The sequence below is a fragment of the Camellia sinensis genome, chromosome 3 (genome assembly GCF_055761805.1).
Source record: "Camellia sinensis isolate YWXY chromosome 3, ASM5576180v1, whole genome shotgun sequence".
Lineage (NCBI taxonomy): Eukaryota > Viridiplantae > Streptophyta > Magnoliopsida > Ericales > Theaceae > Camellia > Camellia sinensis.
Genome location: NC_138963.1, coordinates 94,175,042 through 94,247,130, shown reverse-complemented (window position 1 = coordinate 94,247,130; position 72,089 = coordinate 94,175,042). Strand labels below are relative to the sequence as shown.

The 72,089-nt window shown below is 39.3% G+C and overlaps 1 pseudogene; it reads left to right on the top strand.

The window, feature by feature from the left end:
- Positions 1 to 47,869: 47,869 nt before the first annotated feature.
- Positions 47,870 to 51,567, top strand: LOC145821696 (protein LATERAL BRANCHING OXIDOREDUCTASE 1-like; annotated as a pseudogene).
- Positions 51,568 to 72,089: the final 20,522 nt, after the last annotated feature.

Genomic DNA, 72,089 nt, shown 5'->3' with positions numbered 1-72,089 from the left:
CCTAACATACACAATGTTGTGAAATGGCATACACGCTATACGAGGTAATATACAACCGAACATACACAATGCTATGGATGAAATGGCATATGCAATGCAATAATGGGCTTACACCAACATGAGAGAGCCTCAGCCACACTCACACAGGAGGCCATCAGATGAAAACAAGATAACTCGAAATGCGTGCACACGTGCACGCAAACCGAGGACCGACCCTCAGGCACCGAAATGCCACTCTAATGAGACATGGCAAAGACATGGAAAATGATATGCAAACATGAAATTTTCAGTAGCAAAATGAGGGGTAAAACAGCCCCGAAACGAGGCGAAAGTACACTCGATGCATGGAATAGTCCCGAAACATGGATTTTGGCACCCGAAATGGCCTATAGCTATACCAAACATGCACAATATGGACATGAATTGAATAGACAGTAGCAAGGCAGCCCCAAAATAAGCATTTATCCAGTTCAAAGCATGGCCAAACAGCAAACATAAATAGGGCAAAACTAGTATGCAAAAATGGCCCTAAATATGAGGTTATGAAGCAACTCACAGCTGCTGACCCCAAAAAGGTTAGGGCCCTTCAACAACATTGAAGAGGGACCCAAAATAAGCCACTTTACAGAACTGTAAAAACCCCAAAAACAAACATAGGTATGGATAAGCTCTTATGCAAGAATTGGACCGAAAAATGGACAAAGAAGCAAGTGGTAGATGCAAAGCCCAAACAGAAAAAGAGTCTTCTATAACACTGAAGAGGGGCCAAAAATATGCACATTTACAGTTTATGGCATCCCCAAAATCAGTATACAAACATGCTAGAAATGCAATGCAAAATGAGGCTCAAAAGTGGCTATAACATGAGGTATACAAAGAATTCACCAAACAAGCAAAGACCCTTAATAAAACATGTTAAGAAGGTCAAAATAAGGCCACTTTCAGTTCTGATCATGGTCCAAAAATAGAAAAATGATAGGCTAGTGAAGCATGCAAGAATATTGACATACAAAGAGATATTGAAACAAGTGTGAGATAGGGTTCTCAAAGAGGGTTGAGCCCTTCAACAAACATGTAGAATAGCTTAAAATAGACCTAGTTTCAGTTAAGGTCGGAGCCCAAAACAATAAGCAACTTGGCTAAGAAATTGGCACAAAAATGAGCTACAAAAGGGGGAAAGTCTACTTACCCTTGAAGACCAACACTTTTGTTGCTTCTTGGACCAGATTTGATGACTCTAAGCTGCTGGAATCCCTTCCTTTGCTGCTGGAATGGAGTGGTAATGGTAGAGCTTGAAGATGATGAAGAAATGGAGCCAAAACTTAGGAGTTTTCAAGTAAAATGAGAGAGATGGATGGAGATATGTATGTATATGCTTGAAGCAATTTTTCTAACCCCTAATACAAGAGATGGCAGCTGGTTATATGGACCAAAGAGAGGGGGAGCATGGAAGGAAAGGGTAGGGGAAAAGGACCAAGTGCTTTCCCTAAAGGCTGTCCCCCGGATTGAGATATTTTCTGGGGGAAACAGCTATACAGCTGTAAAGTGCACTTTGTGAGGATCATGACCGGCCAGCTTTTGGAGTTGCAGGTGGCCGGCCGGCCACCCCCCCTAGCCGGCCGGCTAGGGGTCAAAAAGGTCAAGTTGATTTTCTGGCCGGCCATCACAAAAAGGTGTCCTCCCAGGTGCCCTCAACACAACCCTGTGGTTCAAAATTGGCAAATGTAAAACAGGAGAGAGAATGGGCCATTTTTAGGGGGGGTCAAAAGGGTCAGGTGGAATTACTGGCCGGCCACCAACTTTTAGGGTCCTCCCATGTGTGTACAACACAAATATGTGGTTCAAAGTTCAAGAAAATGGCCCAAGGTTGTTCAACATTAGCTCAAAAATGAAGAAAAACGGGCGTTAGAGGGCGCCGGAGGAATAAAACTGGTTGCTGAAACAATTGCTGGCCTCCCACCCTTCTACGGCCTTCCTGGTGATGAAACAGAGGTACCTGCCAAAAATGAATGAAAACCGATGCAAAACGAATGTTCGGGGGCCAAAACACGCAGTTCGGGGCCCCAGAAACTGCCTGTTAAGCACCGAAAGTGGTATTCGACCACGAAGTGGGTCTCTCAGACCTCAGTGTCCCTCAAAAGGGAGAAAATAAGATATATGCCAAAATTTAGAGCAAACGGAGATGGTTAAGCCGTCCCGAACCGAGGCACAAGGCCAACGGTCCCGAAAAACCGGAAACCGGGCTCCGAAATGGGCAAAATGGCCTACAGCCACAAAATGTAGCCCACGGCCACTGAGAGATGGTCTACGGGACCTCTCCCTCCCCTCAGGAAAAGAAACAGAGAAAACCGAGTCTGGTTCGCAAACCGAGGCAAGGCATAGAAGAGGGTTCGGAAGTTCGGAGGCAGGGCTCACGGCCGCGACTCTGAGACTTCTGAACGAGTGCGATATGCAACATCACCAAGCGCTCAATCGGTGATGTCTGAGTCTCAAGGTCGGTCAAAAATGGGGTGTCTACACATGGCAAGGCATGGAATATGGCATACTAGCATGCAAATTTCAGTAGCAAAATATGATGCAAAACAGCCCCAGAACATGGAAACATGACACCCGATACATGGAATGAGACCCGAAACATGAAATTAGTTACATGGAATGACCTATGGCTATGCAAAGCATGCATTATTTGAACACAAAGTGTGAAGACAGAATCAAGACAGTCCCAAAACAAGCATATTCACAGTTTTAAGCAAGGCCAAAAAGTGAACACAAATAGGGCTAAGTTAACATGCAAAAATAGCCCCAAAAGAGAGATAATGAAGCAAGTAGCATCTTCTGGCCCTAAATGGCCAAGAGCCCTTCAACAAAGTTGAAGAGGGGATCAAAATGAAGCACTATACAGTTTACAACAAGCCATGAAAACAAGCACAAGTTTGGCTAAACTATTGTGCAAGAAATGGGCCAAAAGGGAGACAAAGAAGCAAGTGATGGTTTCTGGCATGAAACAGAGGAGGTCCCTTCAACAAAGTTGAAGAGGGGCCCAAAACATGGTGTTTTACAGTTAGTGACCAAACCCAAAACAGTGCACATGCAAGCTTAAAATACCATGCAAAATAAGGCCTAAAAAGAGGTTTAAACACAAAGAGCAAAAAGGGAGCTTCAAAAAGCAAAAGTCCCTTGATAAAACATGAATAGGGGGTCAAAATAAGGCTATTTACAGTTTTGACCAGAGCCCAAAAATACAAGCACAAGGGGCTAACAAAATATGCAAAAATAAGGCCAAAAGAGGGATAAAGAGGCAAGTGACAAAAGGAAGCCTCAAATAGTGAAGAGACCTTCAACAATGTTGAAGAAGGACTCAAAATAAGCCACTTTACATTTTATAACCAAGCTCAAAACAGTTTACAAATAGGCCTAAAATACTATGCAAGAAAGAGGCACACAAGAGAGGTAAAGAAGAAAGTGTAAAAGGAATCCTCAAATAGGAAGAGGCCCTTAAACAAACATGAAAAGGAGCTCAAAATAATGCTATTTTCAGTTAGGGTCGGAGCCCAAATATACAAGCAAGAGGAGCTAATATATTGAGCAAAAATAGGGCCAAAGAGAGGGATGAAAGACTTACCCTTGAAGACCAATGCTTCAACAACTCTTGGACCAAGTTTGGGAGCTCTTGACCTCTGGAAATGGCCTTGAAGCTGCTGGAATGGAGTGTGGATTGGTTGGCTTGGAGATGGAGTAGAATGGATGTAGGATTTGAGAGGTTTTGAGGGATGGCAATGGGGATTAATGGGGTGGATATTAATTCTCCATCCCCATTCCCCTATAATAAATTTTCCCCATTCCCCATTCCCCATTCCCCATGGGTACCACCCTCCCCATTTCCTAATGGGTTTGGATTTTCCCCAACCCACTTTAATCCCCATTTTTATTTTATTTTTATTTTTTATATTTAATGTTAACAATTTTTTTTTTTTTTTTTTTTTTTTTAAGGTTCACAACAAAAGCTAAATGTACCTTCAATTTTTTTTCTTTCTTTTTTAATATATTTAATGTTAACAACAAATTTTTATTTTATTTTAATATATTACATGTTAAAAATGTAATTTCAATTCTCTAAATTACATGTTAAAAATGTAATTTCAATTTCAAAAATATATTTTCAAAATGCGATTTTAAAAAGTAAGTTAATTTTTTAAATAATTTAAAAAATAGGTCAATTCTCTAAATTATTTTTTTTAAGAATATTAAAAAAAAAAAACTCCTCAATTTGGAGGTTTATTGGGCATTTGCCGTACACCTAAAAAAAAGTCGCATTTGTTTAAAACAAATTATCCGTCTAGTGTACTTTCAGCATCATAATTTAAGTATGAAATTAGATTTGCGTTATGAATCTTAAAAAAAAAAAAATTATTTAGTTAAGAGTTTTGAATTATGTTTTGAACTTTACGTAATATTTTGAAATTTTTTGAATTTATTTTTTTGAAATATTTAAAAATTTAGGTAAATTATACTTACACCCTTGAGGTTTAGGTTTAATATATATAATCCCTTGACGTTTGGAAAATTACACTTACTCTCTTTTCATTGTAATTATTCGGACGTAATTTACATTGATACCAAAAAGATATTGAATTCATACACTTTTTATTTTCTTACTTTGCTTTACTTCTTTTTTTTTTTTTTTTTCATTTGCTTTACTTTTTTTCAATGTAATCTCATCTGTTTTTTTACCTAAAATTGTTACCTTTTATATAAATAAGGGTTTGTGAAATGAGACTATTAACTACATGGGTGGAAATGTAATTTTCATAACATCATGGAGTGGGATGTAATCGGACCAAATCTCAAGGGGGTTGTCAATGCAATTTACTCTAAAAATTTTCTTAATTTTATTTTTTAGTGTAAATATTTTTATTGTAAATATTTATTTATTTATTTTAATGTATGTTGTATTTACATGTGTGCACTGTATTTTTAAAAATATTTTTATTTTTTTAATATTTTTTTTAAAAAAATTACTTTTTTTTTAAATATAATTTTAAAAAGTTTTGGATTACTCGTATATATCTAAAACATAACAAATTATTTGGCCAATACTTAAAAAAATAACAAAATATTTTTTTCAAAAAATAAAATAAAATAAGAATATTTTTCTTCAAAAATTAAAAAAAAAAATTGAAATTTATATTTTTTCAAAAAATTAAAATAAAAATAATTTTAAAGAACAAAATAAAAAAAATTGATTTTTTTTTTTAAATAGAATTTTGAAAAGAGTTTGGTTATGAATTTTGAAATGAGTTTTTGAATTGAGTTTTGAGTTGTGTGTTTGATTATGAGTTTTGAAAATAATTTTTAAATTGAGTTTTAAATTGTGTGTTTAGTTATGAGTTTTGAAATTTTTTATTGGAATCATGATTTCAAAACTAAACCAAACACTACCTATGTCTTCAGTGCTTTTGTTTAAAATTATGTCAATTTTTTTTTTACTTGTTTCATCATGTATAGACACATTTAAAACGTTTTAAAAAAAAATTTAAAAATGAATCTGTGAGATGCTAGTTAGAATTTAAATATCAGGACCTACAAGGCAAGGAACAGTCTCACAAAGACAATTTTTATAGGGCATGAGCCTCCCAAAAGGTAACTGTCGGCAAAAGTTTTCTCGGACTGAACGGAGATTGGCCCTCGAGTGCAAAGATAGAAAGAAGCTTGACGGCAAGACCCACACGTTGAGCAAGAACAAAAGGTAGCCTTATTGATCCAATGATGCCGAGTGGAAGAGTTGTTGCTCAACGAAGGCAAATTACTTTACAGATAACAGGCGAATCTTTAAAATGTAAAAAAAAAAAAATTACATATTTTTTTTTCTTTATCCTTTTTGGTTTTTTTTTTTTTTTTTTTTAATCTGTTTGATCTGTGCAGTTGATTATAATTCAAAATCCCAAAAAAAAAAGTTCATTAAAAATGAAAAAAAAATTAACAAAAAAGTTATTAGAAAAAAAAAATTCCAAACACCCCATTAGCAAGAAAAATAATAAAGAATTTCAAAGTGCTAGTTTTAAAAGTGATTTCATGTGTTTTTTTCATTATTTGATGTTAACATTAAATATATTAAAAATTTGACAAGAATAATGTGACAATATTAATTAAAGTGTATTTGATTTTATTGTTGAGCCAAATAAAATAAAATAAGATTGAATGTATATTTAGCTTTGGTTGTGAATCTTAAAAAAAAAAAATGATTGTAAACCTTAAAAAATAAAAAATAACAATAAAAAAATAAAATAAAAAAAGATTGAATATATATTTAGCTTTGGTTGTGAATCTTAAAAATTAAAAAAAAAATGGTTGTGAACCTTAAAAATAAAAAATAATAATAATAAAAAAGATTAGAGGTATATTTAGCTTTGGTTGTGGATTAAAAAAAAAAAAAAAAAAGAAAAGAAGAAGAAGTTGGTTGTGAACCTGAAAAAAATAAATAAATAAATAAAAGAAAAAAGATTGAATGTATATTTAGTTTTTGTTGTGAATCTTAAAAAAAAAAAAAAAAAAAAAAAAAAAAAAAAAAAAAAAAAAAAAAAAAAAACATATGGGGAAATTAGTGGGTATCCATCCCCAACCCATCCCCTGTGGATATTCAAAGAATATCACCTACCCTACCCAATGGATAAGATAAAAGGGGAAAACCCATGTATTTGGGTTGGGTCTCCATGGATACCCACAGGGTAGGTTATCCATTGTCATCCCTAAGCAAGGCCGGCCTGGTATTTAAGTTGCAGGTGGCCGGCCGGCCCTCCCCATGGTCGGCCGGCCAAGGGTCAAAAGGCTCAAGAAGTATTAGTGGCCGGCCACCCCAGATTGGTGGCCTCCCATGTATGCACAACACAACCATGTGATAAAAAACTAGAGAAAGTAAATCAGGAGAGAGAAAAGCCCATTTTTTGGAGGGGTTCAAAAGGGTCAAACACAATTACTGGCTAGCCATGTGATATTGGTGGCCTCCCAGGTGTGTACAACACAAATATGTGGTTTAGGGTTGGAAAAAGTGGACTTAGGGTGGTCAACATTGGCTTTCAAGTGAGAAAAACGGGCGACGGAGGGCGATGGAGGAATAAAACTGGTTGTCAGAACAATTACTGGCCTCCCACCCTTCTACGACCTTCTTAGCAATGAAAATAAGTTCTCCACCAAAAATGAGCCCAAACCGATACAAAATGAAGGTTCGGGGGCCGAAACGCGCAGCTCGAGGCCCCAAAAACTAATTGTTAGGCACCGGAAGTGGTGCTCGACCACAAAGTTGGTCTCTTGAGCCACAGTGTCCCTCAAAAGGGAGCAAATAAGATGCATGCCAAAAATCGGAGCAAACGGAGGTGGTTAAGCGGTCCCGAACCGAGGCACACGGCCATCGGCTCTGAAAAACCGGAAACTGGGCTCCAAACGGGAAAAATGGCCTACGACCACGAAACGTAGCCTACGGCCACTGAGAGATGGTCTTCGAGACCTCTCTCTCCCCTCAGGAAGAGAAAACAAAGAAAACAAAACCTGGTTCGCAAACCGAGGCATAGCACAAAAGAGCCCCAAAGTTTGGAGGCAAGGCTCGCAGCCGAGACTCCGCAACCCCAGAACGAGCACAATATGCACCATCACCGAGCGCTCAATCGGTGACGTCTGAATCTTAAGGTCGGTCAAAAATGGGGTGTCTACAGTGACGTGGTCAAACGGTTGTTTACAATTTAAATTCAAATTCAGGAGGAAAGCCCAACCGTGATAGTGGAATAGTGGAAGCAAACTATTCAAAGCCATACTGTAACGACCCCAAAATGCGTATTAGAAATTATCTTTAGTTAATTATGGGTTAATGTGCTTTAATTTAATTATATCTGTTTGAATTAAAAAATTATCTGTTGAGTTACGACCTTGAAATTGAAATTGCCGACCTTTATGAGTTCAGAAATCAAAATTGAGTACATGGATATGCTAATGAAAATTTTTAGAGCCATTTAGGAAAGTTAATTGGAAATTTATTTCGTCTAATTCATTAAGTTATGTTTGTGTGGTTAACTTTGCACTGCGAATTGAAGGCCCTAGAGGCTTCAGAAACCAGAACGGACTACATAGTTATGATCAACATGATTTTTAGAGTCATTTGGAAAGTTTAATTGAAATTCGATTTCGTACAATTCGTAAGGGTGCGTTTGGTTCTCCCTAATTATGATAAGCTTATATATATATATATATATATATGCTATAAGTTAAACTCATCACTTGTAGTCCAAAAATATCTGAAGAAGAGAAAGAGGGAGAAAACAGTGTGAGAGAAAGAGAGAGAGAGAGAGAGAGAGAGAGAGATAGAGAGAGAGAGGGAGAGAGAAAGCTTCTCTAAGAGAGAGAGCTCAACATTCATGGGGGTTTGAAGATAAATTGAAGAGATTGAAGAGAGAGGGAGAAGATCAACCATGGAAGCTTGGGAAATTGAAGAAAGCTAAGAGAAAGGCAAAGATTGAACTAAGGTATGGAAATCTATCTCGAATCATTATGATTAATGCATCAATTTCATGAAATCATATTGATATTGGAATATTTGAAACCCATTTGGGTTAGGGTTTTATGTATGTATTTAATTGAGCTAAATTTAAGAAATTTGAACTTGGGTCCTATGATTAGAGCTCAATCTTATGAATACCATATGAAATGAACTCTAGATTGTCCATAGTACAAGATTTATGCAAGGATCAAGTGTGTTTGTGGGTTGTGTTTTGGGAACTTTCAAGATTAGGAAAGATGAAACATTGATCTTGAACTTGAGGCAAAGATTGATTTGTTTGAGAGGAAATTACACTTGAATGATGTTAGTTTATCACGTTGTGGGGTAATTTTACATGTTTTTGAGTGATTAGAGCTGAAATCTAGCTTAGAAAGTGGAAAAAACAAGTGTTAGAGCAAACAAGAATTTCGAACAGCTGATTTTGCCCAGAGCCGCACGTGCAGCAGGGCTTCCCGTACATACAGCAATCCACTTCCAGCACCAAAATGGATTCTGAAATAAAAGCACCTTCTCCCGCACGTGCGGCTCAATTCCCGCACGTGCGGCCCTGTTTCCCGTAGGTGCGAGGCACCATGTTTCAGCCCACTTTCAACTAAGCATATCTCTCTCATACGGACTCCTTTTTAAGTAATTCTTGAACCTAAATTAAAGCCCCTGAAGTTTAGTTTCCAATGATGGTAGTCTCACACCCAAATTCTAAGTACACAAATAGATATTTTCAAATTAGTGAAGGTTGTTTACTTTCTGTCTACTGGTTTTATACCATTTCTTCTTCTAAACCATTTTCCTTTTGATTCATCCTTTTTTCCTAGACACAAATTATGACCTATTGAGGACTAATGAGTTTAGAACCAACATGACCAATTGATTAAAGAGCAAAGAAAGGGATCTATTATATTCTCATATTATGCTATGTGCATTGTGTTTGTAGGTCAAGATGATGACATTGTCCCACTGCTACCAGAAGCCCATCACTGTGAGTAATAGTAGTGTAGCGATATGTTTTACTTACTTCCTGTGATTATGATTTATATATCGTTGTTTGTGAATGACATATACTATTGACATTGTGCTTTGATTGAATTAATGGACATGATTAAACGATGGCACTGATATGGACCTAAGGTTATTTTGTTCCTATTAATAAAAGTGGGCCCGAGGCCATTATGATGTGAATTGTTTATGACTCATGGCCCTAAGGCCGAGGGAGATGAAGACATGTCGATATTCCATCTACCCTATAATGATATGAATTGTACATGACTAAAGGCTTTAACGCCCAGGGAGATGGAGACATGCCGATGTTCCATCTTCCCTATGTTGCTCTGGACAACTGTTGTTATGTTGGGCCTAAGGCCATTTCCTATCATACATGGGTCCGAGGCCGTTTCGTATTACATGTGGGCCTAAAGCCGTTATGAAATATGGTTATGGATAAGACCTGCATATGGTTTGATATATGTACATTTTTATTCACTAAGGCTATGCTCATTCACCTAACCTTCTTGCATTGTTATTATTCATTGAGCCTTGCTCACTCCATTTTATATATATTTATGTAGGTGAGCCATCGGGGATCAACACTAGAGTTGTATTGAGGTCCACCTCTCAGTCAAGCCACCCGGGTTACGCCTCCGTGTCAAGGCTTTAATTTTGTATTGGAGAATTATGTATTTCATTGAGTCTTATGTATATGTGTGTGAGATCTGTATAAGTTCTGTGATTATATATGTAAACATGGAAAGTGTATTTAAATTCTTAAATTAATCTAAATCTTCATGTATGCACAAGCTCAATGGGCATTATATCTATGTTGGTATTTGTTTCCGCTTAAGGCCCCGTATTCGAATAAATATTCGTGAAATTTTGTTTTGAGGCCCAAGTACAAGCTGGTCATGGACCAAACTTTTAGGGGCGGGCTTGGGTCGTGACACATACTCAGTGATCATGGAGATCACTTTAATAGTTATCACGTACTTCGGCGATTATCAACCACTTCGACGATTATCTTCAGAGCTTATAAGTAGAGGAAAATGTTGATAATGCAAGGACCCAGAACCAGATCCAGAAACCAATTATTTACTTTACATTTTCTAGTCCTTTAAATTCCAATTTTTTATTTTCCTGTACTGCACTTCAAATTTCTAGGAGTAATTATAGATTAGTCTATTGCTGTAATCCCCATCGAAGCTGTGAAAGTGCGAAGGTATAATTATAAACTCTTATTTACTTAATGAAGTTTGATTTCTAACATTGTTTTTCTCTCTTTCTTTTACTTTGATTAGTCTTTTTAATTTTCTCCTAAAAATCAAGCCACCAATAAAAATCATCTTCATTGAGGCTAAGAAAACTTCTAAGCAGTCGTCTAACTAATTGATTAGCATTTACTAATCTTTTTAAGGACTTATTGATCCTTACTGGCATGCTCGAATTACATTTCTAACCTTCGAAAGCCAAAAAAGCCAACATATATTTTGGCACGCCCAATGGGACCTTTATAATGGCTAAACATAGGAGACAATGAGAAAATGAACGCCTAGAAAAAGATGTAGAAGGAGATGTAGACGTACAAAACCCGGAGGATAATGTAGTATCATATCCTATGGATATGATACTATTTCAAGTGATCCTATACAGGTGGTCGAAGAGACCAACACTTCAACGCATGCAACACATGTCTAAAATATTGGACAGGGCCATAAAACTGAACATTCCACTGTCTTCTCTACCTGACCAATGAATCCATGGGGAGGATTAGTCGATGCTATGGGATAGCAATTAATATGTACAATGGAAAGATGGGCAACATCCTTTTTGGAACGAATGAACTCTTATCAAACACCTGTCATATGGCAGGCTGAAGAAAACATGAATTTTCTCCAGTATAGATTGGCTCGAGATAAACAGCCTATGCAAAATAATCAACAAACTAATGGTCAGATTAGTGGTCTAACTAATAATCAAAATCATGAGAGACTATCACATGTGCCTAAATCATGGTACGAAGCTCCTCCTAGACCACTAGTAAGTCAAAACGCACCTTTGCCCACCAACGAAACCGTACACATTGGTGGGTCTGGGTTGACACAAGGAAATGGCATATGAGTATTTTCAAATCCTATGTTTAAACCCATGCCTGGCACACGAGTGTTCACTAATCATGTGTTCGAACTCACACCCGGGGGGTTGCAAGGAATTTCTGCGGTTGGAAGAGAAACAACATCTGTTCCTCCTTCCGTAATTGCTTTCGCAGCACTTTTTATAGTACAAATGCCTACCCCAAGGCGACAACCATACCCTCTACATCAACCAGCACAACAGGGACAACCACCCCTAAATGTGCCTCTACATGAACCAAGAAGGCCTCAATCACAAGGAATTCCTGAAAATCCTGTGTTTGCTCCTCCGATAATGGCTCAGCCAATGCATAATGTAATACCTAGGGACCAAATTGCTGACATTGTTAGAGAGATTTATGGACCTATGGCCGAGGGGGTTCCAGACCCCCTGTTTACAAAAAGCCTTACCCATAATGGATAGATAGATTACATGAATATCCAAAGGGATATAAGATACCAGACTTTGCCATCTTCTATGGGAATGGAAATTAGTCAACTATTGAGCACATTACCAGATTTACAGGCTAATGTGGTGAATTTACCAACAATGATTATATGAAATTAAGGCTTTTTCCAAACTCTTTAACTGGGGTGACCTTTGTTTGGTACACGAACCTTACACCTAGTTCTATCCAGACTTGGCAACAAATGGAAGAAGCGTTTCATGCCCAGTTTTTCCAAACAGAGCCTGAAGTATCCATGGCAGACTTAGCAAGGTTAAGCTAAAAGCCTAATGAGAAGGCTGCTCAATTCATTGCCAGATTCAAAAGGACACGAAACAAATGTAGGGTCATATTACATGAACCTAAATTTGTGATGTTGGCCCAAAATGGGCTAAAGTTGAGGCTTCGAAAGAAGTTTGACTCAACAGAGTTTCGAGACCTAGTAGAACTAACTTATAAAGTCACTAGATATGAGACTCTCCTTGAGGAAGAACAAGATTTAAGTAATGCATCTTATAGAACTTATTATAGGGACCCTAATTTTAAAATTGATGCGACAGATATTATAGGACAAGAACCTATGATTTGTGAAGCATTAATTCAGAAGGATACTACCATCAATCAACAGTTAAAAAAAAGAAGATCTTCACAGGAAATATTCTTTCGATATATCAAAAGCAGATGACATATTTGATAATTTGTTAATAGTACACTTTTTAAAATTTCCTAAAGGAGTTAAGATCACAACTTCAGAAGAAATAAAAGGCAAGATGTACTGCAAATGGCACAACTCTTGATCTCACTCAACTAAAAATTGTATTGTTTTTCGAGACAAGATTCAAAAGTAGTTTCGGAAAGGGAGACTGAAATTCCCAGTCAAAACTGAAAAAACAATGGGGATTGACATTGATCCATTTCCAGAGATCAGAGAAGCAACAACCAATGTTAACGTGTCAAACTTCTTTTCCCAAAAAGTGGAGAAGAGTCTTTCCTTGAATGAATTGGATGAGGTCAACGTGCAGATGCATGTGGCTGGCCAAAATGCCTTTAAAAATAATGCACAACTTTCACCAGAAAGTGGGCAAAACTTCGTAGGCCAAAAGGATGGTCCTAGCAAAGAACTTTTAGATGATGACTCACTCGAAGCAGCTGTTATGCAGCGGATGTGTCCCAAGTGTAAGTTGAGTTACAAATAGCTGAAGGGGCTTCCAGTTGATGAAAAATAGTACTACAAAAATGTGCAGAGAGATCGTATGCTAGTCAGTACCCATAACAAGAGGGCATACCCAAGGGGTCTTAACCAGCAACCATCCTTGGTTGGGCCACCAGATACCAAGAATCTGTCGAAGGGCAAGAGACCTTTGTATGAAACTAAGCCACCAAACTACTACAGAAGTATTGGCCTTCAAAGACAGGGAACCAAGGCCAATGATTGGCCAACAAGCCTATAAATAAGCCTAAGCTTGGCTCAAAACAGGGAACCAAGGCCAATGATTGGCTTTCAAAGACAAAAGCAGCAGGCCCAACGGCTGGCACAGTCGGTTCATGGGTGCTAGGAGTACCAGATTGGTTTGTCATGCAAAATAAACCTAAAATGATACTAACCCAGGGGAAGGCCTTTGCAGGTAGAGACAGAATAATCAAACCTCCTCTAGTGGCCCCCAATAATTAGGTCCTACTTAAAAACTAGAAAACAAAGGAACTAGATATGGTTCATGTGATCTCTAGATCTCAGAGGAGGAAAATCCAGTGAAGTTTCACTCAATACCAGAGGGATCTTAAAGGAGCTGGTGAGGGTATCATTTTGGTGCAATCAAAAGATCAAGTGGAAAAAGGAGAAAATTCGAAGCCTAGACCCAACAGAAGTGCCAACAAAGAGAAATTGGCTAAGGTCCATACTGAACTGAAAACCAAAGAGAGATCAAGTTTAGCAGGCCTCAAAAAGGCCTTAATGGGCAGTGATGATGACAATGAGACAGACGAAGAAACTAAATCAGGCCAAGAACAGGTATTAGCTGAAAAAGATATGTTCGAAGCTTTCATGGCTGAACAAGCAGTGTCCGTGTTTAAGACAGATCAACAACAGACTGCTATTAAGAAACCTACTAACTCAGAAGTTCCAGAATGTGGCATGGAAGATGCATCCTAAGCATCAGGCCAGACCAACACAGAAAAGGAAGCAAATACAGCCAGTAGTGCAGTTTGGCTCATTCTCTCTAATGCCAATCAATATGGTTTACGTACTGCCTTAGGAATTTCAAGCAGAATAAAGAAATAAGGAGGGTGAGAAGGATGAGAAAAGAAAGGTAAGGAGTTGAAGCTAGCAACAATGGGAGACTAGACTATCAAATAGGTAAGAGCGTGAGAAATTGGGGCTTTATACTTTATTGTTCAAATTACCCATTTAATCTAACGGGTCAAATAGGCCCAAGTTATTTGAATTTTTGACCCATGTGCAATTAAGGCCTTTAGTTCAAAGATCCTAAAAACACATTTTTTACCTCTTATAAAGAAAATTTCCTCCAAAGCAGCATTTTGTTACCTTATAAGGGAAGAAAATATAATTCGAAATGTTCAACTTGGCTTCAAAATAAGTAGTTGGCTTTGAAGCTAGTATTTTGCTAGAATGTTGAAGCCTATACCTTAACCCGAGTGGGGTTCTGACTTGTTTAACAATTTGAAGGTCTTAAAAGTACGTTCCTAGGCTTTTTGCCAAAGAAGATAACCTTCGAAGGGGTATTTTATTATCTTTTAAGGAAATAAAGTGTGCTTTTGAGTTCTTGGCTTGGCTTCGAAGTAAGGCCAGTATTCGCTAAATTGGTATGAAGGTTTTTTAAAGATTAAAAGACTTGCAAATAGGCAGAAGAAAAACCCATGTCTTTAATTTCAAAAGTATGACAGTACATTTTTGGGCTTTCTACTAAGTAGAGCCATTTGGAGAAAAATGTTGTCACTTTTTGAGAGAAACTATGCTTCGTAAAACTTGACCAGGTTTCGAAATGGATAAGTTACTTCGAAGCTGGTATTTGTTGATTATGTGGAAAAATTAGAGGACAAAGTAATGTATATTGACAAATATAAACCATGCAATTAGAACATAGAAACCCAATTTTTATTAATATAAATATTTACATTGGGAGAGACTATTTGGCTACATTCTCAATCTCGTAAAAGTAAGAAATGGATAAGGTTACAAGGTCATGGAACTTTGTCCAGCAAAATTCAATAAATACATGTTCCTTTTCTAACCTTTCCTCTATCCTGTCTAAATTTGGTTTGTCTAATTGGTAAGCCCTTATTTGGTGAAAAAGTGGTTGGTCCCTCATTTCAAATTTTGTTTGCTTCAAGGCTTTCTCCACTTCATCCATCTTATCCGTCCCACGCATATCATCTTCTCTATACTCTAAATCATGCTTCTTGAAATCTTCATATTCTTCAAAAAGATTTTCTACTTTGTATTGAGTTTGGGTGCAAACATTAGAGATTTCCTCAGTGATTCGCTGGTGGCCGAGGCATTTTTGTACCAATTAAACAACAAGGGGAGTTGGTCCAGGAAAGTGTAAAGTTTTGCTTAGGCCACTGAATTGAGGGTGTGGCTTTGAGAAATAATGTCACAAGCCATAGAAAGTTCTTGTGATGGGTGTCATCCTGAAGGGCTTCGAAAGATAGGTTGGAAAATGCAGAAAGTAAGGTTTGGGCTTTATATTACTGATAAGCAGTTGAAGGAACTCGAGCTTGATAAAGAGCAAAGTGTTGGCTTTCAAAGAGGGTAAGTTTCAATTCCTCAATCCAGTTAGAATCAAGAGGAAGAGAAGGAGCGGTTGGGTCCCCTCCAAAGGAAGATGGAAATTGAGGCTCATTCACACACTCTAGCCAGTCAGAAGAGCAAAGTTTTGCCTTCTTGGCCAAGAGTAAGGGGCTCAGTCCCAAAGCTTCAATTGGGTGAGGAGTCTTCCGCACTATTTTTGTTGGCAAGGTGGAGAGATACCACGCTGAAAGCAGGTTGTCTTCAAGACAATGAATGAGGTCAAGTGGTACATAGGGATATACCACAGAGCTACGCGAAGAAGGAGGAATCGCATTGGAGTCGTCGAATTCAACAAGTCTGTGATGAATTTGCTCCCTTGTTTGGGGTTAGGTTGGTGTTGGCCAAACATTTCAACTAGTAGTTGTAGTAGAAAATGAGGCAGCTTCATCCCACGCAAAAGGTTTTGGAGTAGATGAAGAGCTTTCAAGATCCATTTGGGCAAGTTTTTGGTCTAAAGGCACGTATTCTGCAAAAGCCTCCATAACTTGTACAAATAGAGGAGGTTAAATGTGGCTAATAAATGCATGGAAGTTCTTTCGAGACTCACCATCATTGTCCAAATCCTCTTCGTATGATTGATCAGTAAAGGAAAAAGTTTGATTACCATTAAAGATGTTATCAGTCCTTTCACTTGCACAAATAGTGGAGGTAAGGTTCAAGCACACAAGGAAGTTCAGTGTTTTAAACATTGCTTAGAGACGGTTATACTTCCAGGATAATTGATTACCATGCATGTCCTAGGACGTGGGCAAAAATGCATTGATCCACTGATATTACCCAGTATTGGCTACATTAGTGCGGGGGGTAATGTTGGCTATATATTTTGTACAAACCTATCACAACCTAACACATAGATCATAAGGGGAAATTTGGGGAATCAGTAAAGGTCTCCAATCATCAACAAATGCGGGGCAACTTGTAGCAGTGGCAATGGAATCTATCAATGTGGTTCCAATCTCCGTACTTTATCTATTATGGAATCTATCAATGTGGTTGTAGATGACACAGGTTCTCCTATAGCTTCCATTCTTGAGGAGGAATAAGTTGATGCTTCAACATCTAATGTGGTTACATTAAGTCAAGGAGAAGCTCAAGGCCAAGTGCAAGAAAGTGAACAAGCACCATCTCATATAGAAAACCCAAATTTAAAGAGTGCACAAGGTGATACAACCATGGCCAACACATCCTTTTCTCTACCCATCGTGGAGCCATCGGCAAGGGTAAAGCTAAATCATCCCATGCAACCAATCATATGAGCAACCCGAAAGCAACTTCGAGAGGGGGTATCACATGTTTGTTATGTTTCTTTAATTGAGCCTAAGAATGCAAAAGAGGCCTTGCATGATGGTTGTTGGGTTAATGAAATGCATAAGGAATTGGGTCAATTTGAGCGTAACAAAGTTTGGACTCTTGTTCCTAAACCTAGAAATGTGAATGTGATAGGTACCAAATGTATTTTCAAGAATAAATGTGATGAGAATGGTGTGATTGTTAGAAATAAAGTGAGATAGGTTGCTCAAGGCTATACACAAATTGAGGGTATTAACTATGATGAAATGTTTTCCCCATTGTGCTTCTCGAATCTATTCGTATCTTACTTACTATTACTTTTTTTTTTTTTTTTGCTTTAAATTGTATCAAATGGATGTGAAAAGTGCCTTTTTGAATGGTTAATTGAATGATGAAACCTATGTTGAGCAACCAAAGGGTTTTGAGGACCCTAATTTTCCATCTCATGCCTACAAGCTAGACAAGGCGTTCTATGGTTTGAAACAAGTCCTTTGGGCTTGGTGTGATAGGTTGACTACCTTTCTCATTGATAATGATTTTCAAAGGAGTAGTGCGGATAAAAACCTTATTTGTGAAGCGTACAAAGTCCCATATTCTTATTGCTTAGATATATGTTGATGATATTGTGTGTGGATCTACTTTTGATTCTCTTATTAAATATTTTTTGCATGACTGTAGACACCTTATTTTTGACCGCCCTTAAGACTTGGGCACCTCATGTTGAACACTCAATGATGAAATGTTATGCTATACAATCGTTCAATTTCTTCAGCAAAAGGCTTCGGTTTTGAGTTTCAGAACCTAAAACCTTGCACCTCTTTTGGACCAAAACCTAATTTCTCTAGCCTGACCATTTAGAGGTGTGCTGGCCAAAACGTGGCCGACAAGCCAATTTTTATTGGCCGGCCGTCCCTCTCTATGGTCGACCGGCCATGTATAGCGGCAAACAGATATTTTGCTGCCAGTTGTCCCCCCATGTGCATGCCTTGCACCAACTGGTTCAATACAGATATTTCCGACATCAGAAGGATTTTGTCTACTAATACTTGATCACCCCTCTTGATTTTAGGTTAGAAAAAATTGCCAGGAGCCTATGGCTTACCAAACACTCTTCCTCTCTCTCTTGAAATATATATACACTATCCATTCACTTCCTAAGCCTAAACTAGAGGCCTTTTGCTGTGATTATTGAACATAAATTTCAACTCTTGAGGGTGTTCAACTTGTGGTTTGTGAACTCAAGAGCATCATCTCTTTGAAAAATGTATACTTTGAACTTTTATACCATCTTTTGTATCTCTTTTCTTTGTTTTTTCTTACTATTTTTTGGAATGCTTTTAAGCTTAAAAATGTGGTTTTGAGTCACAAAAAAAAGGAGGGATTAGCCATCATTCCTTAGACTTGTTGATGGTTTGAAACCTCTTAGCTATAGCCTATTTTCCCTCAATTTTTCCACCTCAAAAACTCAATTTTCAGCACTGTTTTTGTGTTTTTTTAGTGTTGTTGTGTGTGTTAAATTATGCTTTAAATACTATAGATGTCTTGTTGTAAGTCCTCCTGGGTGTAGCTTTCAATCCAATTGAGTTGATAGTCTTTTATTGCACTTTTTTATAGCTTTCATACATGTTCATATTATTGTAATCACCTTTGCATAATCATCTCTGCAACCTCCCTCCTTTCTTTGTTCATTTTGATTAAAGAGTTGTATCCAACACTAGATTGTTGTTTGAGCATAAGAAAGAGACCTTCCATGCTTAATGGTTTAATCTCTTCGAAGGTTCATTACCAAGGAATTACATCTCTCTCATGCTAAGCACAATCTCTTGTTTGACACCTCTCTTTATCGCCAGTGCATTTACTTCTAAGGGACTAACTTTCTAGTTTTGACCCTTGGAAATCATAAATGAAAGTGTCATTATAGCTTGTTATTGGGTTTGGATTTAGAGTCATTATCACCCTCTTCGGGTTGACTACGAATTCAATACCACTCATAAATGGGTTTGATTCCTCCTTTATAATTTCCTCCGTAGAAAAGGGCTTGGAAAGCTCATTTCTCGAGTTAAATCAATGCTTAATATTCTTTATTGCTTTTGAACTTAGTGGACATATTCATCACTTTCGGACAAAATGAAGAAAAGATAAAAAATGGAAAGGTAATGTAAAAAAGGCTAATAAAATCGAAGTAAAAGAGGTAAAAAAAGGTAATAAAATTGAGTTGGGTTCAATCAGACGTTATATTAACCCATTGAGTCTTGAATCATTACATACTTTGTAGTAATGTTTAGTGATTCAAGAAGCAATGTCTACCCTTCCCTTAAGGTAACTCCATGATAGGGAGGAGGTGTTGTTGGTCTTTCATTTCATTTTATTGAGCTTTTTATCCTATTGGTTCATAGATCATCACGCAACAAATTTGCGACAATTGATGATTTGAGAATCGAATCTACTCCTTCTTTGATTATCTTCATGATAAGGAGAGGCAGAAAGGATAAACATCCCCTAGAAATACTCTGTTTTTGCTCTGATTCTATTCTGTGGCAACAGGACAAAACCCAAAAATAGTGGCCGACTGGCCACCTTCTATCCGGTCGACCACTTTCCAAGATCAGCTGGTCACCTTTTATTGTGCAGGCAGTGGTAGTTTTCTTGCAGAACAAAGCAAAAGCTAAGGCAAAAACAGAATAATTTTCTAACTGCGAACAAAATAGATTCTGGCAGCAAAACGGAGAGGTTTCTAGGAAGATGTTCTCAGTTGTACGCTTATGGCTCCTCGCCTTCCGTCCCATTAATTTAGATGCTTTAATATTAGTGTGTTCTAATTAAGTAGTTAGCTTAATTCGGATTTGTAATAATTTGTTAATTTAGCTTATTTATTTATTTGGTGTTGTAACATTTAGCAAAGTAGGATATTCACTCAAACCCTCTTGTATGAGGGCAAACTTACAATATTGTGTATGTCTTCCAACCCTCATTTTTTTCTCCCTTTTATTTACTTACTTACTATGGTTGCATACAGTATCATATTTTTGGTTTCATCTCATTACCATGACTTGCACCCATTTTTGCATACATAAGGATTTGGCTCATCATACTTGATAAACAACAATTATTTCTTACTTGAATACATGCGCTATCATATGCCTTGAATTGATCCATATGTCATGTTAAGAAGCTGAATCCGATAGTTGCATTTTGTATGTGCTGCATTAGTCACTTGCATATTAGAGCACGCATTTTTCTAATTATTTTTTTTATATTTTGGCTTGCCTCAGTTGAGTATATTTTGGATTGCCTCGGTTGAGTACCAGGTGAGCATTTTTGCTTTAGTATATTGCATGTGTATTTGTGTTGCCATATCAAGCATAATACCATAAGGCTAAGTGCTTATTTGATATACCTCTTTGAATGCTTGTGGATAAAGGTTATTTCGCCTAAGTTGGGATGATTTGATTAATGTACATATGAGTTTACTTTTTTAAGTAGCATATTCAAAACTCTTTTCAAACAAAGCATGAAATCAGAGCATTCTAAAATGGGCGAAATAGTCTATATTTGGCTGTCTCACATAGTAAGTTAGCATAATAATCATAACAAGAGCATATAATGTACATAAAAATCGCATCATGATTAGTAGAGGCCGATCGTTGATCGGGTGAGTGGGGTACTCAATTCATGACCTTCCCCTCTCGTACCTAAGTTCCTGAGCTGGGACACTTTGGTTATGATAGTGGCCTTTGACACGAGTCATGGGTTTCCTAAATTTTTCAAAAATATTTAGGTGGCGACTCTGAAATCTGACAATGCAATCTATTTTTGGCATTTCTGATTGTAAATTGATTTTCAAAGATTTGCCAGATTTGGACTCTCATTTGTGTTTTTTTGTTTCACATTGCACTTGGGAAACAGATTCAGAACCACGGGAGTCTGAACTGTAGGGCTATCGTATCCGAGGAGACTAAATCCCTCCGAGGAGCACGAAAAGCCAACTACAACATGAGATTGAAATGAACATGATGAGAGACTTGTCTTTCTTTTGGGGGCTTCAAATTAAGCAATTATCTTCGAGTATGTTTGTGTCTCAGACCAAGTATGATAAGAGTCTCGTTTCTAAGTTTAGTCTTAAGTCTTCCAAACACGTACAGACCCCCATGCGCACGAGTCTTCACTTATCCAAGGATTCTTCCGAAACTGATGCTGATCCCACACTCTATATGAGTATGATCGGGAGTCTTTTATACCTCACGGCGAGTCGACTTGATATTGCTTTTAGTGTTGATATATGTTCCCATTATCTAGCTTACCCTAAAGAGTTTTACCTTTTAGCCGTTAAGTGTACTGATAAGTATGTGAGTTGGACTATAGGGTGTGGGATTTGGTTCTCTTCTAACACCACTACCAATATTTTCGACTATTTTTATGATGATTGGGCAAGGTATGCTGATGATCACAAAAGCACATCTGGAGGCAGTTTTTACCTCGAAAATAATTTGGTTACATGGCATAACAAAAAGAAAAATGCTCTTTCTCTTTCGATCGCTGAGGTGGAGTACATTGTCGCGAGGAGTTATTGTGCTCAAATGATTTGGATAAAGCAAATGCTTCATGATTATAGGATAGATTAGCACACACTCACTCTTTTCTATGATAACATGAATGCCATCAATATTTCTCAAAATTTGGTCCAACATTCTCGCACCAAACATATTGACATTCGTCACCATTTCATTTCCTACTAAGCATCAAAAAGCTAATATTTTTACTAATACTAAACCCCTTGCTCTTCTTAGTTTTGAGTTTCTTAGAAAGACCTTGGGTGTATTGCTTGTTGATTAGGGTGTGACTTGTTGCATGAGTAAATATGCGCTATATTGTATTTTTTGTGCTTAGATGATATAGTCTCAATGTCTATGATTCACTTCTTCTTTACACGTAGATATATTTAACATCTCTCATTTTGCAAACAAGGTTTCATGTGTTTTTGTTCATAACTCATGATGAATGTATATGCTCTTAGCTTACATGATCTTATTCTGTACACATCCTTGAGTTAAGAAATTGTAAGGGTTTCTGTATAAATGATCAAATTTTCTCTATGAACCTCTAGCATTGTATCTTGTGCATTTTTTTTTTTTTTTTGAGGAATTTACCTATGCTAGCATATATTGGGTGATGTTGAGTCTCTTAACCCCCTGCTATCTTTTTACATCTCTATGGCTTACCCCACTGTTCACGTCTCTCAAGGCATTTCCTCATGCCTACCTTAGAGTCGCCAACCAGGCTTTATTTTGTTGTTCCCATTTTTCTCTTATTTGGTTTCTGTACTCTTGAGCGTGAAAGTTGCCCGTGAGTGCGGAAGAAAATGGTATTCTTTTTCTGAGGGGGAGCTTTCGCGTTAACTCAACAAGTACCCCTTGATCACGAGTTGGTTAACCTTCCTCAGTCTCTCACAAATTCTCTTGCCAGAGGTCCAGCCATCCGATCATTACTAGGATTAACTCTAGTAGTTGTGGACATTCAAGGATTGCACACACACACTTTCTTTGTGAGATATCATGTTTTCCTTTGCACATTGCATTCATGTGTTGTCTATGTCATGTGTTATGCTCTATCTTGTTTGCAATCGTTTCCATGTTCATATTGTCTATCTGGCAAGATTGAGTGACTCGTGATGTATAGATTGTCTCATCATTGTATCACTTTGTGCTATATTGCTCAATTTACTCTATTTTAGGTGATACTCTATTTATGAGTGTTTTGGATGCTTATGGATGTGTTTGAGGTTTTTGTGTCCTGTTTAACTCTTGAGACCATTGTGGAATCTCTTGGACAGGGGATTCGAGCGAGCCCAACAGTTAGAACCCTCGATTTAGTTCCACGAGTGCAATGTGAAATGTAATGAGGGTTCAAATCTAGCAAATCTATAGATAATCCACTAATCACAAGAAATGCCAAAACTGGACTACATCACCAGACTCAAAATCAAAACCTAATCTTTTGGGAAAACTAGAAAATCCATTACTCGTGCCAAAGGCCACTGTCCACCGTAATCAAAGTGTCTCAGCTCGAGAACTTAGGTATGAGGGGGAAGGTCATGAATTGAGCACTTTCACTCACCTGATCAAAGATCGACGTCTACGAATTCTAGATATGAGATTCATTACCAATATATGCTCATGTTCTGATTATTAATGCTAAAATTATTATGTGAAACAAACAAGTATAGACTAAATCACTTGTGTTGTAATGCTTTGATCTCAAGAAGTTTTGAAAAAGGTTTTAAAGATGTGCAACTCAAAGAAAAGGAGAGTCCACATGCACAGAGATCAACATCATCCCAAATCACGCAAAATAACATCGGCATCCAAAGAGATATATCACATAAGCACATAGCCTCATGGTAAGAATGCTAGACATAGTAAAGAAAACACACACAATTGAAATGCAAAGATAAAAATAAGCTCACATAGTACTCCTCCGTACCAAGCTAAGCAAAAAACGTTAGAAAAAAAAATACATGATCCTAGTTGCAAAGAAATTAATGCAATGCGCGCGCGCGCGCGCGCGTACACACACACACACACAAAAAGCATCTAAGGACTTGGATACTAATCATATGACATGAATCATCTCAAGACATAGGGTAGCGCATATAATCACCCAATTAATCCCACGAGACAATCCTAAAAGCTCATTAGAATATAAGCAAGGATTGAATTATGAAAATTAAACTTGTTTGAATGATTAGAAAATTAGTGAGAAAGTGATGGAAAGTAAAAGAAAATGAAGGAAAGCAAGAGAATTATCAAAACAAGCTATAGGGTACGACTAAAACCCTCTATAAGTCCAAATATAATCTAAATTACCAAAGAAAATTAGAATATGGAGTGTTTGGGAGGTGAGAAAATGAGAGAGGAAATGTAATAAAAATTAGAATTCGAGTAATCCAATCAATCGTATGGAGGAGTGGCTAATCCCTTCCACTATCCACAAGGCCTGATCACATATTTAAATAATTAAATTCAGAATCTTAGAGTGTTTGGCATGAGAGAAAATAGAAGAGAAAGTGCAAAGAAAGTTGAAGAACTCACTTCAAGTGATGAAGAAAGGCTCCTTAATTAGCAAACCCTTTTCCAAGAACCCTCAAGCTTCTAGGTTTAGACTTGAATTCCCAGCAAAAAATAACTTTAAGTTTCCAGCTTAATCCTGAGTTACCTGTGAAGATATTGGTGATTTTGAAATACATTTGAATTAATAGCCTATATTCCAATCAACTAATCAAGTTGTTTGCTAAAACAGAAAACTAAGTAAAAAAATGTTCTAATGCTAACAAGTAAACTGAAAATGCAAAAGTCTTAGACAAGATGACAATTGGGTATGGAATGTTAAGCATAAAGGAAGAGACTGAGTTTCTTAGGCACCTTTTCAGGTTACCAAACCAAACCAAGCCTTAAGTCCCATTAAATGAGGTTGGCTACATGAATCCTTCTTCTCCACGCAACCCTATCAAAGGCCATTTCGTTAGTGAAATTAAGTCGATCCATATCTCTATTTACAACGCTAGCCAACGTCAATATAGGCCTACCCCGTTCCCTAACACTCCCATCTATCGTTACAGTATCACATCTCTTCACTATAGCCTCTATTGTTCTCCGTTAGATGTGACCAAACCATCTCAATCGATTCTCTTTCAACTTATCTTCTATCGGTGCTACTCCTACCCATTCTCAAATACACTCATTCCTAATTCTATCTTGTCTAGTCTTGCCACTCATCCACCTAAGCATCCTCATCTCAGCCACACTAATCTTATCTACATGTTGTTTCTTGGTTGCCCAACACTCCATCTCATACAACATCACTGGTCTAATAGCCGTTCTATAGAACTTACCGTTTAGTCTAGTGGGTATTCGTTTATCGCACAGTACCTCAGACGCACTTCTCCACTTATACCATCCCGCTTTAATCCTATAAGCCACATCCGTATCAATCTCCTCCGCTGTTGTGATAATTGATCCTAATTAATGAAAATGTTCACTCTTAGGCAGTTCGTGGTTGTCAATCTTCACTTCTCCTCTGCTTTCATTGTTACTATTACTAAATTTACACTTCATGTACTTTGTCTTAGTTCTGCTTATCTGGAATCCTTTAGATTCAAGAGCTTTTCTCTAAGTCTACAACTTTGTATTAACTCCTTCTCTAGTCTCATCCACTAGCACAATATCGTCTGCAAAAAGCATACACTATGGCACGTCATCCTGAATATTTCTTGTCAACTCATCCATAACTAAAGTAAAAAAGATATGGACTTAAGGTAGATCCTTGGTGTAACCGTACAGTGATAGGAAATTCATTTGTCTCTCTAGCAGGCGATCTAATAGTGGTCACTACTCCTTCATACATGTCCCTAATCACATCAATGTAACCTTTTGTCACCTATTTCTTCTCTAACACCCACCATATTATATCCCGGGGCATTCTATCATATGCTTTAACAAGGTCAATAAACACCATATGAATATCTCTTTTCTTTTCTCTATACTTTTCTATTACTCTCCTCAAAAGATAAATTGCTTCCATTGTTGACCTGCTAGACATAAACCCAAATTGATTCTCTAACACCTTTGTTATATCTCGTAATCGGCGTTCCATCACCCTCTCCCACACTTTCATTATATGACACATTAGCTTGATTCCTCTATAGTTGTTGCAATTCTGAACATCTCATTTATTCTTATAGATTGGCACTAAAATACTCTTCCTCCACTCATTTGGCATATTCCTAGTCAACAAAATTTTGCTAAACAACCTATTCAACCAAGCAACCCCCTTTTTACCCAAACACTTCCAAGCTTCAATAGGGATATCATCGGGTCCCAGAGCCTTATTTGATTTTATCTTCTTAAGTGTAATCTCCACTTCAAAGTTCCTAATCCTGCGATAGAACCTATAGCCTTGGTTTATCGTATTACTAGTTATTTCTTCCCCTATTGTCGTATCTCCATATTCCTCATTTAATAGTTTCTCAAAATAGTTCTTCTATCTTTCCTTAATCTCTTCATCTTTCACCAATACCTTAGAATCATCACTCTTGATGGACTTAACTTGATTAAAATCTCTTATTTTCCTCTCTTGTATCTTAGCAAGTTTGTATACCATCTTCTCTTCCTCCTTACTATCTAGTCTAGTGTATAGGTCATCATAAGTTTTCAACTTAGCCTCTTTCACCACTTTTTTGACCTCCTTATTAGTCAATCTATAGCTCTTAAGGTTTTCCTCAGTTTTATCCTTCTGCCACTTTTTAAAGCACTCTTTTTTTGCCTTAACTATCACTTGAACCTCTTCTCTCCACTTCTAAGTTTTCCTAGAGTTGGGTTCTGTCCCTTTCGACCCTCCAAGCACTTCTCTTGAGATTCTCCTCATACAGTTGGCCATCGAGTTCCACATAGTGTTAGCATCATCTTCCAAGTCCCAAGTACCTTCCTTATCCATTCTATTCTTAAATATTTCTAGTTTATTGCCTTTTAGGTCCCATCGTCTCGTCCTATGATTCCCACCATCCTTCCTAGCTTGGTATTGCCCTCTAAAACATAAATCTAGTACCAAAATCCTATGTTGAGAGGCCAGGCTCTCTCCAGGAGTCACCTTATAATCATTGCATTTTAGGCGGTCTACTTTTCTTACTAAGAAGTAATCTATTTGGCTCTTAACTGACCAACTCTTAAAGGTTATGAAATGCTCCTCCCTCTTCTTATACATAGTATTGGCCACCACCAGGTCAGAAGCCAATGCAAAATCTAAGATACTCTCTCCAGCCTCATTTCTGTCACCAAAACCGTATCCACCATGCACCCTTTCATAGCCTAGTTTATCTATGCCTACATGGCCATTAAAATCTCCACCTATAAACAGGTTCTCTCCTACGGGTATCTCTTGTAAGATCTCATCCATTTTCTCCCAAAAATCCCTCTTAGTCTTGTCATCTAATCCTACTTAAAGGGCGTATGCACTAATAACGTTCACTATATTCCCTCTAATAACTAGTTTAACTAACATAATCATGTCCCCTTTCCTAATGACCACCACTACATTCTCCACAAGACCCTTGGCAATTATGATTCCTACCACATTCCTGCATCTATCCTTACCACTATAATACAGTTTAAAATCGGTATCCTCAATTTCCCTAGCTTTCTCACCCGTCAAGGTGTTCAAAATCTTGTCAAATAGAACTTGTTTGAGAGATCATTCATCAAGGTTTCAGTTGGCACTTCTTCTGGAGGTATGTGTTCTAATTATGAAAATAAGAAAAATATTATTTATACTACCATTTGCACACTTACATATTGTGAAAGTGAAAATTCAATATTGCAGTGAGTTTATGAATTAAAGCAAAAAAATTGATAGAAAATTCATTCAAATAGAACCATCATTCAACATTGTAAGGGAATGGTCATTCCAATGGGATGCTAGGAGAATGCTAGAGGTCCCAAATTTTCTACCAAATAAATGACCAAATGTCTCACATGGGTGTGGGGTCCACAAAATTGCGGACCCCACACCCATGTGAGACATTTGGTCATTTGTTTGGTAGAAAATTTGGTGTCCCTAGCATTACCCGGGATGGTAAGTAATGATTATTCCATTCCATTCTACATTTATTTCAGTGAACCAAACATTGTCTTAGAGTGTATGGACTCATCAAATGAGTGGTCTGAAACATGTTTTCTTATTTCTTACTAAACCAAATGATTCTTTTTTTTTTTTTTAGATACTTACTAAATGTTTCTTTTAAGATCCAACCATTGTTACTAAATAGAGTTGTTATGATGGATAAATATTCTATTCTTAAGCTACTATTGAAACTAATAGTTTCAACTGATCAAATGCTTTTCTAGTTTGTGATATTAGTTGAAAAGTCCCTATTAACAACTGAGATTTGGATTAAAGGAATGGACTGTGTAGCTTGAACCCCTGCATCCTTCTTCGTCATGTTATTTTTTCAATTTTCTTTGTCCAAGAGGTGGTTACTCAACCACAACACCATAATACCTTAAATTCTCAGATTCATAGAGACACCATTTGAAATACCAATGTATTCTCTACTAGGCAACAAATGAAATGGCTTCTGTTGGGTCTGCATTCTAGGCTTTATAGCCTTGCAAGAGAAAAAAATCAAGAATTTTGAATAGAGATTGTCCATGAAATAGCTGAATTAGGTGTTTCAAGTCTTCAAGTTTGTAATTAGTCAGTTATCTCATCAGTTATGTCTAAACTCCCATATTTCCGATTCTAATTGAAAAAAAAAATTGAAAATATTTCTTTAAAGAAATGTTTACTTTGTGATTCCTATTAACATTTTTTTTTTTTTTTTTTTGAGACAGCTTCTCTTGGATTTGCAGATTTGGTTTGTGGGCTTGATGGATTTGTTTCTTTTTACTGATTAGGTCTTACAAGTTCATGATTTTCTGTTGCAAGGATAATATGATCTTTATGTTTATTGGGTCCATTTTAATCTTTTTGATATGTGCTTTAGGGATCATTGTTCTGCTTAGTGGTCTTTTTTTTTTTTTTTTTCCAAACTGATCTTGGAGGATGGTACTAAACTATACTGCTCTGTTTTTTTTTTTTGTGATTAATTATATATTCAAAGAAAGTTGTAGTTTCAGATGATGGAAAGTATGTGATTTTGTATTTATTTTTTATTAACAAAAATTCAGGGATGTATGGCTGATCTGTATGTTTAGCACACTAGAAATTGTGGCACACGCAATATGTGCGAATATGATTTTTTTTTTCTTCTCTTGTACAGTTGGATCCATCATTATAGCTCAACACTTCTTTCTCTACTAATGTCTTTGTTAAAGCATGATTTTTGGATATGTTATTTTGTGGTTAATGGTGATTGGATATTAAATTGAATGTGAAAATGAATTAATGTTGCATTTTGAATGAGAGTTATTATTTCATATTAGTGCTATTTTTTAGTTTTATTACAGTTATTTTTTTAATTCAATCACATAAAATTAGCACAATTAAAAGAAAAATAAATAAAAGACATCACGGCGTTTCTAAAACGTCACCAAATATCATACCAACGGTTGGATTTTTTTTTAAAAAGAGATACGATGGCGTTTTCCAAACGTCGTTAAATAGAATAGTGATGTCACGTTATCATTAGTAGAACTTTTAACAGCGTTTTTAGAAAACGCCGCCTATAGTAATATAGCGACATTTCTAAAGTGCCATAAGGTTATAGCGACAACCGCATCTTCGGCGTTTGGTACTAAACGTTATAAAAGGATTTGACAGCATTTTTGGGACCTATAGCGGCGTTTTTTAAACGCCTCTAAAACTCCTATTTCCAGTAGTGGGTTATTCTTAAAATTATATTTGTCGTCAATTTTTTAAAAATAAATATAATTCAAACATATAATTATCAATATTCAATCATCTTGATTTTTTGTATGAATAGTCTACTTAATGAATCCTAAAATGTGAACAGTTCAAATCATCAAAATGAATTCCAAAATTTGTCTATTAAGTTCAAACGTTCTCACAAATTGAGATGACAACTTAAGAAAAATCAAACTATTTTAATAACTGATCTTTTTTTTGGGGGGGGGGGGGGAGGAGGGGTATAATCCATTGTGGACCAAATGAGCACCTCCACTAACAGTGACTTCACAAACACCTCCTGCAATTTGCTGAATAAAAAAATTGTAGCAAATTTTTTTTATTTTTTTTTTTGGGAGGGAGGGAATTAATAAAATTAATTAGGTGATATATAGGGTGTGCTTGGCACTAATAGGAGCAAAGTTGAGATAATTTTAAGTTTTTTCAATTCTAATATACGTAATTAACATCAATTTGGAAGAGAAAATTGGTGAAATATTCATTTATATGGGTGTTCATGGCATTAAGTCCAATGATTTATTTGTTTTATTGGTAAGAACATGATAATAAAAAGTTCTGAAAAAGACAAATTATTGTTTTAAATAATTTTTCTTTCTGTTTTCACCATTGTGTTGTTACACCCTCACACAACACCATCAGTAGACATTTGCTAGACCACCGCCGAGAAAGTTGTTGATGGTGGTGGTGATGATTTCGACGGATATGCTAATCTTAGGTAGACAGATAAGTAATATGTGGACAAATGGGTAACACATGGATAGAAAACTGAGATTTGGACATGTAGGTGACAATTGAACATACATGAGTAATATGTTTTTTCACATTCTTGTTGTTCTCATGGTCTCAAAAGATTTACGGTTGGAGTTTGGGTTTCTTTTCATGTTTAAATTTGAACTTGAGAGAACTTGAGGAGTCTGTGGATCTTACTGCGAGAACCGTTTAATGATCCAAATTGTTTATTTTGTAGAACCCTCTATCTATATTATTTATGAAAAAATAAATAAATAGTATACTCTTTTGTTCTTCTTTTTTCTTTTTTTTTTCTTTTCAAAAACATACTTCATGTTTATTTTATCAAAAACAACTATGATAAAATGAGAAAAGTTAAAATAATTGAATCGACTTAATCTTTTCATAAATGATATACATGGAATATCTTACAATATGAATGGTTCGAATAATCAAAATATGACTCATAGTGAACCTTACATGCTCTTCAAATTGTCTCAAATTCAAATTTAAATTATGAAAGAAAACTCAACCCACAAGGTGGGGTTGAATGGAGTTTTGGGTTTTGTAAAATTATTCCGTTAATGCATAGATTGCAACATATTCAAAATCAAAATTAACAGTGTCTAATTGTTATATCATTTTGAATTTTTTAAACTCTCTTGTAAGTATTTAATTTTGAAATAAAAATTATAGTATTGAGCTTCCTCTTTAAAACTAAAAAACATATTGCATTTTTATTTTTTATTTTATTTATTTTTATTTAATTATTTATTTATTTTTTTGATCAGCAAAGAAAATCCTTTATTGATGGGAAAAACATACATTACATATGAGATAACATCAACCAGGAAGAGAAAGAAAAAAGAACAAGACAAGAAACCGAGCATAGTGTTGGTGAGAAACCAACACTAGCTCACAAGACCACATACACTTGAAGCCAAAACCCAAAAACTAGCCAACAAAGCTTAAACCCACTGAGAAAAATCCAGCTAAGCGTACTTGATGCCATCCTTCAACCTTTTGAAACCAAACCCTCATATTTGGATCTCTCTTGGTCCTTTAACTCTAGCTCAATAATCTTATTCAGCTCAATACTACATTTGCTTTCGCATTGCATGACAAAACCCTATAAATAGAGGGAGAGTCATACAAGACTTAAAATAGTTCTCAACTCCAACATGGTAACAAAACTCGTCTAGATTCAATTTTTCTTTCACCATCACCACACTATATATATGTGTTGGGATCCTGTATATATAACCATGTCACACACACACCCTAGCATTCAAAACAACTCATAATCATCTTTTCAAACCACTCTCAAAACCCAAAACAAAATAAAAAACCAACTAAACTCTCTCAAGCTCAAGCTCAAGCATGGCAGCAGAGAAAGTAATAGTAGATTCAGCCTTCATCCAAGCCACCGAACACAGACCCAAAATCGTCATCATCACTGAATCCAAATGCATACCACTAATCGATCTCTCTTCCACCAATCCAAACCTTGCAATCCAGATACGCCAGGCCTGCAAGAACTGGGGATTCTTCCAAGTCATTAACCATGGTGTGCCAATGGAATATCGGCGAAACATGGAGTCGGTGGTGAAAAAATTCTTTGCGCTGTCGGAGGAGAAGAAAGGGAAGGTGAAGAGGGATATTGAAGAAAAGGATATTCTTTCTCATTCATTGAATTATGAATTACACAACTGTATTTATATACACAATGCTGAATTAAGCTTGTAACTAATTCATTGTAACTACCTAACCAATTCCTAACCACTTAACCAATTCCTAACTGACTATACAATGCTCTTGATGTAACTAATTGAGAATGTACAGCTGGAGCTGGAGCAGTTGCAACTGATTCTAAAGCTGAAGCTAAACCTGGAGCAGCAGCTACTGTTGCTGTGGTTGTCTTATCACCCTCCTGCAAGCTGATGGGGGAATGAGAGACCAGAAGCTTGGCTTGAAGATATTGAAACTGAGACACAGAGAGAGGCTTTGTAAAGATATCAACAATCTGATCTAGAGAAGAAACATAACGGAGTAAAATCTGTTTGTGGGCAACTTTTTCATAAATGAAGTGACAATCTACCTCTATATGTTTTGAATGAGTGTGAAACACAGGGTTGGAAGCTAAGGCAATTGCCGAGAGGTTATCACACCATAAAATGGGAGCAACTGAGGAAGGAAGTTGAGGCTCACGAAGCAACATTTGCAACCAGGTGAGTTCAGCAGCAGTATGCGCCAAAGACCTGTATTCTGCTTCTGTGGAGGAACAAGACACCGTGGGTTGTTTTTTTGCTGACCAAGAAATAAGATTCGAACCAAGATACACACAATAGCCAGAAGTACTACGACGATCGAGAACATCACCAGCCCAGTTAGAGTCAGAGAAGGCCTGTAAATTGAAGAAAGTGAGATCATAAGTTAAAGTCCCTTAAATAAATCGAAGCAATCGCTTGACTAAAGCAAAATGCCCAACAGTTGGAGCATGCATATGTTGACAGGCTAGATTAACTGAAAGAGACAAATCAGGCATGGTGATCGTAAGGTATTGGAGTGCCCCAACTATACTGCGATAAAGTTCAGGTTGACTAAATGGCAGATGAGAATCTGAAGAGACAAATCAGGCCTGTAAATAGAAAGAACTAGGACTAAAAGTGAGACCATGAGTTAAGGTCCTTTGAATAAATCGAAGCAATCATTTGATTGAAGCAAAATGCCTAATAGTTGGAGCATGGATATGTTGATAGGCTTGATTAACTGAAATAGACAAATCAGGCCTGGTGATCGTAAGGTATTGGAGTGCCCTAACTATACTACGATAAAGTTCAGGTTGACTAAATGGCAGATGAGAATCTGAAGAGAGAGAAGGCTTGACAGAACTTAGGGAATTTTAAGGCTTGCAATTTGCCATTCCAACCTTAAGAAGAATTTCAGAGGCATACTTATGTTGAGACAGAAAATAAGAATCACCACAATCCTTAATGGAGACCCCAAAAAAATAGGAAATGTTCCCCCAACTCTTTCATGGAAAAAGTAGTATGCATGTGAGCAATAAGAGAGGCAATGTGAGAAGAATTATTGCCTGTGACCAGGATATCATCAACATAGACTAAGAGAATAGTGATGGTAGAAGTTGTCCTTTGAATGAATAAGGAATTATCACAGTGACTGTTAATGAAACCTTGGGATAAAAGAAAAGTAGAGAATGTTGAGTACCAAGCTCTAGGAGCTTGCTTTAAACCGTCAATAGCCTTTTTTAAGAGACAAACATGATATGGATGAGTAGCACTAGGAAAACCAAGTGGCTGAGTCATGTAAACTTCCTCCTCCAAGGTTCCATGAAGAAAAGCATTACTGATGTCAAGTTGCTTGAGAGGCCAATTGTAATGCAAGGCAACACACAATAAAATACGAATGGTGGGTTATTTGGTGACAGGACTAAAAGTTTCAGTATAGTCGATACCCTCTTGTTGGAGAAACCCCTTGGCAACCAAACAAGCCTTATAACGAGCAATAGATCCATCAAAATTACGCTTAATGCGAAAAACCCACTTGCAGCCTATGGCAGATTTTGAAGAAGATTAAGGAACCAATGACCAAGTACCCTGGGCTAGAAGAGCATTATATTCCTCCAACATTGCATTGTGCCAGACAGAGGACTGCAGAGCTTGCTGATAGGTCAATGGTTCAGTGTTAAGATAGACAAAAGAAGAAGCAGAAGAAGAGGCCAATAAGGCTTGAGGAGAAGTTTTGGATCGAGTGAGCATTGGGTGAGTGTTAGTGATAGGAGGAGGAAGAGGAAGATCAATAGAAATAGAAGAAATGGGAATAGAGGAAGGAGGCTGGACACCAGCAGAAAGAGACTGATCAGTAGAGGCAGTAAACTGAGAAGGATAAGAAGAAGATGGTGTAGGTTGAGCAGAAAAGGAATGCAAAGAAGGCTGAGACATGACAGCCTGCAAAGGGATAGAAACAGACTGAAGATGAGATGAAGACTGAAGATTTAAAGAAGGAGACCAGAAAAAAGACTTGAGCTGAGACAAAGTCTGAGAACTGGGAGCAACAGAGGCTGTAGCTGTAGCTATAGCAGAGGTGGTACGAAATGAAAATATTTGCTCATGAAAGATGACATGGCGAGATAAATACACCTTCCCAGAGAAAGGTTCTAAGCACCTGTAGCCTTTGTAAGAAGGATGATAACCAAGAAATACAGACAAAGTAGATTTATGTTGTAGTTTATGAGATGTGTAGGGTTTTAGCCATGGAAAACATTGACAGCCGAACACACGCATAAAAGAGTAATCTGGAGATTTATGAAACAACAATTCATAAGGAGAAGAATGATGAGTTTTAGAACTAGGCAAACGATTAATCAAAAAGATAGCTGTAGAAATGGCATCAAACCAGTACTTGATGGGAATGGAAGAATGATGAAGCAAAGCAATGGCAGTCTCAGTGATATGCCTATGCTTCTTTTCAGAGACTCCATTTTGAGGAGGTGTATGTGGACAAGAAATCTGATAGAGAATGCCATGAGTGTGAAAAAATTGAGTCATAGATGAATTGACAAACTCAGTACGAAAAAATTTCAGGTGAGTAGAAAATTGATTTGCAACATAAGCTGTGAATTCCACAAATTTAGCAAAAACTTCACTCTTGTAACATAAGGGAAAAAGCCAAGTAAACTTGCTATATTCATCAACAAAGATTACATAATATTTGTAACCAGAAACAGATGGTAAAAATGGTCTCCAAATATCACTGTGAACTAGTGAAAAAGGTTTATTAACAGTAGAGTTAGACAGATTAAAAGGTAATCTATGACTTTTGGCCATACAACAGTGAACACAAGGGGAATCATTATTCTTGGCTTTATTACAAGCAACAGAAAGAGAAGACTTCAGTTTATTAAACTTGAGAGGTGATGAATGACCCAACCTCTGGTGCCAAACAGGTTCAGGCACAGTAGTAGCAGTGGAATTAAAGAAAGCATTATGAGAAATAGAAGAAGAAGGAGAAACAGCCGTAGCAAATGAAGAAGAGGCAGGCAACGATGGTGCATGAAAATGATAAAAACTATGGGAATTAAGGCCCTTACGCAAAATGCCCTTCGTGTGCTTGTCCTGAATAACGAAAGAAGAATCATCAAATGTAATTGTACAATGATTATCTTTAGTGAGTTTATGCACAGACACAAGATTAGAAGCAACATGAGTGTGCAAAACTTTATTGAGTTTGAAAGTATGATGTGGAGTGGGCAAAAGACCCTTGCCAGTGTGAAGAATATGGATAGAATTATCATTACCAACAGTGATATGATCAGAACCTTGGTAAGGTTGATGGAGACTCAGATTTGACAGATCATTAGTTATATGATCAGATGCAGCTGAATCAAGATACCATGGGGAAGAGTCATACTGAGATGGAGCAGAGGCCACATAAGCTTGAGAGTTAGACAGTCCAGTTGATGATTGTGAAGATTGATAAGATGGAGAGGCAGTTTGCTGAGACTGTGGTTGAGTGGGAAGATAAGTAGCATCTAACCTATGCCAGCAGTCCAAGGCTGAGTGATTAGTCTTACCACAAATCTGACAAATCAAGTTGTTGTTGTGTTGTCCTCCTGAAAATTGTCTACCTCTCCCTCTAGGAGAATATCGACCTCTGTAGCCAGATCTAAAACTACCTCTGTTACCTCTGAACGAAGACCGGCCTCGGCCAAAAGAGCCACGAGTAGTAGCATATGCAATGGGGGATTCATGTGCCTAAATCTTCTTTGTTTTTGAATCAATATGCAGAGACTCTGAACAGAGAAGAGAGGAAAGTTCCTCCATAGAAATAGCTTCGGTTCTTGCTCGAATTGTAGTCTTTAAAGCATCAAATTCATCTGGTAAACCGTTCAAGGTGAGAAGAACTAGATCTTCTTCTATAGGAGAAGAAGCAAGTGCAAATTGATCTGCTAGATTTTTAATCTGAGACAAGTATTCTTCAATTGTCTGAGAGCTTTTAGTCATATTATTCAAACAATTCTTCATTTGATGAATATGACTACGAGACACAATAGTGAACCTTTTACAAAGAACATTCTAGACCTCAGCACTTTGTTGCAGATGCAAAACAGAAGAAAAAATCATAGGTGTGAGTGTAGCTGTAATACAACTCAGGAGATGTGCATCAATCTGTTTTCACTGTGCATAATCTGGATTGATTTCTTCAGCTCCATCAGCATTTTTGATTGTTAATGGTGGAGGAGGAGAAGAACCATCAACAAACCCTAGCAGATTTGTAGCACGTAGAATATTGAGAACTTGACTTCTCCAAATGATAAAATTTGATGAATCTAGCTTGACAGTTATAAAGGAATTGAGATTTGAGATAAGAAGACTGAGATTTTGAGAGTGCTCGTGGGAGCTATAGGAGCTCTGATACCATGAAGAAAATGATATTCTTTCTCATTCATTGAATTATGAATTACACAACTGTATTTAAATATACAATGCTGAATTAAGCTTGTAACTAATTCATTGTAACTACCTAACCAATTCCTAACCACTTAACCAATTCCTAATTGTGGGGGCCGGGAAGAGGGAGTCGTAGAGATTCCAGATAGTCGAATCTCAGAGAGTCGAGATTCGAAGCACTCGGCAATTGGCTCGCATGTTCAGATCCAACCCTATTCGGCCAAACAGCCGATTAGGCAAAAGGCCGAGTGAAGGTCGGTCTATTATAAGATGTGTCGAATATGAGTTGGAAATGGACCTAATCCCGAGACCCATGAAAGAAAAGATATAAATAGAAGAACATCAGCCAAAAAGAGGTATGTGAGAATTGTAGTGCTCAACTTAGAATATAAGTATTCCTGAGTGTGGTTACTAACTTGTCCGTCGGACTGTTAATTCCGACACCCTCGCCGGAGTGTTTTATTCTTTTTCAGGTGACCGAAAGAGGATCACGAGCGTTTCCCAGGATCAAAAGAATATTTCCAAACCACTTCTCCACAATTGGTGCCGTCTATGGGAATACTCAAGCATATCCATGGCGAACGTGACGGAAGATCCTCCGACAGTAACTGTCGACCCTATACCGCAAGATGCAACCACTCCAACAACCATGCTTGGAACAGAGACTTTCGCCGCAAGACATGCCTTGAATTTCGCCTCACCCTCAACTTCAGAACATGACGCAATGCAAGTGATCCTAGAACAAGCACAGCAAAACGAACAAAGATTGGAGAATATGATTGCAGAGAATGAACATCTCCATCAGGATTTGGCCTTGGAGGTGGCGAAGTCCAAACAAGCTGCATATCAAGACCCGAAACGACCTGTCAGGGCAGCAGGTCGACGATCTCAAGCCCGACAACAAGATACTGATAGCAACTCTGACTCATTATCCTTGGAGCTCAAGAAGAAGGGACGATCTGAAATTACCAGTTCTTCTGAAGAGAGTCCCCGTACAAGGCGTAAGCAAAGAAGAAACAGCTCGGATGACGATCAAGATGATCCTTTTCCGCGACAGATCGCAAAAGCAGTGCTACCCAAGAAATTCAAAGCAGCGTCATTCACCTTGTACGACGATAAATTGGTATAAGACGGCCGTCTACAACAGTACGTCCAAAAAGGCAACCCAACCCAAGCAATAGCCTTGGCACAGGATTCACATTCGCTCCACGCGATCCACATGATATACAGCCTGCCAATGTCATCGGCGGTGCACGCAATTCAGTCAAAGTCTAACCCTCAAGAGCAACTCACTTCGGCTAAACGGCCCCATGAAGCCAAGGTTATCACTTTCGATGATTTAGATTTGGCCGGAGTAACATTGTCCCACATTGATCCCATGGTAATTGAGTTGCGCGTGAACCGATTCACCGTTGAGCGCGTACTCATTGATCCGGGGAGCACATCGGAGATTATGTACTACAAGACATTCACCAAACTTGGCTTCTCCGAATCCGATCTCTCTTCGGCCCCTTACCCCCTATTCGGCTTCAATGCCAATCCAGAGTACCCCTTGGGGAAAATCAGACTTCCCGTACGAGCAGGTACCCGAACAGTGGATGTGGGATTCTTGGTCGTCGAGCTGCCGTCGCCGTATAATCTCATCATGGGGCGATCCTGGTTGTATACTATACGAGCCGTCCCCAGCACCTATCATCAGCTGCTCCGCTTCCCGACAGAACGCGGTATTGAGCAAATCCATGGCTCCTAGAAATCGACACAAGCATGTTATCTCCTTGCTGAGAAAACGTCAAAGGAACTACAGGTGAATTCCATTGAGTTGCCGGATCGAGAAAGCCTCGACGATGTTGGGCGTCTTCCAAATGAAAAGGCAACGAAAGATTTAGAACGAGTTCAAGTCGATGGAAGCCCCGACAAGTTCTTCATGGTCGGCGCCTCCTTACATCAGGCCGACAAACGGCAGCTAATATCTTTCCTGCTCAGCAACCTCGATATCTTTGCATGGACTCCGTAGGAGATGCCGGGTATAGATCCGTCAGTTTCACAGCACCATTTGAATGTCGATCCTAAGTGCAAGCCGATCATTCAGCAAAGCCGGCGGTCAGCCGCAGAGCACATTGCCGCCGTTGTTGAGGAGGTTGACAGGCTACTTGACGCCAGAGCAATTAGGAAAGTGACCTACCCTACATGGCTCTCTAATACGGTGGTGGTGAAGAAGAAAAATGGGACTTGGCGAGTGTACGTCGACTTCATGAACCTAAACAAAGCCTGCCCAAAGGATTGTTTTCCTCTTTCCAGGATAGACCCGCTTGTAGATGCTACGGCGCGCCATCAACGTATGAGCTTCCTTGATGCCTATAGAGGTTATCATCAAATCGCTATGCACCCAGAGGACCAAGAGAAAACTACATACCTCACCCCAAGAGGAACCTATTGCTATAAGGTAATGCCTTTTGGGTTGAAGAATGCGGTGGCAACCTACCAGAGACTGGTCACCACCATGTTCAAGGAGAAACTTGAAAAAACTATGGAAGTATACATTGACGATATGGTGGTTAAATCCAAAGAAGAGCAGAATCATATAGCCGATCTGAAAGAGATATTCGTCATCCTACACAAATATGGAATGAAGTTGAACGCTTCCAAATGTGCATTTGGTATCGGCTCTGGCAAATTTTTGGGCTACATTGTCAACCATAGAGGAATCGAAGCCAACCCAAGGCAAATCACAGCAATCCTGGAGCTCAGCTCCCCTCATTCAGTAAAGGAGGTCCAAAAGTTGATGGGGATGGCTGCCGCACTCAACAGGTTTATAAGCCGGTCCACAGATCGCTGCCGACAATTCTTTCATATACTACGGCTGGCCAAGGCCTTTGAATGGTCCGCCGATTGTGAAGCTACTTTCAACGGCCTGAAGACCTACCTCCGCTCAGTACCACTCCTGACAACACCCTCTACTGGCGACCCGCTCATTTTGTACCTGGCAATTTCTGACCGAGCCGTTAGTGCCGTATTAATAAAGGAAGAGCTGAGGGAGCAGCGGCCAGTATATTATGTGAGCAAGGCAATGGTTGACGCCAAAACCCGATACCTTTCGCTAGAAAAGCTCATCCTAGCCCTAGTTATGGCGGCAAGGAAGCTCATGCATTACTTCCAGGGGCATAGCATTGGGGTGCTGACAGATTATCCTCTCCGATCAGTACTATGCAGTGCGGAAGCATCTGGGCGTGTTTCAAAGTGGGCTCTGGAACTTGGCTAGTACGATATTCAATTTCTACCCAGAACCTCAATCAAGGGATAGGTCCTTACCGACTTCATCACCGAATTCACTGTGGGCCTTGCCGACTTCAAGTCTGATGTCACTAACTCTAAGTCAGATGAAATTCGACCAAAGCCGAACTGGAGGATTTATGTTGGGGACATCTAGCAGTTGTATTGTGATGTATCGTCCAATCAATGGGGCAGCGGAGCTGGAGTTGTAATCATGACCCCCGACGGCACAATAATTGAGCAGGCCATCAAGCTCGGCTTCGAAGCATCAAATAACGAAGCCAAATACGAAGCCCTTTTAGCTGGTTTGCGGAACGCGCATATTCTGGGTGCTCGTCGTCTGCTTGTATTTTGCGACTCAAAACTGGTGATCAATCAGCTAAAGGGGGAATACCCAGCAAGAAACGACCGTATGACGGCCTACATGAAAACGGCCAATTCCCTGTTGGCAAAATTTGACCATCATGAGTTGAACCAGATAACACGTGATCAGAACACCCATGTAGATGCCTTGGCTTGCCTAGCCTTCGCAATCAACTCAGAGGTTAAACGGACCATCGAAGTAGGATTCATCCCAGAGCCAAGCATTGGCCCTATAGAGGACGTCCAAATCAACGTTATCGAATCTGCACCAAGTTAGATGGATCCCATTGTTGCATTCCTATCTTCTGAACAACTCCCAGAGGACAAGAAAGAAGCACACAAGCTACGAAACAAAGCCATGCGATACTACCTGGATCCGCAAGGAAGGCTTTATAAAAAGTCACTCTCCGGCCCATATTTGGAATGTGTGCACCCGGACAAAGTCAGGGAGCTTCTAACTGAGATACACGAAGGCAATTGTGGAGCCCATTCTGGCGGACGCTCGTTAACCCATTGAGCTATAACGCAGGGGTATTATTGGCCGACAATGACAGCGGACGCCGAGTGTTATGCAAAAAAGTATGAACAGTACCAAAAATTCTCCTCGTTAAACCATCTGCCTACTGAAGAGTTAAACTCTATCACCAGTCCTTGGCCGTTCGCTCAATGGGGGCTTGACATCGTAGGACCATTGCCGAGGGCCCCAGGGAACAAGCGATACCTGATCGTCGCAACAGATTACTTCACGAAATAGGTCGAAACGGAGGCATTAACACACATCCGAGATGCTGACGTTAAGCGCTTTGTGTGGAGGAACATCATAACACGATTCGGCATTCCCAGAGCTCTTATCTTAGACAACGACACCCAGTTTGATTATGGCGTATACCGAGAGCTGTGCAGCAAATATGGTATACGGCCTTACTTTTCTATGTCGGCTTACCCCCAAAGCAATGGCCAGGCCGAAGCCTCTAATAAATCCATCTTGGACCGCATCAAGAAGAGGCTGGAAAAAGTCAAAGGAAAATGGGTCGAAGAATTGCCGAGTGTACTGTGGGCTCATCGAACTACATCGAGAAGATCGACTGGAGAAACGACGTTTGCCCTATACTTTGGAACCCAGACAATCTTACCCCTGGAGATCGGCCACCCGACACTCAAGTCGCAAGTTTTTGATACGGGCCGAAATGACATGATGCTGGCTTTGGATTTGATTCTAATCAAAGAACGAAGAGACCAAGCCCTTGCGTCCATGGCACGGTACCAGCAGGAGCTGGTAAAGTCGTATAATCAACGGGTTCAGCTGCACCGCTACTCACCAGGAGAATTGGTCCTGAAGAAGGTGCTTCTAGCTGACAGGAAACCGACCGATAGAAAATTGGGTCCTAACTAGGACGGCCCCTACCAGATTGATTCAATTACCGGAGTAGGGGCATATCGGCTCACAAACATGTCAGGAAGGAGTCTGCTGCGGCCCTGGAATTCCAAGCATTTACGTAAATTTTATCATTAACTCGACTTGTGGGACATGATGCTTGTTCCAAAATGTTCGCTATGTACGTCTCTTTTTCTGTAATACAAAGATTCCCATTCACCTACTACAGAATCTAGTTCAAAGATGTGCCGATAAAGTCTCCGGATTCGGAGCGCCCTTCGTGGATATCACGATTGGCCAATTCAAGTCTCCGAATTCAGAGCCCCATCGGCGAATAACGTCTTTGGGCCGATAAAGTCTCCGGATTCGGAGCGCCCTTCGTGGATATCACGATTGGCCGATAAAGCCTCCGGATTCGGAGCACCCTTTGTGGATATCACGATTGGCCAATTCAAGTCTCCGGATTCGGAGCCCCATTGGCGAATGACGTCTTTGGGCCGATAAAGCCTCCAAATTCGGAGCGCCATTCATGGATATCACGATTGGCCAATTCAAGTCTCCAGATTCGGAGCCCCATCGGCGAATGACGTCTTTGGGCCGATAAAGTCTCCGGATTCGGAGCGCCCTTCGTAGATATCATGATTGGCTGATAAAGCCTCTAGATTCAGAGCGCCCTTCGTGGATATCACGATTGGCCAATTCAAGTCTCCGGATTCGGAGCCCCATCGGCGAATGACGTCTTTGGGCCGATAAAGCCTCCTGATTCGGAGCGCCCTTCATGGATATCACGATTGGCCAATTCAAGTCTCCAGATTTGGAGCCCCATCGGTGAATGACGTCTTTGGGTCGATAAAGTCTCCGGATTCAGAGCCCCATCGGCGAATGACGTCTATGGGCCAATAAGGCCTCCGGATTTGGAGCACCCTTCGTGGATATCACGATTGGCCAATTCAAGTCTCCGAATTCGGAGCCCCATCGGCGAATGACGTCTTTGGACCGATAAAGCCTCCGGATTCGGAGCGCCCTTCGTGAATATCACGATTGGCTGATAAAGCCTCCAGATTCGGAACGCCCTTAGTGGATATCACGATTGGCCGATAAAGCCTCCAGATTCACAGCGCTCTCCGTGGATATCACGATTGGCCAATTTAAGTCTCCGAATTCGGAACTCCATCGGCGAATGACATCTTTGGGCCGATAACACAATGATGTCGATTAAATCAAGCCGAACAATGTCCATTCAATTGTCTGGAATACGTTTATTTAAACATTTATATAATAAAACACATGCAAGCATGTGTGTGCCGAACAAAACTTATAACCAAACATTGAAAATAAAATGTTTTTTTATTCGACTAACCAATAATTACATACTCTTAGACCCGATCCGCGTTTTAACATTTATAACGAATATTTTTATTCGGCGTCTCCCTCATCATCGCTCTTTTCAACTTCAAAGGCGGAAAAGGGCAAACAATCACGATGATCCAGGTCACATAAGTTGAAATCAACACCCTTCGCTCGGAGAGCCTCCGCGGCCTGAAGAGCCGCAAGCCAACCATGCTTAAAGTCGCGATTCTCACATCGACAGACCTCCTCGACAAGTGTCTCTTTCGTTTTGTCAATCTCAACTTTCCGGCCAGCATGGAAACCCTCCTCGTAACCCTTGGCCCTCGCATTTGCTACGGAAAACATGCCTGCCGTATCTCGGGCGGCGATGGCATGACTCAATAGCCATTGGGTCACCCTCTCCTCTACAATCGGGTTAGATTGGCCCGCCGTATGCGGATCGGCGACTTTAACCTTCTTAAGCTCCCTAAGCTCGCCCTCTACCTTCTCCGCACGAGCCTCCAAACTGCGGACCCGTTCGTCCATGAATGCCGACTTCGTAGGCGGTGTACAGCCCCTTCACTGCCCCATGAATTCCTTCTCGAAACACTTCGAAATCGCATCGTCCAACCATCGATTGTTGGACTTCCGGTGGAAAGATCTGTCGGGCGAACTCGACCGATACACCTGGATCATTGACGATGGAATCTGCCTCAGTCATCGGTTTATTCCCCACGAACACCGTAAAACTCAATAGTCGTGGCGTCGCGTCTGACTCATTCCTCAGTCGTGGTCGCGGGGAGCTTCCCCGTTGATGCTTCTCTCTTCGGGGTGATCTGCTTCGACGGCTTGGAGCTTGACGTTTTTCACTTTCCTTGGACGCCCTTCCTCCCTCACGCGTACGCTCACCGCTGCGATTTATCACAGTATCTAGCTCAGCCAGCGTTCGTCCCTCTCCTCTGCGGTTGAAGAACAATTTGTTTGACATTCGCCCTCGCCCCAAGCTATTTCAAATCGAGTCTGAATAAGAATAAGTGGACCCACTGGCGCGAGCTCACGCCATTTATTCATAGGCATGCAGCGACCCCGAGGAAATTTCATTAACGCTTTTGGCAGTCTCCAAACGCCCTCACCCCATGCCGATTAAAGCGTGCCACAGCCACTTCATGTACTAATTTTTGGCTTTTTAAACGGCCTGATTATCTAAACGGCGATTATGGGAAAATGCCTTGAAGTCCATGCACTGGCTGGGGCAAGGGAAAATTTATTAATCTAACCGGCCGAGCATCTTGGCCCCATGCTGATTAAAGCGTGCCACAGCCACTTCATGTACTGATTTTTGGCTTTTTAAACGGCCTGATTATCTAAACGGCGATTATGGGCGAATGCCTTGAAGTCCATGCACTGGCTGGGGCAAGGGCAGATTTATTAATCTAACCGGCCGAGCATCTTGGCCCCATGCCGATTAAAGCGTGCCACAGCCACTTCATGTACTGATTTTTGGCTTTTTAAACAGCCTGCTTATCTGAACGGCGATTATGGACGAATGCCTTGATGTCCATGCACCGGCTGGAGCAAGGGCAGATTTATTAATCTAACTAGCCGAGCATCTTGGCTCCATGCCGATTAAAGCGTGCCACAGCCACTTCATGTACTGATTTTTGTCTTTTTAAACGGCCTGATTATCTAAACGGCGATTATGGGCGAATGTCTTAAAGTCCATGCACTGGCTGGGGCAAGGGCATATTTATTAATCTAACCGGCCGAGCATCTTGGCCCCATACCGATTAAAGTGTGCCACAGCCACTTCATGTACTGATTTTTGGCTTTTTAAACGGCCTAATTATCTAAACGGCGATTATGGACGAATGCCATGAAGTCCATGCACTAGCTAGGGCAAGGGCAGATTTATTAATCTAACCGGCCGAGCATCTTGGCCCCGTGCCGATTAAAGTGTGCCACAGCCACTTCATGTACTGATTTTTGGCTTTTTAAACGGCCTAATTATCTAAATGGCGATTATGGGCGAATGCCTTGAAGTCCACACACTGGCTGGAGCAAGGGCAGATTTATTAATCTAACCGGCCGAGCATCTTGGCCCCGTGCCGATTAAAGTGTGCCACAACCACTTCATGTACTAATTTTTGGCTTTTTAAACGGCCTAATTATCTAAACAGTGATTATGGGCGAATGTCTTGAAGTCCATGCACTGGCTGGGGCAAGGGCAGATTTATTAATCTAACCGGCCGAGCATCTTGGCCCCATACCGATTAAAGTGTGCCACAGCCACTTCATATACTAATTTTTGGCTTTTTAAACGGCCTAACTATCTAAACGGCCTATCATCTAGTCGGCAAGTATACAAAACGTTTTATCAAAACAGCAACCAAACAATTCCGTTCATTAGTAACAGCAAAGTACAAAATGAATTTTCATTAAGTAAATTGGGCACAAATTGTAACCATTTTACATATGAAAATTACTAGACAAAAAGTTGTAAAAAGCTGAAAATTACATGCATATCCTAAAACAAAAAACAAGAGCCGCCTAAATTAGTCCTCGGAGTCGAAGTCTAGCGGCTCAACATCCACTTGCTCGTATGGAATTGGCGTAGCCAATGTCACATCAGCAGCAGCAAGGGCTTTGAGCCAGCCGTGTTTAAATCCCCAATTCTCAAATTTGGGGACTTCGTCTACATATTCATCAAAAGCAAAAAAATTTCCAGCATCGAATGCGCTGGAATCCTTCAGGTCGGCCGTTTCTTTCACCGCCTTCATCTCTTCCAACCCAGCCTCCAATTTAGAGATCGCCTCATTTGCCAATTTAAACGCGTCGTCGCTCGCATCCGTCCTTTTCTCGACGACTGATCTCAATTCTTCAGCATTGCGAGCCCTCTCTATCTCGGCCTCGGCACGGGCGCCCTCCGTCTACGCCCTACTCCTTTGGCCCTCAACCTCTGCTTGTAAACGGCCAATTAGCTCGATGGCATCGTGATAACGACGACCCATGTCGGCTATTCTTCCGACGGCCTGCAAAACAGGAAGAGAAGAACAAAATAATATTTGCATAAAGAGAAAAGACAAAGTGCAGATATATACCAAAAGAGCCGATTGCGTGGCCAACCCAATTACAACCAGATCCGGCTCTACCCGAAAAGCCGCCTTGTCAGCAAGCAGTAAAACGGATGTCGCCAAGCTGAGTGCAACCGCTGGATCTTTGATCACTGAAGTATTAGAGGAGATCGGCATATTCTTTATCTTGGGCTGGATAACAAAAGGTACGATCACATCCGACTCCTCCAAACGAGGTCGTTTGTCGGCACGTTCTTCTGAGCCGGCCTCGACATCGGCAGGGCGTTTCTCCACCCTTTGCTCAGCTTCCACACTTGCCTGCACAAAAAGATCTGCCTCCGTAATTTTGTTCTTTGTCATCCCCTCAATAACAGGCAAGGAGGTCTGGGACTGAGATTCGGCAGCCCGAATCTCCTCCGCCCTTCGCCGCGCGACCATTCTTTCCGCGTTTGCGTTCTTGGCAAGTTTAGTGAGGCTCAACCCAGCCATATCTTCTGGAAACGCGCCGGGAAGGTCCTCTACACCGTAAAAAATATCATCGAGCAGACGGTCCTCCCGACCCAAAGTGGACGGAAGATCAACCGAATTGAGGTCGGCTTCTTCAAATGCTAACTTCAAAGCCTCGTCAACCTCAGTTTCGGATTGGTCTGACTCGACAGCCTCAGCTACTTCCGGTCGCTCTAAATCTGATCTCTCGCAACCGACTTGCCTCAAATTTTTGAAATCAGTCAAGATAAGGGCGATAAGAGACTCCTCACTCTCCGGAATTGGGATGTTTTCCGCCACCGAAAAGGTTGTATAAGTCGGCTCGTAGCAGAGCAGAACGTGGGCCGCCCTCCCCTGCTTCTGAAGACTCAGTCAACCAAAATACTTGAGCGCAGTCTTGATTTCCAAAAGGACGGCATCGTCGGTCGAGATCAAGACTTTCTTCAAATCGTTTCCTACAAAAGCAAAATCATGAGGTCCCGAAAATAAAGTTTTATAAATATAACAAGTAAATAAATAAAAGAAGATACTCGACCACCTGGTTCGCCCCTCCGTCTAGGAATATGATCAAGGTGATCCTCGCCTTCGCCGAATTCCCAGTTTCCTTGGACGACAACCATAACATCATCGACTCGCTTCCCAGAGTTGGAAAGCATAGTCACTAGTTGATGGTCGGTGTCTTTGTCCCTAAGGAAATAATGCCTGTGCCAACCAGAAGACTTGGCCAAGGCGTAGCAATGCCGAATAACGGGAATGCCAAGGTTAAGCCTAAGGTGGCGATTTAGTGCGATAATCCCCATCACGATCCTATAGAAGTTGACGTTGGGTTGGGAAAGGATTAACCCCCAATGGCAAAGCACGACCCTAAGGAGAGGGTGAAAGGGAAAACAGACCCCACCCTTTGCGATTAATAGAAGAGGGAAGACGATCGTGGTCTCATCAACTCTCTCCATATCGAGGGTGCCGTCTGCCACGAATGACAGACGAACATCATCAGGAATGGAAAAATGGCGTCGGAAGCCAGAAATTCGATCTGGTGAGAGGAGATCTTTTAAATGTTTCGCCATTCCCCCAGCCAATAGGATTATGCTAAGCCAAAAGAAAAACAAAGCAAAGGATGAGAGAACTTACAAGTGGCGAAAGAGATAGAGAAGAGTATGAAGTTGCAGAGGTAGTTCGGAAGGCAATCCAGCGACCGGCGTCTAAATGCATGTATGCATTTGAAAAGACGTCGAAATTTCAAATCTCAATAAATAGAAACGTACAAAGAGGTGGGAAGTTGAAATAATAACCGGGAAGCGTGTGTACAGACATTTGTGTTGGAATATGGTCAGCTGCCGAATTTCGACTCTGACTTTTCGAGTTCGAAACCAAACATTCCAGCCAACTGTCATTAGTGGAGTGCTTGGGGGGCAATTGTGGGGGCCGAGAAGAGGGAGTCGTAGAGATTCCGAATAGTCGAATCTCGGAGAGTCGAGATTCGAAGCACTCGGCAATTGGCTCGCATGTTCAGATCCAACCCTATTCGGTCAAACAGCCGATTAGGCAAGGGGCCGAGTGAGGGTCGGTCTATTGTAAGATGTGCTGAATGAGTTGGAAATGGACCTAATCCCAAGGCCCATGGAAGAAAAGATATAAATAAAAGAACATCAGCTAGAAAGAGGTATGTGAGAATTGTAGTGCTTAACTTAGAATATAAGTATTCCTGAGTGTGATTACTGACTTGTCCATCGGAGTGTTAATTCTGGCACTCCCGGAAGAGTGTTTTATTCTTTTTAAGGTGACCGGAAAAGGATCACGAGCGTTCCCCAGGATTAGAAGAATATTTCCAAACCACTTCTCCATAATTGGCGCCGTCTGTGGGAATACTCAAGCATAGCACTTGCATTTTCTTTATTGATGTATCACTTTGTACTTATCAATAGAAATTTTTTTGCTGATCAAAAAAAATAAATTTGGGTGAACTCAACCAGGGAGGCATGTGAAGGATATGCTAAGAAAGTGAAAATCCTAGGTTTCAAGTTGGTGGAACTCATCTCCCTAAGCTTAGGCTTGCCTGAAAATCGATTGACTGGATTCTTCAAAGAAGGTGTGTGGGTGATTTTCCGACCACACTGCCCGCCTAGTAATCAGCTGGAGAGCACCGACAGAATAGATGGCTTCAGTAAACCTGTAACAGAAAGAAAAGGCTCCGGCGGTGGCTCTTTCACCCGGGGGCACTCCGACGATCAAGTCAGTATATCTCTCAAAGATAATCAAGGGCTAAACTCACAAGCTTGAGTATAAAACTGCGTACCTTAGACCCACGGGGGTGCCTCTCTTTTATAGTTTACTCAATCCAAGTCCTACTAGAAGCCTGACTTCTTATGGACTCCAATTTAGTACTTACTTTGGATTCCTCAAGAGATAAAGATAAACTCCCTAAGAGCTTTATCCTTGTCTTAGCAAAGTCTTCTCTTTTCTCTAGAACTCTTGCCCCTTATCCGCTTATCTCGGATTCCGATATCTTTGGAGATAACCTCGGCCTAGCCAAGATAACCTCGGCACAACTACCACGACACGTGGCACGTCGGCTGACACGTCGGCGTCACCATGTCACGTGTTGGTACTCAGAAAATATATCCCCACAGAAGGCCATGCTAGCTTCATTAGGATCACCACTACCCAGCATGCCCATCCCCAGACTTAGCTCTCGGCGTTGGATGACACAAGGACTCCGGTGGGATAACCATTCTGGCTCCAGATGACGTCGGAGGATTGGAAGTCAAGCGCAAAACGGATGGTGCTTGGATTCGAGTTCAACATATCCCAGATGCTTTTATTGTCAATCTCGGTGATGTCATGCAGGTATTTCATTTAGCTTTCCATGTTTGGTGACGTTTTCATTTTCGTTTTTCATGTGTTTTTGTATGCAAAAATAAGTGAAAAGTTTAAAAGTATCCATCTATTTTATTTTGTGTGTAAAATATAAATTTTTTGAAAATTGAAAAATAAATTTTCAAGTTTTTTTAAGAAAATGGAAAACGAAAATATAAAAAAAAAAAACATGATACATACCCTATCTAACCAGTTAGTTAACTGGATGTCTTTAGTAATTTTAGCTACTATTATGTTCATTTTTCTTAGTTATTTTGTCTCTATATTGCCACTAGTTAACTCTAAATAAAAAATAAAAAAAAATTTAACAAATTAATTTTCATTTCTCATTTTCTCAATCTTCTTTTTTATTTCTTATTTGAAAATGCAAATTAAAATATATAATTTTATTTATTGGCATATAATTTTTTAGTGACTTACTAAAATAAAAAGTATTGTTAATAAGCTAGTTAGCATAGATATGGTACTTTTTATTTCTTTCTAGACAAAATACCTAATACATTTAAGTCATTTTCTTTCTCACTATCTTTCTTTTTTTGCGCCGGGGAGAGGGGGGGCGCTTCATCACATTTAAGTCATTTTCTTTCTCACTTTCTTTGTTTTTCTGTGCTGGGTCAGGGGGGGCGGCGACGGCGGTTGGGGGGTTGATTTCTATCATTTTACCAATATTAAAACATACTTGGAAAATTTTTCAAAAATTGAAATATATGAATCAAATTTATTTGGATGTAATTTATTTCGGATGATGATTTTAAGTTAAAATAGTCACAAAAAAAAAAAAAAAAAAAACTAGAATAGCCAATACGATAAAATGTTACATTTTACACATCAATTCAACTTAAAAAAAAAAATCACAAATTATATCAAACACAATTTTTTTTCATATTATAAAATAGCCAAAAAAATAAAAAAAATAAACCAAAATAGCCAAGTTCCCAAATGAGGGCTAAATTTAAATCTACTTTACACAGTCAAATTTTAAACACATTTCTTTATATTTTTCTTGAATTTATATTATTTTTGTATATCATTATTTGAAACATGTTTCCGCCGCACCCTAGCCCATTGAATTAATCAATACACTTTCTCAGATTTGTCCAAAATACGAATTTTCTCCTCACATCCTAAAAATTACAAATACTCCATTGGCAAAAAAAATTATGCAATTGTCCTAATAAATAAAATAAAATTATCCAAATACCCTCTACTATCAAAATAAAATTATCATACTACCATTATTTTCATACACTCACCACCATATTATTATCTAACATTCTTCAGCAACACATTAAAATGCTTGTAAACAATAATGTTGGTGGTCCTGATTGAGAGTGGAAGAGGGTGGTGCGATGGTTAGATACGGTGATATTACTGATTGAGATAAAATAGAAAATAAGAGAAGTGAGATAGGAAAAAGAAAAAAAAAATAAAATGTTTAATTTATAGAGGTTAATATAGGTATATCTGGGAAAAAAAATTGTTACTTGTGACATACATTTTGATAGTCTGACTTAGCGATTGATTAATAAAGGAGGCTATTTATTATGTGATTGGAAACCTCAAAGGGTAGAATGAAATTTCTCAAACATGAATAGAGAATCTATTATATTTTTAGTTAATCTCAAGATATATTTGTAATTTACTTAAATATATATGCGATGAACTATTAAAGAGGTGTTTTGTACAGGCTTGGACTAATGAGAAATATCAGAGTGCGGAGCATAGGGCAGTGGTGAACTCAAAGAAAGAAAGGCTATCAATTGCTTTCTTCTTCAACCCAGCACACTATGTCAATGTGGAGCCCCTTTCTGAGCTCATAGATCACCAAAACCCTCCAAAGTACAGGCCCTACAACTATGGGAAGTTCTTTGCCACTAGCAAAGTCAGCAATTTTAAGAAGCTTGATGTTGAAAACATCCAACTTACTCATTCCAAGTGTGGGGATATATTTTCTGAATACCAACACGTGGCATGGTGACGCCGACGTGTCAGCCGAGGTGCCACGTGTCCTGGTCGTGACGCCGAGATGATCTCGGCGAGGCCGAGGTTAACTCCGAAGATATCGGAATCCGAGATAAACGAATAATGGACAAGAGTCCTAAGACGAAGAGGGGACTTAACCAAGATAAGGATAAAGCTCTTAGGAAGTTTATCTTTATCTCTTAAAGAGTCCAAAGTAAGCACTAAATTGGAGTTCATAGAAGTCATACTTCTAGTAGGACTTGGATTAAGTATATTATAAAAGAGAGGCACCCCCGTGGGTCTAAGGTATGCAATTTATGTTTTGAGTATTAAGTTTTGCACTTGATTATCTTTGAGGGAGATATTGACTTGATCGTCAGAGTGCCCCCGGGTGGAAGAACCACCGCCGGAGCCTTTTCTTTCTGTTTCAGGTTGCTGAAGCCATCTATTCTGCCTGTGCTCTCCAGCTGGTTACTAAGCAGGCAGTGTGGTCAGATTTTCACCCACACAATTTGGCGCCGTCTGTGGGAACGAAGGAAGAATAGATGGCCAGTAACGGACAGCAGGAAAATATTGGGGATGACGCTCCCGCTGGGAGTGGCAGACCAATTGACCTTGACATTGAAGGAGACAACCACAATACAGAAGCCCGTGACCAGGGTCACAGAGAGAAAGACGTCATCCAGGAGGGCGACACGTCAAAAAGGACAGACCAAGGAAAGTACTACAATGAAGATAACCTCCAGGTATGGAGGGACAGATGCCTACGGAGGGATGAGGAAGTAAAAGAATTGGCGAACAAATTGGCAGACCTTCAGTCAGTTGTCAACTTCATGATGCAGGATAATGTTATGCAGCCACCATACCCACTGCAAGATACGCCGATGCCAGCAACCAACGCCCAGAAGGGCGGAAGAAAAACAATCCCCGACGTCCCTCAGCATACTAGGAGCGGAAGGCATTCTCACCGGCCTTCCAGGGAAGACGGACGAGAAGAACTGAGGCAAGAAGAGTCCCGAAGGACGCACCACATGAAGAATCCAGAGCCCAAAGAACATCGGCATGTTCAAAGACAAGCACTTTGCTTTGACACAACCCATGGAGAAAGATCCAAACCGGCCCACCACGAGGACGAAAGCAGCGTACCAAAAAGACTAAAATCCATAGACAGCCGAGCTCCAAGGAGGAGTAAAGAAGACCTAAGGGACTACCTAAAAAGGAGGCAGCAGAATGTTGAAGCTGAGGTAAACTCCCCAGTAAAACCGAAGACAGCCTTCTCGGTGGAACTGGACAAATTCGAACCACCAAAGAGATTCAGTATGCCGAGGTTTCAAATTTATGATGGTAAGTCAGACCCAAACTTTCATGTTGGACTATACCTGAATTCAATGGCATTATATAGCGGGAACGAGCCGTTGCTCTGCAAAGTATTCCCCTCATCCTTCGGGGAAATTGCATCTGATTGGTTCCATAAATTACCAAAGGGAAGCATAAAGACATGGGAAGGCCTGGCCGAGATGTTTGTGGCCAGGTTCGTGACCAACAAGTTGCAACCCCTAAGGGTTGATGCTTTGATGGCTCTAAGAATCACCAAGGAAGAAGGCCTTAGGGCCTATGCGAAGAGGTACTACGAGGTGTTCAACCGAATACCCGAATGCAACCAAGAGGTAGCGGTCGTGTCTTTCAAGAACGGCCTGAAAGATGACTACCCGCTACGGAAGTCTTTGGCAAAAACATTGCCAAAAAAGCATGGAGGAACTCATGGCAAGAATTGAGAAGTATGCCAGAGCCGAAGAAGATACATCGGGAAACAAAGAGATAAAGCAAGAAAAGGGAAACGGCTCGCCGAAGCGAAGCTGAGGCAACAATGGGCCAACCAAACAAGAAACAGAGTTGAGAAGTAAACAGGCGGTAACTACGGTATTCCGAATCCCAATCCATAAAGTCCTAGATCAAATTCGAAATCAACCTTATTTCAGGGCTCCGGCAAGAGCACCAGGGGAATTCATGGAAAGGAACGTTGGTAGACGTTGTGCCTACCACAATGAAGAAGGGCACCCAACTCAAGGTTGCAGAGCCTTGAAAGCACACTTGGAGGACCTGGTAAGACAAGGCCTTCTGAGGGACCTGGTCGATGAGGCCAGGACAAGGGAAGAACAGGCAAGGTTGCCTCAAGCACCAGCAGCGCCGCCTCCCCCAACACAGCCACCACAAGCAGGAGGACCAAGGGTGGTTAATGTGATCCACTCAAGGGTCAACGAAAACAAAGTCAGAGGGGAGACCCAGAAGGTAAGACATTTACAGCATGTCTACCAAGTCGGAGAGAAGAGACATCGGCCAGAAGAATGCCAAGGGCCGATGATAGCCTTTACTGAAGCCGACCTGAAATTGGTCCAACATCCGCATAATGATGCCTTGGTAGTATCCCTCCAGGTTGGGGAGTGCCAAGTGAAACGCATCCTAATAGATCAAGGCAGCTCCTGTGACATCATGTATGTCAGATGTTACAAGGAGCTGGGCCTTCACCCTGATGACTTAGAACAATCCAGCGGCCCGATGGTCGGCTTTAATGGAACGCCGACATGGCCACTAGGCGCAACAAGCTTGGAAGTACAAGCCGGTACTAAGAAGATCCAGACGGAATTTCTGGTAATTGACACGCCCTCACCATACAACATCATCTTGGGAAGGCCGTGGTTACATGCAATGGGGGCAGTTCCCTCAACGTTGCATCAACTACTGCGGTTCCCAACAGAACATGGGATTGAAGAAGTCAGAGGGGATCAACTGCAAGCAAAAAACTGCTCCATGACAGCAATGAAGTCCACCTATAGTATACGAGAGCCAAGGAACGCAGAAGTTGAAGATGAGGACATGGAGGTCCTAGAAGACGTCGGGAAAGAACCAGCCGAAAAAAGCGAAAAGGCGCTAAAAAAAATCTTCGTCCAGGAGGACGACGAAGAGCGTTTCTTTCTTCTCGGCTCAGGCTTAGCTAGAGAAGAAGAGAAAGAACTGGAAGATTTTTTAAGGGCAAACATAGAGGCGTTCGCCTGGACACCTTATGAAATGCCAGGCATTAACCCCGAGGTCACTTGCCACAGACTGAATGTCGACAGATCGACAAAACCTGTGACTCAACGAGCCAGAAGACCGACGTTGATGCACGTCGAAGCAGTAGAAGAAGAGGTAGACAGACTCCTGGAGGCCAGGGCCATCCGAGAAGTTCAATACCCAACATGGCTATCCAACACAGTAGTAGTAAAAAAGAAGAATGGCAAATGGAGGGTTTGTGTAGACTTTACCAGCCTCAACAAAGCTTGCCCCAAAGATAGCTTTCCTCTGCCCAAAATCGACCAATTGGTAGACGCCACTTCAGGACATGAAAGAATGAGTTTTTTGGATGCATACAGAGGGTACCACCAGATTGCCATGTACCCTCCAGACGAGGAGAAGACCGCGTTCATCACCCTTAAAGGTCTGTACTGTTACAAGGTAATGCCTTTTGGGTTGAAAAACGCAGGAGCAACCTATCAGAGGTTAGTGACAAAGATGTTTAAGCACCTGATTGGCAAAACAGTAGAAGTCTACATCGACGACATGGTCGTGAAGACCAAGGAATCAAAGGGTCATCTTGCCGACCTAAAAGAGGTCTTTGACATACTCAAAAGATATCGGCTCCGACTCAACGCCTCAAAGTGCGCCTTTGGAGTTGGATTAGGTAAATTTTTAGGATATCTGGTAACAAAAAAGGGCATTGAGGCCAGCCCAGACCAAATCAAGGCCATCCTGGACTTACAGAGCCCAACATCGGCAAAGCAAGTTCAAGTGCTTACTGGAAGGGCCGCAGCCCTAAACAGATTCATCAGCAGAAGCTCAGATAAGTGCAGACCCTTCTTCAACCTAGTAAAAAAAGCCACAGACTTCCTATGGACAGAAGAATGTGAAGCCGCCTTAACCGACCTAAAAAAGTACTTGACCACAACTCCGGTTCTTTCCAACCCAGTACCAGGGAAGGAACTGTTTTTGTACTTAGCAGTCTCAGAACACGCAGTCAGTGCAGTGCTAATCCGAGAGGAAAAAGGAGAACAAAAGGCTGTTTATTATGTAAGTAAAACTTTGGCCGACGCAGAAACAAGATACCTACCACTGGAAAAATTAATGCTGGCCTTAGTAATGGCTTCAAAGAAGTTGAGCCATTACTTTCAGGCACACAAGATTGTGGTCCTAACAGAGCACCCACTGAAGTCCTTGTTGCAACAAGGAGACTTAACAGGAAGGATAGCAAAATGGGCAGTAACCCTGGGCCAGTTTGACCTGGAGTTTAGGCCGAGAACAACAATAAAGGGCCAAGTTTTAGCCGACTTCGTCGCAGAACTCACACCTGAAGCCATCGAACATCGGGCTCCGTCGAGCCAAGATGAGCATTATCCCGACAAGCAAAAAGAATCCCAGCCAAAGACAAAAAAGCAAGAGAAAGAGAAGCTCAGACCCTGCAGCATCTACATCGGCGATTCATTCAGACTATTCGTCGATAGAAGTTCAAAGCGCCAGGGAGCAGGGGCAGGAGTACTACTGATATCTCCAGATGGAGAAATAGTAGAACAGTCCATCCGTTTGGGGTTCAAAGCCTCCAACAATGAAGCAGAATATGAAGCATTAATTGTAGGGCTAAAGCTGGCAGTAGCAGCAGAGGCAGATGAGGTAATTGTTTTTTGTGATTCACAACTCATTGTTAACCAGTCAACAGGAGAATTTGCAGCCAGAGACGAAAGAATGTCGGCATATGCAAAGGAAGTCATCAGATTGGCAGCCCTATTTCAGAACTGCAGATTACTCCAAGTTAGCCGAAATGACAACACCCACGCCGACGCGTTGGCTAACCTGGCCAGTTCAATTCAAACTGGAAGAACAAGGACAATTATGATCGACTACATGTCGGCCCCGAGCATAGATAAACGGAGCACCGAACAAGAAGCAATGTGCGTGGACTTGGGACCAAGTTGGATGGATGCAATCATTGCATTCCTAAAAGAGGGGAAGCTACCAGAAAACCATAAGGAAGCACATAAAATCAGACTGAAGTCGGCCAGATTCAGTCTAACAGCAGAAGGCCATCTCTACAGAAGGTCCTTCACTGGGCCGCTTTTAAGGTGCGTACACCCTTTGCAGGTTGAAGATTTTCTTTACGAAATTCATGAAGGAATTTGTGGAAGCCATGCTGGGGGCAGATCATTAGCCCACAGGGCCATTACCTAGGGGTATTGGTGGCCCTACATGCAAAAGGATGCCGAAGCCTATGTGAAGAAGTGTGAACAATGCCAAAGGTTTGCACCTTTGATACATCAGCCAGCTGCTGACCTGAACCCAGTATCCAGCCCTTGGCCGTTTGCCCAATGGGGCATGGATCTGGTTGGACAACTTCCCCAGGCAACTGGACAGAGAAAATACTTGCTGGTAGCAACAGACTACTTTACAAAATGGATAGAGGCAGAACCTCTTGCCAAAATCCGAGATGTGGACGTCAAGAATTTTATATGGAGAAACATTATCACCAGATTTGGAATTCCAAGAGCAATAATTGCCGACAACGGAACACAGTTTGACAGCAAACTCATCAAGAACTTTTGTGCAAAATTCAAAATCAAGAATTATTTCTCAACACCAAGTTTTCCTCAAAGCAATGGGCAAGTAGAGGCATCCAACAAAGTAATTCTCGATGGAATAAAGAAGAGGCTGCAGGCAGCAAAAGGAAAGTGGGTAGACGAGTTGCCCAACGTACTTTGGGCATATCGGACTACGCCGAGAAGATCAACAGGAGAATCCCCCTTTGCCATGGCTTATGGCACAGAAGCAGTCATCCCATTGGAGATCGGCATCCCAGGGATCAGAACCCAGGGAGTAGAGAATGGCACCAATGACGTACTCTTAGCCCGAGATCTGGATTTGTTGGAAGAACGAAGAGAGAAAGTTGCAATTCAGCTTGCAGTATACCAGCAACAGCTTGCCAGAGCTTACAACAAGAAGGTCAATCCAAGAGATTTTCAAGTCGGCGACCTAGTCCTGAGAAAAGTCGTCGAAAACAAGAAGGATCCCAGGGAAGGCAAGCTTGGCCCAAACTGGAAAGGACCCTACAGGGTTACTTCAGTATTAGGCAATGGAGCTTATCGGCTTGAGGACAATGAGGGCAAAGCATTGCCCAGACCTTGGAATACTTGTAATTTAAAATTTTTCTATCATTAGATGTACATCATATTTTGGCCGATATCATCAATAAAGTCTTTTCAGAATTCTTTCAACACATATGATTGAGAAAGTTATGCATTGATGTTTATTGAAGACATAATTAATATGAACCCAAGTCAAACTCAGGTTCACATTGGGGGCAAAGAAAAGGCAGAGATTATTCCTTAATTCACTTGTTGAAATTTGTAGCAATTTACAAGTTGGAATTAAGCTGATTCCTTATCTTCACTTGTTGAAATTTGTAGCAATTTACAAGTTGAAGTTAAGCCAAGATTATTCCTTAATTCACTTGTTGAAATTTGTAGCAATTTACAAGTTGGAATTAAGCCGATTCCTTATCTTCACTTGTTGAAATTTATAGCAATTTACAAGTTGAAGTTAAGCCAAGATTATTCCTTAATTCACTTGTTGAAATTTGTACCAATTTACAAGTTGGAATTAAGCTGATTCCTTATCTTCACTTGTTGAAATTTGTAACAATTTACAAGTTGAAGTTAAGCCGACATTATTCCTTAATTCACTTGTTGAAATTTGTAGCAATTTACAAGTTGGAATTAAGCCGATTCTTTATCTTCACTTGTTGAAATTTGTAGCAATTTACAAGTTGAAGTTAAGCCGACATTATTCCTTAATTCACTTGTTGAAATTTGTAGCAATTTACAAGTTGGAATTAAGCTGATTCCTTATCTTCACTTGTTGAAATTTGTAGCAATTTACAAGTTGAAGTTAAGCCGACATTATTCCTTAATTCACTTGTTGAAATTTGTAGCAATTTACAAGTTGGAATTAAGCCGATTCCTTATCTTCACTTGTTGAAATTTGTAGCAATTTACAAGTTGAAGTTAAGCCGAGGTTATTGGTTAAGTTCTCATAACAATATGTGGGTTGCTTAAACCTAAGGAAGATGCTTAACACTTGTTGAAATTTGTAGCAATTTACAAGTTTATGTTAAGCCGACATATGATCACCCGCTGAGGTATACAGAAATTTACAGGTTGAAGTAAAAGCTAAGTATATTGTTTACTACTTGTTGAAATTTGTAGCAATTTACAAGTATGATAGACCGAGATCACTGTTTAATACTTATTGAAACTTGAGAAGAAGCTTGAGAAGAAGCTTGCAAAGTTTACATTGAGTAGTATATGCTTTATACTTGTTAAAATTTATACAAGGTTTGCAGGTCTGTATCTTGCCGAAGTAAAAGTTTTGTAGTTATACCCGAGGTATGTAACCCCGAGAAGATTGCACAAAGGAAGCAAAATGGAAAAGCATGCAAAAATTTCTAAGTATAGGACTATGCAGAAGCAATCAACAGAACATCAGAAGATTAAAAACATTCATAGAAGGAACAGTTGCAGTTACATAGAGGAAAAGCTACGTCAGCCATAAGAAGGAGTTTTTCATTGTACAGGAATTAAAAGAGAGTACAAATTGCAAAATGCAGAAAAAGAAGAAAAAAGTACAAAAGACATTTTTTCAAGACTCTTCAGTGTTAGCCTCTGCAGGGACTGGGACCTCGGACGATTCTGGTGGAACCTCCTCGGCAACCTTTTCTGCTTCAATCTCAGCATCAATCTCAGCCAGCGTATTGTCTAGGTTTCTTTCAGCCAAAAGAAGGTCGGATGATAGTTGCCCGATGACAATTTCCTTGGGTGCCCCCCCAACTTCATCACCCTTCTCACCCAAGGTTAAATCCATCACTTGCTCAGCAGGAGGAGGGGACTTAGCATCAGCAGCATCCTTGGGTTTTCTCACCAAGGCCTCATCATCATTTTTTCCTTCATCCTCATCTTCGGCATCAGCCTCAGTCTCTGATTCAACCTGACTTGGAGGAGGAAATGGTAAAGGAATGGCATCGGCCTTACGAAAGGGCGAGTCAACAGGAAGATCAAGTTTTTTTATCAGGGACATCCAACCAAGGGAAAATCCCCTGTTGCATGCCTGCCTGACTTGAAGTTTATAATCCTCTGCGACGTCGGCCATACCCTGGGCATAGGCTTTTTCATCGGCCTCTTTGACTTCGGCCTCTTTGGTGGCCAGAGCTTGCTGGAGCTCTTACTCCGCTTGGGCCTTCTTAGCCTCGGCCTCTCTTTTCTCAGCCTCAGCAACTTTTTTAACGGCCTCAGCGGATTCGGCCTTCTCAAGAGCTAAAGTTTGGGCCTTAGTAGCCGCCTCGGCCTGATCTTCCAATTTTTTCATCCTTGATTCAAGAGATTTGATCTCCTTCTTCATGGAAGATGCTTCCCTCTTCATATCAACCAATCTTTGCCGGTTTTCAAAAGATTGCATTGAAAATGAATGGGCGTGCTGAATGGCCTAAGGAAAAACACAAGTATTAGAAAATATTCTCAGTAAGAAACAGAAGAAAAAATCGCAAGTGCAAACAGGAACACTTACTTGAACGGGGTGTTGGAGCATAAGAGCGTAATTCTCATACTCACTAAGCTCAGCATTTCGGTTCAAATCCTTCGGAAGAAGAAGAGCAGTGCTGAGGGCGACACCAACGTTAATATCGTCGGCACTTTCACTGGCCATGATAGGCCTATCCTCCAGAGTTAGTTCAGGAGCCCATGGAACGTCGGGCTTCTTTAACGCCGAGGTCGTCGCAGACGATGACCTTGGCCTCTTTGATTGTGTGGACCCCGAGGGTTGGGTCTCAGCGGATCTTTTTGTGGAAGCAGAGGTAGCCTTTTTGCTCTCAGCCAGTTGAGAGATAGGCAAAGCATCCTCAGCCTCGGCGTCAGTGGCCTTGGCTTTGGGCTGAGCCTTTTTTACTCTCTTCGGCTTTGGTGGGGGCATCGCATGCGATGGTACAGCATCAGCGTCGGTTGGAAGGTCAGCAAGAAGATCTTGAACGACAGGCCTTGGACGAACCATCTCGGCAGTCTTCACAAGCCTTCGTCGACGTTTACGTTCTGGAATTGGTATCAAGTAGGGGGCCGAAGTGGATGGAAGATCGGCTGGGTCAGAGGTGGATCCTTGATCTGTTCGGGATGAAGACGCAGTTACAGTTGTGGCAGTAGGAGGAGAAAGACTCTTTTTCTTCCTTTTCGGGACGTCGGGTAAAGTGGATTTATATGTCGGAATGAAGTTCAGCAACAGGGGAGCCTTACGCTTATGGATTGGAAGACCAAGAAGCTTCTTTAAATCTTGACCAGGGAAGAAGGATTGACGGAAGTTCTTTGGTGGTTGATGAAGATCTGCAGGACAAGCAAACAGACATTAGAAGCAGACAAATTTTAAAAACTTAAATAAAAACAACTAAGCATTGGCACTGGGCTCTTACCCTTGCCCTCTGTAATTGTTCGAGGAAGAGGGTAGAGGTGGACATCTTCATCTGGGCCAAATTCCCAATTTCCCGAAGCAATAAGAAAGTCATCCCCAGCCCCCTTGTTGGAGTCTGGGAGGTCGGCTACAATTTTGAACTCAGTAGACCTCGGCTTAAGGTAATAAACAAAGCCCCTATCTTTCAGGTTAAAGGGGCACATTGTATAACAGTATTGAAGGTCGGCCAGGGTGATCCTAAGATTCTCCTGCCTAGCTAAAGCTATAATACCGTTAATCACCCTGTAGGAGTTGATAGTAAGTTGCATGGGGTTCAGCCTGTAGAAATGAAGAACTTCGCGAAACAAGGGATCAAGTGGAAGCCGAAGTCCACATTCGGTGAAAGCTACTATAGGAAAGGGCATTGTATGGTCTGTGGGCATAATGGTATCATTATCCCCAGCTAGCTTAAGATGAACATCGGCTGGGATAGAGAATTCCTGCCTAAAGTATTCAAGTTTTGTTGGGGTATTTACCCTATGCCTCCACATACCCATTACGTCGGCCTAAACAAAAAGGAGTGTGTTTCAGAAGATGGGCGTTTTAGAAGGATTGCAAAAACCTCGCTAAGGGCCTAGGAAAGGACTGATAAGGCTTGTTTCAGTTTTCCCTAAAACCTAAAGGTTCTACACACAAATCCCAAGCCTAAGAACTGTAAAGATCAAGATCAAAGGCACAGATCTGGGACAGATACGAAAAACAGAAAACAGAGACATAGTTTCAGATTCAAGAACAGAGGTATAGTTCTCAGAAACAAAAGAAGTACAGGGAAAAAAGAAAAATCAAGAACAGAAAAGTGGTGAAATAGTGCAAGTGTTCAAGACGTAGCCACGATTCAAGATACAAATAAATCCAAGGCTTTGGACAAAAGCGGTAATAGCAACAGGCAAACGAAAGCACATAAAGAGAACTAAGAGTGAAAGGAGCAGAATCTTACCAGAACAAATGAAGCCGGGGCAATATTCGCCGAGATCAGAAATCGGTTGTGACAGCAAAGAAAGCTTCGCAAGAATGGAAGATTAGAGACAGTTTCAGAAGATTAAAGCAATGGCAGATTCGAAGAAAAAAAGAGCTTTCGAAGAGAGAGAGAGCAAGAAATCAGAATGAAGAAAGTGAAGAAAGAAAGATGCAAGGAAGAGTTTTGTCAAAAACGTGAAACGGCGGCAAAAATAGGGCATTTATTACGCCTAGAGCAACGCACGCGTCAGACGGCGCAGACGAATGACAGATAGCTTTCAGGCGCGTCACAAACACGCTCCAATGAAGACAAAACACGTGAAAGGAACGGTTAGATATGCATGACAGCTCATGCGCGTGGGAAAGTACGTTCGAAACCTTGTTCTCCGAAGAGAACACGTCGGCTGGAAGTGGATTATCTCGGCTAAACAGTTTTTGAACCATTACTCAGAAAAGGAATATCGAAATATCGGTATAGGTTCCATCACCTCAGAATGTCGAGGTAAAAGAACCTAGGGGGCAGTTGTGGGGATATATTTTCTGAATACCAACACGTGGCATGGTGACGCCGACGTGTCAGCCGAGGTGCCACGTGTCCTGGTCGTGACGCCGAGATGATCTCGACGAGGCCGAGGTTAACTCTGAAGATATCGGAATCTGAGATAAACGAATAATGGACAAGAGTCCTAAGACGAAGAGGGGACTTAACCAAGATAAGGATAAAGCTCTTAGGAAGTTTATCTTTATCTCTTAAAGAGTCCAAAGTAAGCACTAAATTGGAGTTCATAGAAGTCATACTTCTAGTAGGACTTGGATTGAGTATATTATAAAAGAGAGGCACCCCCGTGGGTCTAAGGTATGCAATTTATGTTTTGAGTATTAAGTTTTGCACTTGATTATCTTTGAGGGAGATATTGACTTGATCGTCGGAGTGCCCCCGGGTGGAAGAACCACCGCCGGAGCCTTTTCTTTCTGTTTCAGGTTGCTGAAGCCATCTATTCTGCCTATGCTCTCCAGCTGGTTACTAAGCAGGCAGTGTGGTCAAATTTTCACCCACACACCAAGTTATCACAGTAATTGCAAATACAAGTGCACATACACCATTCACATAATCAAATAAAATCCTTTCATATGAGGTTTGGTTCAATTTGGTAATTGCCTTTTTAATAATTTTTTATTGATTTTTTTTCATCTTTTAGTGAATTTTGCTTATTAAATTTTTATTTTTATTTTTTTAATTTTAAGTCTTAGTAGGCTAGGCACACTTGAAAATAATAATCACTACAACAAAAAAGGGTTTTTACGGTGCGTAATGCATGTCGTAAAAACCCTTCTACAACGTGCAGCGCGCGTCATATTATAACCAGTCATGAAAAGTCATTTACTTTCAACTATAATAATCAATTAAAGTCCACTAAAGACATTTGCCTTTGCTGAATTTTTTTTGAATTTTTTAAAATTATTTTATTTTTTAGATTCTTCTATATTACACGAACTTAATAAAAGTAATAAATAAATAAATAAATAAATTACACGATTTTTAAAAAAAAAATGGAAGAAAATGTGACCTTTGAGTTGTTGCCAAACAAAGCCTGGTTCTCGCTTTTTATGAGCCGTACACTTATGTGAAAAAATTATGCCTGAGTTTGTATTTGATTTTTGTGCACTTGGAAAAATTATACATGTATAAGTACAATAAGTTGGTCCAGCTAGCTTTAGCCTGTTGTAGTAACTATTTTGTTATGTAGATGTAAGAGACTTTGGATATGTGTACCATACATATGTACAAGCATTAATAAATTGTTTTAGAGTTTCATGTAATATATGAGAATGCTTTATGCAAATAAATAAGCACAGAATTTGGAAATATGTTGTGGGATTTTCAGCTTAACTAGCTTGTTGCTTTCTTCTCGTATTTGATATATTTATTTACCAAACCAGATTTATATATATATATATATATAATCCCAAATGCAAGTTGTTTTAAATTTGTTTCTAAAACAAGGTTGTTTTATGAAATTATTTTGAAAAACACAACTTCAAAAAATTAATTGAAATCACATTCTAAAAACAGGACTATATAAAATGTGTGTTTGAGAAAAGCACGAGATTTTGATGGAAAAAATGAAAACAAGAAAGTAAAACAGAGCAATGATATATTATTTGGTTTTAAGCTTACGTATATGAGTGAATAACAATTGAGATTTCACTGTCAAAAGGAGAAGATACAAGGCGTAATTTTTATTTTTTTTTTTTTTTTGGTGAATAAGTCATAAAATAAAACAAAGGATTTACAAGAATGCAAGGGGAATACCCCAAGCCCTAACCCAGCTATACAAAAGAACCAAACAAAAGGCAACCAGACACCAGCTGCAAACATGACTACTAGATAACCACAAAAGCAAAAACACAATAACCACAAAAGCAGGACCGCAAGCTTCCACAGAGGGGCCACAACCTTGTTCACCCACCATATCTCCAACAAAAATAGGGGGAGTGAACAATGAAGGAAACCCAGAAACTACAACAGCCCGCAGACTAGAGCCTATCTACATCACAACAGAGGGCGAGAACAACATGGCCCAAAAGCACCTGAATTTGCAAAGCAACCACACCATGATACAAGGCGTAACTGTCTCTCTCAAAAGCTCTATAACAAGAGTTCTGACTACTAAATATCTACACACAACAAGAATCGGGTTGTACATAATTGAATTGTGCAAGTGGCTAATGTAATGGGTCATAAGTGCAAACTGAATAGAATACGAGAAACCCACAACCGTGCTCTATGATTCCCTTTTAGCGTCTTGCAAGCCAATATGTGAAGGAGAAATGTATACACAGTGTTTGTTGTGTGAAATTTTATAAGAGGTTAAAAAAATAAAGTGATGAAATTCATCCAATAATACATAGTTACCTTCTAAAACTCAATAAACACATATACAAAATCATCCCAAAATAAAATAATAGTAATAAATGTTTAGTACAGGTCCCATTGATTATACTTATATACTCATAAGTCCTGAGTGGTTTTTTTTTTTTTTTTTTAGCCCTCATTTTAATAATGAAAAAAAAATGAGATTTTTTAGATGCATTTTGTATTTGTGGAATGATAATTTGTGATTAGTAATTATACTAATAAATTTATTAAACTGATAAATGATTGAAATTTTTTGACCTTTATTTTTGACTTTTGATTTATTTTTAGTTTATTTGAGCTAATCATTGTAATATGATATGGGAAGTGTAAATAGTTAAATTGTATTTTTTAAAAATATCTTTATAGTGATAAATTTATCCCTCAAAATAAGAGTAGGACTTTTTGATAAATAAGTTCAGTCTACATAACCGACTCGTAACTACCCCTAAAAAAATGCTTATATTTGTTTAAAATTGGGGTTAATTACGGGTCAATCCCATTAGTGAACTTAAATACCATTAAGTCATGTTGACTTCCTAAATGCACCAATAAATCCTCTATTACCTTTATTGCCCTCATTAAATTTTAATCTACCGAATCTTTTCATATTCCTTTTCATCTCTCTCTCTCTCTCCACCATGTTTCCAAAAACCCTGAACACAAAACCACTAGCCAGCCACCACCACCGTCGTTGCCTACTACCACCGCCACCACCACCGTTGTGATCTACTATAGCAACTCGGGTTAAAGCTCGACTCTTTTGTATTCTTTGATCCGGTATCCGGAACTCATGGTTGTTGTTTGTACTCTTTTTGTCTTGTCGTAATGTGGGATTGATTGTTTGGAGTTGTTGGTTGTGTTTTGAACAGGTTGGGAGTTGGTTTTTCAAAGGGGTTTCTACTTGTTTCTCTTCAAGTTCGCTCGAGTAGTCTTTCCTTCGCTCGAGCGGTCTTTGGTTCCTTCCAGTATCTGTGTTTGTAGTCTGAACTTTTGGGAGTGGGGTGTTCTTCGCTCGATCCATCAGTTAGTCGCTTGAGCGATATTCTATGTTTGACGTTTAAGCGGTCTTTCTTTCGCTCGAGTGGTCTCTTTGCAAGTCTAAACTACGTGGAGGGGGTCATTGTACACTCGAGCCTTGAGTTGGTCATTCAATTGGTTCCTTATGTCTGACACTCGAGTAGTGTTTTGGTCACTCGGGCAGTTTGTGCATATATCAGTAAGGGAAAAAGATATATTCTTTCACTTTTTGATCTATATCTCTCTCTCTAAAAGGTAACTTTATCAAATTTCTTCACACACTCTCTCTCTCTCTAGTTCTTGTCTAAACACCCCTATACTCTCAAATCCGTCGGTCTCGCCGACATAGTGATTCGGAGAAAAGTGTAAAGCTCATAAAGGTAAATATTCTAATCAAAAAAGTTTTCATTTTCGGCTCTGTCAAAAGTTGGGTCTTGTTCTTCTCTCCTTCTACTCTTGAGGTAAGGATTTCTTCAACCTCATTGTATGATTCTTAACCTCGTTATGTGTTCCTTGAAAAGTGTAGTGATTTGGGAGATGTGAGTTGATTTAGGGTTTGGTTTTTTTGAGTATAAAAGAGAGAATGGATCCATGGAAAATGTAGTGGAAATGAATATATTGTTAAGTTGTGTTGAAACATTAGAAATTTCTCCTTTAAATGTGTTTTTGAAAGGAATAGATGTTTTGTTGGAAATCATTGGTTTTGAACTAAGAATAAAGGGAAATATGTTGAGTTTTTTTTAAAAGATAAAATGAATGTATCTCTTAATGATGGGAGTAGAATTGGATATGTATTATTACTCTTATATTAAGATTATGAAATTATAATTATTGTTGAAGATTTATCTTTTGTATAGAGATATTTGTTTTGGGCTTTTGGTGGAAGAGAACTTTGATTGTTATAGAAATTACATGATGATTAGGTTAATTGGAACCAACTACTCATATATCTGGGATTGTGAATACCTTGATGATTCTAGTCAGGGGGTGTGGTTGTGGTATTATTTATGTTGGCCTATGTGTTCTTAGTGAAAGTCCAGAAACCCACACAGTTAGGTACTGATACTTCCAGTTAGTACTGGTAAAATGGCTTTGGTAATACTTGTATAGCCTACTGGCAGACACATACCTAGAGTGTTGTATATTCAATACCCTATTTTCTGATTTAAAAAGTATTATTTTACAAATTGACTTATAATCATGACATTACATTGTTTTGAAAGAGAAAGTGTAAGGTTTTGGTACATGATATGTACATGCATTCACCATATGACTTTGTTAAGTAGCATACAGTGGGTTCAAGTATTCTTTTCTAAGCTTTAGCTCACCCTATGTAGAAACCAACTTTCAGGTGCTAAGGGCATAACTTCGCCAAAGACTTAGCTTGGAAGGATCGTGGAGCTAAAGGCTTATTTTGTTTTTCTTTTATTGTAAGTATCTTTTGACAAGCCTTGGGCATTTTACTTGTTTTGGGCTTGACCTACTTTTGTTATAACCAAGTATCGTCTTGAAAATATGTAGCCACTAACGCATGAACTTCTCTGAATTTCCTTTCATTTCATGTATATCGCCTTGTGTCACGTCCTATAGATTTAGAATCTAGGGTTTATGAATGTAAGAGGCATGTAGTACCTTTTGTAATGATTATCAAATGTGAAAAATCTAAAATCTCTAAGATATTGATTTATGATTACATTTCAATTTTAAACATTGAATAACAATCCTAATTAAACAATCAAAGACAAATTGACACAACGATTTAACGTAGAAAAAAAACTACAATTGGAGTGCCTCCAATTGTGATAAAAAACCACGGGCCAAATTCACAAAACAATCTACTAAGAAAACAAAAAAAAAAAAATTGCATAAGTGTAGTTTCAATTACTTAGTGAATCCACGCTCGAATTGAACCGACCCCAATGGGCATCTCTTACCATCGTCTTCACCTCAAATATGTCTTGCCCAACGTTGAAACTCATATAAAATAGCCTCTAATAGAAAACACTTTGACTTTTCTTTCTCACTAAGATTTTGAACAGCTTTAACCCTAAAATATCAAACTATACACTTTATAATAAACTAAATCGCGAAGACTACTCGAGCGCACACTTCACCGCTTGAGCGATGTGAGTAAAGGTGGTGCAAAACATATAGGTCAACTACTTGAGCGCAACTCTTACTGCTTGAGCGGTAAAACTTTCTTCCCAAAAGTTTAGGCGCTTTACAAAAGTACTAGATGATGCCATTCACCACTCGAGCGCACAAATGACAACTCGATCCCTGTATATAGTCAGCAAAGTGGCAAACATAAAATGATCAAGATCACTAACTCCTCTGTGTAGGCACAATTTGGATTGGATTCGCATCTAAACGCTCATATCCTCAGTGAAACAAAAGACACTACAACAAAAGTAACTTATGATGACGAAAAGTTGTGAAGAAAATAAATTTCGTCACTAAATAAGAATAATTCGTGATGAATTATAAAATTTTGTCACATATAATAAAAAAGTAAAAATAATAGGTGTCGAAATTTATTTTCGTCAACAAATACTTTTTTTAGGTGAGGAAAAATTAAATTTCGTCACTAAAGATTTTCCCTTTAATTTTTTTGGGTGGCACCAAAATTTTGAGTCTTTTGGTGAGGAAAATTTTTGTCACCAATTATAAAATTATTAGTGAGAAATATATTTTCGTCACTAATAATTTTTAATATTTTTGAGATTTTTTGATTTTTGAGATTTTTTAGTGAGGAATTAATGTTGTCACCAATTTTGGTGGAAAATATTTTGAGTATTGAGCAGCATTGAAAAATAATAGGGTTCTAGTTTTTTTTTCCCCTTTTTCTGTTTATCATCTCCTTTTCCATTTATCATCTCTATATCTCTCTCTCAAAACACACGCACCTAATACTCTCTGTCATCGCTCTTTGCCCTCGCTACTCCCCCTTTAACGCCTGCACTACCGTCAGCCCTTGTTGTCTTTCTACGCCGCGGCTAACATCGCATCTCTGAGCAAGCGTATTGTTCTCTCTCTACACTGGACTTGTATAAGTAGGGCTCCACTCTCTACATCAAACCCAGGTTCTTTTTCTCTATTTTTTCTTGTATTCCATCAATTTGATTGAGCTATTGTAGAATTTTTATAGGTTTTCAATCTTTACAATTTTTTTAGCTTCTAATCTGGCTTTATTGTTGATATGTTAAATAAATTTTGAATTGTTTTCTTTATTGAGCGATTTAAAAGCTTTGATTTATCGTATGGGTTTTCAAGTTTCATATATTTTTTGGAATTTTTTCAGTAGTTGATGTATTTAGTTAGCCATTAATGCTCTGCTCGAGGATTAGATTTCTAAACTAGGGTTTCGATTTTGGTGATTTGTGCAATTTGATTCCTTCTAGTCTACCGCCTAAAGATGGTATTTTTATTTTGTTATTATTCTACTCTGTGTCTATCAAAACTATTTGGGCGAAAAGGACATTTATTTTAATTATTCATTTGGATACTAAGTTATTTCTAGCGAGATTATTTCTAAGATCAATGAGTTTGGACTGTGATATTCTGATTAATGATATTGATAATGAAGCTGTAACACACTAACACTGTTACATTATTGTTTGGTTGATAGCAAAAAGCAATTCTGGATGTTAGAAATACTTTATGTTTGCCTTACAAACAAACCAGATGGCATGGAATAACTCTATGTTCAACAAACCAAACGGCATGGAATAACTCTTTTAAAAATAAATCAAAAATAATAAAGTTAAATTACAATTTCTAAAACAAAACAAAATACAAAATTAAGAATCAAAATGATAGAATCTACTCAAAAAGTACCTTACATCACAACAAAGTTGCAAGTTTGATACTTGGGCGGTTTCCTATCAAACATGGGCCTTTTAAAACTAATCCACCAATATTAATCTAGATAACTATTTACCCTTCTATTACCCTATGATCCAAATAGACTAATTAAGTTGTCTTCATTTAGTAATGCTCTCCATTATGGTGTTTTTGAAATGTATCTTTATCTTGATGGTATTGTAGCAGAGGTTGGTTAGAGATTTTTACAAATCCTCAATCAAGTGAGTCCTGAAGAAATCTCAGATGACCTGAAGTTGTCGAAGTCATTTTTGAGCAACAATTTCTATTTTATTTGAGCAAAAATTTCGTAATTATATAAAAACTTTGGTTTTACTTTATTTGATTTAAGAAAGTGAAAGACATTGTTCTTATGAGTACAATGAAACAAAAATGAAGGAAAATGATGAAGATTTGAGGAAAAGAAGCTAGAGAGAGAGAGTTCAATTTTGCTCTAGTTTTCATTCTGTTCTTTGAAGAAGAAAACATAAGTTTTATCCTGCATGGGTGTGTTTTTTATACAACCTAGTTAATTATTCAGTGTGGTTGTGTCCTAGGATGGTTTTTACATGCTACTGAATTAGTCATTTAGTGAGGTTGAGTCTAAAATTATTTATTACATCCTAATTGTTTTGAGACAATTGGATGTTAATTTTATATCAGAATTTATCTTTTTGTTTATATATTGAAATTGATTTTGCCTATTTGATTCTTGCATAAAAAATTTGTGAGATTTCAGTTTGTGAAATCTAGTTATAGCAGATTTTTGTGGGCCTGAGTTGTAGCAGATTATTTAAAATAAAATAAAATAAAAATTTGCATGTAAAAGAAATTTATTTTCTTTTGGTAGGAGTATATTTTAATATACTAAAATAATTTTTTATTCAAAAAAATAAATTATTGAATCAAAGGCATCTCTGTCGACACTAAGAATCATGCGCAAATTAACATTCAGGTTATTGAACATTTTCTGTGTTTATTATGTGCTCCATCACCATCAAAATTTTTTATTTGGTTTTATCTGTTTTGTGTGGGAATTACCAATGTACAAGTTTTCCTATTTCTGACCAGCTAGAGTTATACCCCCCAAATAATGTTTACTTGAAAATTATACCTCAACAGTTTGTCATTTTCACATTTTTTAATTACTTAAAAAGTCCTAGTGTATATGCAAGATATTTCTGTATGCATATTTTAGCTTTGATTTTTCATGCTTTATTTATTATGTGCACATGTCGATCAGGTTTTACAATTTGGCTTAATAGATAGTTAAGTGAGTAGAACATGCTCTCACTGAACTTGTATGTTTATAAAGTTGGGCACAATTCTTGATAAACTGAGTCTAGATTTTAATGGATCAAGCCTCTTTAAAATAGCAAGAAATATGTGTGTGCAAGGGACTGTTACTTTTGATCTGTGTTGGCTCTGGCAATTTCTTGTACCCCATTAAAAATAATAAACACTATTTTTTTTTTTTTTTTTTTTTTTTTGCTTCTGTTTAAAGTGCTTTAAAATGAGGAGGTGAATTATGTCTACTTAGCAACCGGTAAAATATTTGCAACTTTCTTGACTTTATACTTAGATCTATATTATCATACATAACTTTTTGCTCTTTGTTTTGTTATTTTTACAATTGAGTTCTGATTTGTTGTTGCATTTTCATGCTGATAATACCCCCAGGCTCAGCTTAACATATTGTGTTTTATTTCTTTTAACTTGTATGTTATTGTTCTTAAGAATTTCAGGGGGGAAATTATTGAATTCTCTGTTGATAGAATTTTTGCTCAGCTTCACTTTTGCTCATCTGCTTTTTAAGGCTGGTGAAAATTAGGGTAACAAATGTTTCTACAGTTGTCAGTTAAGGATCCTGTGGATAGGGGAGCTTTCAGATGCATAATATGTAGGCTATGCTCTTTGAGATTCTTTCTGTGCTAGTTTTTGTTATGATAACAGGAGGGTTTTATTTTTGTGCTGGTTTTATTTTGATGACAGTATGAGAATTTGATTGGGTGATCTTCACCCCTAAACAAACTTTATTTATTGTTAACAATTTGTGGGATTCTTTTCTCACTCTCAGTGAGCTGGAAAATGTGGGGTGTTTGACTGTTGTTGAACCAATTTGTATGAGTTTTTTAATTAGAGCAGATGTACGGCAGCTAGGAATTGGTGTAGCATATGCATAAATTATCATCATCATGCACATTATAATAATGTGT